Below are 72,089 nucleotides of genomic sequence, written 5' to 3'. Positions count from 1 at the left end.
AAAAAAGCAGTTTATCAGCCTCAAGCTGTTTTAAGTATTTAATGCTGTACAAAAGAGCAAAAGATTACATGGAGAGAAAATATTCACCATCTCAAATAAATGGGAAACAAGATGCTCAATTACAGAACATTCCCACTAATCACAATATGCTAAATATGTAACACTAATCACCAGTTTGAGAATAAAGACTTTCCTTCCTTCTGAATGACTGACAGCTCCTGTCATGTTCTCTCCTGGCTGAAGAATGTGTCTGCTACTTTCCGTTTATTATATCTCTCTGAAATTCATTTCATTAATCTCTCTGGAAATGTGTGTGCGAAGGGTTGAATCCCTGAGCTTGTCATCCTCCCTCCCCTGTACGGAGAAAAGGACTTTAGGGTTGAGGCTTAACACTGACCCCATGCCGAGAGTGTGTTGAGTATTAATTGAATGTGTAGCTTGTTTATCCCTATGGAACATCCCTTAAAGTAGTAAAGCACATGATTAATCCATTAAAGCTTTCATATTAAAACAAAGATAGCAGCATTGTTGCCTTTTTTCCTGCTACTGGAAGTGTGCATGTTGAATAGTTTTCAACACGTACCCCGGGAGCATCTTTTTCTTGAAGTCTCCCAGCTCTCGTATAATCAAATGCAGTGCAACATTCCTTTGTTCGAAAGCGTCTAATTCTGATTGGAGGTTTGCACCGGCATCTCACCATTGGTTGCGCTGAGGCCAATCGCGCACTGCAGCCGACCTCGGTTGCTACATCTCTTTGCACAGATTTGAAAAGACTTGCTTGTTACACCATGATGCCATTGTTTCAGGGGCTCTGCTCTTCTCTTTCCTGAGATGATGCTGAACCTTGTAAATAAGTTTGAATGACTGGGAAGATTGGACATGGGTGGTCTTGTCATTTGCATAAGCGACACACAGAGCCGTTTATTCCGTCTGCCTCTCTATCAGCCGTCGTGTGTGCCTGTTGCGCTGTGATTCTCACCAAATAGCCTCTGAGCATCAATTCTTGAATTACTCCAAAGGAATTTTCCTTACACATCATCTTTGAGCTGCTTATCAGGACCAGAGCAGTGGTAATTGAGGTGCGACCCAAATAAGAGAATTTAACATGCTCTTGAGTGAGTCTGGAGCTTTGCTGACCTACATATTAAGGGAACATTGGCAAAGCAGCCCCACAATCAATATGCAGACTCAACGCACCAGCTTCCTCCAGCATTGGCCCCTATCTCTTTCTCTCTCTATCGCTCTCTCTCCTTTCGGCTAATGGGGAGGCAGAGAAATGAGGCACATGTTATGTATTTTCACTAAACCGACAAGCCAAACATACCACGCCAAATGGCCTTGACCATAAGAGGTTCTGGAAAATGAAATATTTGAGTGCACTTGTTTGCTTACATTTGCAGTGCAGGTGCAGTCGTGTATGCTCTGAAACGTTGTGAGTAATGAAAAAGAGCCTATGAAACACTATTGTATCATTTTTGGATGGATGTATGACTTTTGACCCTCAGACTCAAAAATATGTGGGGAAAAGTTGGAGATTTCTTGAGTCAAAGCTAAATTTTTAGGATGTAACTGAATATTCAAGATTGGGTAAACCAAATTTTAAAATTTAAGAATCAGCCCTTTGGCAACTCTACTTTCTGACTTGTTTTTGTGATCTTGACAAAAGTTATCTAACAGTAATGCATGATCTCTTAACATTTTTTGATCAATAATTCTATATTATTATTAATTACAATTAATATACTTCATTATATATAAATTATACATGTGCAGTACATACATAATTATTTATAATCAGATTTGTATATTAATATATTTTAATCTAAAAGGAAAAAACATTTAAAGAGAAAATAAAGTCAAAATACTGTCTCATTACTGTAAAATGAAGGGAAAAAACTATTTATACTATTATATTTTACTATTTAAAGCTGCAGTCTGTAACTTTTTTTGGTTAAAAATGATCCAAAATCAATTTTTGAGCAAGTACATAACCAGCCAGTGTTCAAAACTATCTCCTTATCTTAGCTCGATACACAACGTGTAAGCTTGTAATAATGTTTTATAATAAGAGTGACATGGTGGATTTCCGCGGGAAATTCGAGCATGCAGCAGTTCGTCTTTGCGTCATTACGTCACGTCCGTAAACAGAAAAAAGGAGTCCAGGCAAGTCGGTTTTATCATGTGAGGATGCTGCTTGTAGCGGATCATTTATAGCCTGTTCTCACAGCAGCTGAATAATTAAACGTCAATCTGATACTGACAATCATCAGTGACAACTGGAGATTCACCCGTAGTCAAAAAGCAAAAGGAATGGAAATCTACAGGTAACTCTAATATACACTAAATACACAGCGTGCGTCTCAATCAGCTCCCTAGTACAGCAGTCAGGGCACTGATCAGGGAATCGGCCACATTCATTAACATGATATACTGATTCACGAGCTAGGGATCTGATTGAGACGCAGGGATAGTCACGCAATGCTGATGTTGTTAACATTAACAATTTGAGAACAAAGTATAACAGTAATAATAATTTGCACTGTTTGGCATGATTTGAGCTAAGCGATCGTTAGATTTAATCATCATTGGCAGCACGATTTATTGTAGGCCTAATGCTTTTTTCCTCAGTTGGTCAGAACAAAAGTGGCAGACGTGTTACTTACTTGTTCAGCTGATATTTTCCAGTGAAAATCTTATATTGGTCATACTTTCAAGATGTAGAATCTGTGATTCTGAAGTACAGCATCACACCGGTGCGGTGACTGACAGCAAACATTAGATTAATCCGCGCTGATGAGCTGTGCCGATGCACAACGCACGTAACAATAACTATTCCGCATATGACTGCAATCGCATATTTCAAACAGAGATGGCGACAAAGAGGAAAAATGGAGGACTGCAGCTTTAAGTATTTATATATAGATACTATGGAAGCTTGTTTCCACCACTAAATAAAAAAAAAAAATGAAAAAGGTAATTGCGACTTTTTATCTCACAATTCTAATTTTTTTCTCACAATTGCAAGATTAAAACTCACAATTACGAGTTAAGTCAGAATTGCATGATATAAAGTCAGAATTGCGTGATATAAAGTCAGAATTGCAAGTTATAAACTCACAATTCTGACTTTATAACTCGCAATTGTGAGTTTATATCACGCTATTCTGACTTTATAACTCAATTCTGACTTTGTCACGCAATTCTGACTTTATATCACGCAATTCTGACTTTATAACTCGCAATTCTGACTTTATATCACGGAATTCTGACTTTATAACTCGCGATTCTGACTTTGTCACGCAATTCTGACTTTATAACTCGCGATTCTGACTTTGTCACACAATTCTGACTTTATAACTCGCGATTCTGACTTTGTCACGCAATTCTGACTTTATATCTCGCATTTCTGACTTTATAACATGCAATAACATGCAATTGCGAGTTTATATCATGCAATTCTGACTTTATAACTCGCAATTCTGACTTTATATCATGCAATTCTGACTATAACTCACAATTCTGACTTTATAACTCGCAATTGTGAGTTTATATCACGCTATTCTGACTTTATAACTCAATTCTGACTTTATATCACGCAATTCTGACTTTATAACTCGCGATTCTGACTTTGTCACGCAATTCTGACTTTATAACTCGCAATTCTGACTTTGTCACGCAATTCTGACTTTATATCACGCAATTCTGACTTTATAACTCGCGATTCTGACTTTCTCACGCAATTCTGACTTTATAACTCGCAATTCTGACTTTATATCACGCAATTCTGACTTTATAACTCGCGATTCTGACTTTGTCACGCAATTCTGACTTTATATCACGCAATTCTGACTTTATAACTCGCGATTCTGACTTTCTCACGCAATTCTGACTTTATAACTCGCAATTCTGACTTTATATCACGCAATTCTGACTTTATAACTCGCGATTCTGACTTTGTCACGCAATTCTGACTTTATATCACGCAATTCTGACTTTATAACTCACAATTCTGACTTTGTCACGCAATTCTGACTTTATATCACGCAATTCTGACTTTATAACTCGCAATTCTGACTTTATAACTCGCAATTCTAACTTTATATCACGCAATTCTGACTTTATAACTCGCAGTTCTGACTTTATATCATGCAATTCTGACTATAACTCACAATTCTAACTTTATAACTCACAATTGTGAGTTTATATCACGCTATTCTGACTTTATAACTCGCAATTCTGACTTTGTCACGCAATTCTGACTTTATATCTCGCATTTCTGACTTCATAACATGCAATAACATGCAATTGCGACTTTATATCATGCAATTCTGACTATAACTCACAATTCTGACTTTATAACTCGCAATTGTGAGTTTATATCATGCTATTCTGACTTTATAACTCAATTCTGACTTTGTCAAGCAATTCTGACTTTATATCACGCAATTCTGACTTTATAATATGCAATAACATGCAATTGCGACTTTATATCATGCAATTCTGACTATAACTCACAATTCTGACTTTATAACTCGCAATTGTGAGTTTATATCATGCTATTCTGACTTTATAACTCAATTCTGACTTTGTCACGCAATTCTGACTTTGTCACGCAATTCTAACTTTATATCATGCAATTCTGACTTTATAACTCACGATTCTGACTTTGTCACGCAATTCTGACTTTATATCATGCAATTCTGACTTTATATCACGCAATTCTGACTTTATAACTCGCAATTCTGACTTTATATCACGCAATTCTGACTTTATAACTCGCAATTATGAGTTAATTCTGAGAAAAAAAGTCAGAATTGTGAGATTAAATGTTGCAATTACCTTTTTTATTTTTTTATTTCATGGCAGAAACAATCTTCCATAAAATACACCATGGTAACTTTTTTTATACTACATTTAATTAAAATTCAGTTTTTTGATTGATAAATTAATTTAATTAATTGAAAAACAATATTTTACTCTAATACAAAAATGAGAATACAGTAATGAGAATCATCATTAAAAAATAACATCAACCATATTTCAGTAATAAAATTGTAGGTAAAATGTGCTTATGTAAAAAATGATGTCCAATGATTTTCAAGGGTGAAATGTGACCTGGATATATCTTGACCGGTTTCATAAGATACACCCAAATATAAGACAGCCTGTGGTAGTCAGATCTCTTTTAGTCTTCCGTCTCTCTCTCTCTCTATCTCTCTGACCTGGCAATCTGCCGAGTCAACTGACGAACTGATTTGTCCCTGCAAGAGAAGACCAGTGAAGCAAAAAGCACCCTCACTCAGGGGAAGCTCTGGGAGTTGAACTGAATAACTTTTCTCAGCCACTCTCTGCTTTAAAGCAGCACTTAAGTTGCTCGGGGACGGACAGATAACTGCTGTTTATGTGCTTGTTAGTTCATGTGAGGTAATTAGTAACACCCCACCACCACCACCACCCTTATCACAGGTCCATTGGTGACCAATGTAGGTAAGACTCAGTGGTTTGAACCTGATTGGTTGGGTCTTTAATGTTGTCACTGAGATTTAAACAGTTGTAATGTAATCTAATGTGGGAGTCACAGCACATGATAGCATCCAAAACAGCCACAGATTAAAAAAAAAAAAAAAAAAAAAAAAAAAAGCAGCTCCCTGATATCAAAATCAGGCATGGCATCAAGAAACCAATGAACAGTCAAAAAAATGGTAAAAGCAAAACTATAATTTTAATCAAAATTCTAACAGCAATAGTATGTTGGTTCTATTCTATTCTATTCTATTCTATTCTATTCTATTCTATTCTATTCTATTCTATTCTATTCTATTCTATTCTAAGAATCTAACTATTGGCCAACCAAGCTGCACAAAATAGACACCACTAAACCACTGGGAAACATTCATACCCTGGATCTAATTGATCATGACAGACTCACTTCCTCTTGCTGGCAGGTCCGGTTCCTCTTCTAAAGAGCCTCTGAACTGGATTGATTTAGAGCTTCCTCCTCCCTGTTAATAACAATAAAAAAGCAGACAGGCTCCAGCAAGGCCTCATCACTTACTCCTCACCTCCACAGGGAGGGACCCAGCCTCCATTACACGTCCTGTGAGTTGAGTGTCCTGCAGAGCCTCTGAAGTTTGGGATGGCTACTAGGTAATCAACCGGTCATTGGGTCAGTAGAAGCTGAGTAAAGACCACTATCAACAGCTTTACAAATACGCTGAGGTTTGAGGGAGGAAGAAGCCTAAAATTTTTATTATATTATATTATATTATATTATATTATATTATATTATATTATATTATATTATATTATATTATATTATATTATATTATATTCACAGTTTTTTTGTGCAGGATTAATGGTAAGGGAGATTTAGTAGTGCAGGTAAGTTACATGTTTTAAGTTGCTGTACTCATTCAGTAATTGCTATACCATGCTATTGTTAACAAGTCAGAAAATTAGCAAGTTGGCATTTTCTGATTTTTTTTTTTATTAGAAGTAAATAACAGTGGTTTATAGTGAAGTGAATAACTCATTTGATGTGCAAGAACTCAAAATTAAAAAGTTAATTAACTAAATATTTTATGTTAATTGCTATCAAAAATTTATGATTTAGGTAACTAAGTACTTCAAGTTAGAAGCAATTAACATGCATGAGTAGGTGCTACAAACATAAAACTTGACAGTTCTGCTTACTTAAAATTGGGAACATCATAACTCAAAATCTGATGTAACTGAAAAAAAGTCAGAATTGCATGATATAAAGTCAGAATTGTGTTTTTTTTTCTCGCAATTGTAGAATTGAGTTTATATCTCGCAATTCTGACTTTATAACTTGCAATTGCGAGTTATAAAGTAAGAATTGTGATATAAACTCACAATTCTGACTTTATCTGACTTTATAACTTACAATTCTGACTTTATAACTCACAATTCTGACTTTATAACATGGAATTCTGACCTTATATTATGCAGTTCTGACTTTATCTCACGCAATTCTGACTTTATAACTCACAATTCTGATTTTCTCACGCAATTCTGACTTCATAACTCACAATTCTGACTTTATCACGCAATTCTGACTTTATAACTCGCAATTCTGACTTCATATCACGCAATTCTGACTTCATATCACGCAATTCTGACTTTATATCAAGCAATTCTGACTTTGTCACGCAATTCTGCCATTATAACTCACAATTCTGACTTTCTCACGCAATTCTGACTTTATAACTCGCAATTCTGACTTTATAACTCGCAATTCTGACTTTAAAACATGGAATTCTAACTTCATAACTCACAATTCTGACTTTATATCACGCAATTCTGACTTTGTCACGCAATTCTGACATTATAACTCGCAATTCTGACTTTATAACATGGAATTCTGACCTTATATTATGCAATTCTGACCTTATATTATGCAACTCTGAGTTTATCTCACGCAATTCTGACTTTATATCTCACAATTCTGACATTCTCACGCAATTCTGACTTTATATCACGCAATTCTGACTTTCTCACGCAATTCTGACTTTATAACTTGCTATTCTGACTTTATCTCATGCAATTCTGATTTTATAACTCGCAATTCTGACTTCATATCATGCAATTCTGACTTTATATCAAGCAATTCTGACTTTGTCATGCAATTCTGACATTATAACTCGCAATTTTGACTTTATATCACGCAATTCTGACTTTATAACTTGCAATTCTGACTTTATATCACGCAATTCTGACTTTATAACTTGCAATTCTGACTTTATATCACGCAATTCTGAATTTATCACGCAATTCTGATTTTATCACGCAATTCTGACTTTATAACTACCTCAATTTTTTTTAATAAGTTTTTCCCAACTTATTTGGGTTTACAGTATATTATATTATATTATATTATATTATATTATATTATATTATATTATATTATATTATATTATATTATATTATATTATATTATATTATTCTCTTTATATAGTTCTATTTCAAACCCTGCTTGTACAGTAGGGAAAAGTGGAATCACATGATTCATTTTTCTCACTCTGTTCTTGCCACAAGCACTGTATATTAGGTATTCAAACATTTACTTGATAATTATGTAAATATTTTGTGAATGTAATAAAATTTTTAAATGGCTTTCAATAAATACTCCAGGGATGCAACACAAGCAGCGCTGTTGGGGACACACCACAACTGTCTTAATGAAGCTGCTAAACAACAACAAACTGCTTCATATGGATGGAGTTTGGCAGCTCAGTGATCCTGTAAACCTGCAACAAACACTCTCTTTAATCCATCTTCCCAGTCTTTTTTTGGGTTAGCATTTTAGAGCAACATAAGAGAATGGAAGCTTTTGTTCTGTAGTCCCTTTTAACACCTGATAAGATCTGTGGTTTGAAAGTGTTTGATGGAGTGCTTGAACCTCTTCTAAGTGCACACAAGGAATGATGGCGATTCCGCTCATTTGCACAACACTTACTTCATTGTCCATGTTCTCTAAGGTTCATTATGTAGCCCCTTTCTAAGACTGTTAAGCAGCTTTTTCTCTTAGATTGTTTAGTTGTGGGTCATCAACCCTTTTGATAATGTTAAAAGAAAAGATGTCATCCCAGCACACTGATTGCTAGATATACACAGTGAATAGTGTTACTGATAGTGTTAATGTTGTGTAATGTCTTTTCTGTTCAGATGAAGAACACACAGACAGTTGAATACATTTGCCATTGTTCTATATGAACAGTGTTGCATAATGTGAGAGTTTGTTTACATCGGAGCCATACAGGAAATAATTATTAGTGTTTTTCTGAATGTGAGGAAATGTTCGCATCGCTGACTTGCCGGTTAGGATAAAAGACAGGAAGTGCACTGACAGGTCTGGAGGACCAAAAGGAAAGATACTGAGAGATATGGTGGAAAATATATATATGTTTAGAAATGGTGAGAGAGAGGAATGACAGAACAAAGCTGACTTTGCCAGGAAGAGCTGTCTGAATGACATGTAGAGCAACCAATAAGTTCATTATGAATGAATGAAAATTTATAATTCACTGTATAAACATCCTCCCTTGATGCTCCTGGCACTCTCTGGCTCTTCCTGCAAATCAGGCTTTGTTGCCACTCTTTGTTTTAAGACGCTTAATTTCTCTGGCTAATCTGGAAACCCATAACCAGGGCTCAACCTATTGCTTGTAAGATAAGGTCTTTAAGCAGTCCAGCTCTTAATGTGATCTTGCAACCACCCTGAGAGAAAGGCCATTTAGAGATGGACTGAGGCTGCAAACTCAGGAAAAAAATGTGATCTGCTTCTCATATGTTACAATCCAGGTTTATTTTGGATTAAAAATAGTTTAAATCCAAATGGATTAAGACAGTAGGTATCTCTCTCTTTTTAACTCCGAAGAAAAATGTTAGAAGTCGTCTTTGTGTTCTGCTGGTAAGGGATGATGGGGGCTGGGCAGAAGTGAAGGAGAGAGCTTTTTTTATCAGAGGAGGCAGACAGCCACACTTAATCAGAGAAGATTTAGCTCAGTGGAGTTTTGCTCGCAATTTCTAAAATCTGTTTCAAAGGGATGCAACAGATCAGCAGTATGTATCCGACAGCTGCATCGGTGGCATGAACATCAGAATTTGTAATGGACATGAGGAATTTTGGGGGGCAATTTATTACCAGTTCAAATGGTGTTATGTTACCTTGAGCTTAAAGTATTGAAAATCATCTGTGTACTATTTATTTAGACTCAAAATGAATGTAGTACAAATAATTAATATTCAAATAGAGTAATATATTAATAATAACTATAAATATTTATATTATACTATTTATTTTACATGATTTCTAATTTGATATAATGAATATTGATATGAATATTAATATAAATAATATTTACACTAGACTCTCTCTCTCTCTCTCTTCCTAATACATACATATATATATATATATATATATATATATATATATATATATATATATATATATATATATATATATATATATATATTAGGAATTGTCTAGTGTAAATATTATTTATTTTAATATTCACTTATTTATTAATAATTATTTTAATACATTATGCTTATTACATTAATACATTATTATTAAATATTAATTATTAATTGTATTATTCATAAAACATTCAAAATATTAACCTTTTTTCAATATTGAAAATCATCTGTATACTATTTATTTAGACCTAAAATGAATTTAGTACGGATAATTAACATTTAAATATATAGTATAAGTAATGTATTAATAATAACTATTAATATTTATAATAAACTATTTATTTTACATGATTTCTTATATATATATATATATATATATATATATATATATATATATATATATATATATATATATTAGAAATTGTCTAGAGTAAATATTATATTAATATTTACTTATTTATTAATATTTAGTTATTAATACATTATGATGATTACATTAATACATTATTATTAAATACTAATTATTAATTAATATTCATAAAATATTCAAAATATTAACTTTTTCACTGTAGTTGCAGGCGAGCTGTGTTGATTGTGGATTTAAGATTAAAAAAAAATTAAGATGCAACTTGAATTTAAAATGCTTTGATAGTAGAAAAGTTACTAATTACACAATTTTTGTACAGGTCCGTGCCATGATTAATTGTGCTAATGTTTAAAATGATTATAAAACTATAATTAAAAAATAAAAACATAATTTTGTGTTATAATTTATTAAATTAATGTGTTAAATCTATAATAACATTTTCTTCTGATTTTGAAATATCAGTGTTGACTTTTCTCTCTGCAGCAATAATGTATGGATAAATGGATATTGTGCCAAGTGACACATTCGTGGTTGCTTTAGCTCCAAGATCAGTGCACTACAGAGAGACTGAAAAAAATCACCGTGGCTCAGATCTAAAGACCCCACAGCGTAAGAGACCAAAGGCAAATGTGTGTGTCATGTTCTCAACTTTCCGTAGCAAGTCTTCCCATCTGCCCCACTGCCTAATGTCCAAATGAACACCACACACTCAGACTCAAAGCCACTGATCAAAGCTGAGGGAAAAGATCAAAAAGGAACACATACCTTATCTGAAAGGAGTACATAACTGTCTTAAACAGCTCCGTGCTCCTCAACACTGATCTGAAGTCTGGGCTGAGGTTGTCTGGGCCTCAAATGGCTCCTTTCTGACCTGATTACAGCCCTTTTCCTGACTCTTTGAACCTTTGAAGAACTGCTCTAAATATGGCATCTAATTCAGCCATGCAGTTGAGACAGAAGTTTCACCTTTGGCCATAAACGATGGAAAAGGAGCTCCCTTTTTGCATTTTTAACACTGAGTGGATATGTGCCGCTAAGAGATCCTCCTACATGATCCTACACGCCTGGCCTTATCTTGACCTTTTTTTTTTTTTGCAAAGGGAATCTTTTAATAATCTCTTTAATGGACTTTGAATTTAGATGACACATCAGATTAGGCATGGAATAATTTATATCATTTAGTTAAATCACTCTGTAAACTGAGTTTTTCAGTGAATAATCATTGACAACATACAGTAAGCGTTAATATATTAAAGGGTTAGTTCACCCACAAATGAAAATTATTAGTCATTATTTAGATAGAATTTTCATTTTCATTCTTCAAAATATGGATAGTCAACTGTTCAATTAGTCATCCAACAACTAGACCAGCTGATTAATAAACTTACTGAGTTCATTCAAGTTCATTCATGTCATTTTCCTTTTTACTTCCAGCTCTTCCAGGTTCTACGTCAGAACGGTGACTCATTATTGGCCGGCTCCTGCATCAGCATCACACACATACGTCGTGCTGCTCACGTGTGCAGCTTTAGTCAATACTGAGTCACCGTTCTGACGTAGAACCTGGAAGAGCTGGAAGTAAAAAGGAAAATGACACAGAAGAGAAGATATTGTTGAATAAAGTTGTTATTTTTGTTTCGTTTTTGCGCACAAAAAAGTATTCTCGTCGCTTCATAAAATGAAGGTTGAACCACTGCAGTTACGTCGACTATTTTTTCACACATAAGTTTAAAATATTCTGGCTGGCTGAGTTTTTCAAGGCGACCCTTATTTAGAACGTATCACTTTATTGTTTCCATGGTGACGCGTCATTGCTTGTCATGTAACATGCCGCAGCGCTGCATGACTGATGATCTGCTTTTATTTAATTTTTCCTTTTTTATTCAAAATATCCACAAATTTGTTAACTATAGCATGAAATATCTGATATTCCGATTGTCAAATATGTGTAAGCGGATGTGTTTTGCTGTTTAAACACCTTTATAACGATCTCATTAGTTGAGCTATATGCACGATGGGCACCACCACGTTGGTTTGCGCCGCACAGAGAATCGGATCTGTTGGATTTACAACACATGAATTCATCCACTTCTCCCAAAATACATGAAAGTAAGTGAGCTGGTGAACTGGGGAAGAATAGAGTAAACTTTAAAGATGCCCTAGAACTTTTTTTTAAAAGATGTAATATAAGTCTAAGGTGTTCCCTGAATGTGTCTGTGAAGTTTCAGCTCAAAATACCCCATAGATTTTTTTTTTATTCATTTTTTTAACTGCCTATTTTGGGGCATAATTAGAAATGAGCCGATTCAGGGTGTGTGGCCCTTTAAATCTCGTGCTCCACGCCCCAAGAGCTCGCGCTTGCCTTAAACAACATAAAAAAAGTTCAAACAGCTAATATAACCCTCAAAATGGATCTTTACAAAGTGTTCGTCATGCAGCATGTCTAATCGCGTAAGTACAGTGTTTATTTGGATGTTTACATTTGATTCTGAATGAGCTTGAGGCTGTGCTCCGTGGCTAACGGCTAATGCTACACTGTTGGAGAGATTTATAAAGAATGAAGTTGTGTTTATGCATTATACAGACTGCAAGTGTTTAAAAATGAAAATAGCGACGGCTCTTGTCTCCGTGAATACAGTAAGAAACGATGGTAACTTTAACCACATTTAAAAAGACAATTTACAAATATCACTAAAAATATCATGTTATCATGGATCATGTCAGTTATTATTGCTCCATCCATTTTTTGCTGTTGTCCTTGCTTGCTTACCTAGTCTGTTGATTCACCTGTGCAGATCCAGACATTCTGCCCTTGTCTAACGGCTTGAACATGGGCTGGCATATGCAAATATTGGGGGCGTACACCCCAACTGTTACGTAACAGTCAGTGTTATGTTGAGATTCGCCTGTTCTTCGGAGGTCTTTTAAACAAATGAGATTTATATAAGAAGGAGGAAACAATGGAGTTTGAGACTCACTGTATGTCATTTCCATGTACTTAACTCTTGTTATTTAACTATGCCGAGGTAAATTCAATTTTTGAATCTAGGGCACCTTTAAAGTTACATACACAATGTGTATCTGATATGAATAAAACGTGTCATCTAATTATTATACTAGAAAGGATTGTTATTGCCACTTCCATAGACATCAGTGAGTGAATGTATTGTTGTGTTAGTACTCATGTGTATTTAAATGTCTGAAACCTAAAATAAACATTATGTGGTTGAAAACACTGCATATTTGTGATATGAAAAGGGCTGAGCACGTCCGGCTCGGCGCCAGCCAAAGCGTGCAAGCACATTTGAATTTGGCAGTTGATCACGTGATGCGCTGAACGTTCTAATCACACCGGTGTAATCGTACGCTCCAGGGACCAGCCAAGACTGATCAGACCGGTGTGACTGTACGCGTCATAGGGTTAACAATGTCTTTAGTATCTCTCTGGACCTTGAAAGTGGTGGTTAAATTGCTGTCTATTGAAGAGTCAGAGAGCTCTTGGTTTTCATCAAAAATATCTTAATTTGTGTTCAGAAGATGAACGAAGGGTGTTGAACCACATGAGGGTGAGTAATTAATGACAGAATTTTCTTTTTTGGGTGAACTAACCCTTCAACAGCTTGTTTTCTTTTGTACATTTGTCTGCATCAACCAGACAATTAGTGTAAAATAGCCTTTGACAACAAGACAGGCTATTTGCACTTTGTGTAAACAGACACTCCACAAGTTAAAAGATAGTCTGAATTATAAAACACATCTCTGAGTTTTCCACACCCCAGTCTAAAATTTTATGTTTCAATTGACTAATTTGTTTCTTTCCGCCTGGACATACAAATTGCTTAACACTGAAAACATCTCATGTAACACCTCATCCACACTCATAGCGATGGTGAACTTTCACTCTGGCGCTCAACTGTCCTTACATGACTGTTTACATATATTTCTCTTGGCTAGGAAAATATTACTAATATTTATCATAAGATCAAGGTATGCGAGACATATGGAGCGAAGTGAGCAAATTCCCCATGAGGTAATAAACACCACTATTGGTTTGTGGTTGAATAGTCAAAGCGAAGCACATGTAACCAGACCAGCTGCTGGAGAAATCATCTCTGCAGAGGTTTGATGGCGTGTGTATTAGTGTAAGTAAGTGCAGCAGTAAAGGCATCCGATGCTTCGCATTAGGAAAGCTTTGGAGTGCTTGAGCGCTCTACGGATTCCTTATCCTCATCAATGTTGTGTAAAGAAAGGGAGTCTAATCCTATCAGGCCCTCAAATCCTCCGCTGGGGCCTCATATCCCAGGAACACAGGGCCCGTTTCGCCGTATCCTTGGCCAAGTACGCCCCTGGCAGCTGGCCAGCCCCGGTCTGGTTCCAGGTGAGGACGGCGGTTCACGGGAAACAAAGGCCACATTTGTCTTTGACGCTAAAACTACTTGTGACATCACCGTGATCCATCATAATAAAGCTTTCCTCTGGGAGTCGTTCGCAACAGATAAGAAACAAAACTCGATTGTGTATGCATGCAACTAACATGATCGTGAATCAGACTTATAGCTTGGCTGTAAATGTCACCGATACCATATGTTGCACGGTGAGGAAGTTGTGCATGTTAAAGCAACTACAGAGCCGATTGTCCTCATTTAAACTCCTGCTCACAAAACACTAATGATAAAACAACACCAGAGCCAAATAAATGTGGTGAAATAAAATGGAATGCAGCTCATTCCAACTCCCGTTCCAAAGCGAAAACCAATGGGGCTGAATGGACCAGAGCGTTCATTGTGTGTTCTCGAGCTGGCTCCTATCATGTACTAACTGTCCTTAAATTACAGGCTGTGCGTGTGTTATTTTAAGTGATACTCTGTACTGTCTCAGTCAGACTGACTCTAAATAAACAGAACTTGGGCAGACAGTTTGGATCACAAATCATGTTCTAGGAATATTCACGGTGGCAATGAGTGAGTTATGTGGTTATGTGCCGAGACTAATGATCCAGCCTGCTTTATTTCTGGAATACTGAGTGAGGAGGAGTGTGTGTGTGTGTGTGTGTGTGTGTGAGTGATTCAGGTAAACCCTACATTATGGGGACAAAATGTTCCCCAAATAAGGCAATATCTGAAATCCTTGACCTTGTGGGGACATTTTTGGTCACAATGAGGAAAACAGCTCATAAATCATACTAAGTGAGGTTTTGTGAAAATTTAAAAATGCTGTAAGTTTTCTATAGCCCCATTTTTACTGAAATTAACAGGAACTTTTTTTCCCAGGAAACCCCCCCCCCAAGACCTATTGCTAGTTGTGTTTCCACAGAAATATATGCAGATGACGAAATTCAACGGGAACTGGAGAGTCATACACAGTCCTATGTCACTGGACTATCTTCACTAGACTATCTTCACCTCTGTGACATAAGACTGTGTGTGACTTTCCAGTTCCCGTTGAATTTCGTCATCTGCACATAATAAAGCCTGTCAGTCCATCTGTCATATTTTTTAAACTCCATTGTTGATTCAAATAGCAAACAACTCTCCAATCAAAATGCTGCATGAACTCAACCAATCAGCATGTTCGGCACCCCCAAATGTTCTGGAACTTTGAAAAATTACTACCTCGTGAGCAGGTACTTTCTGAGGGGGGAATTTTTTACTCGGAACTTCATTTAGACCCTGGTTTCTGCGGTTGAAACGCACCGAGTACCACCCCAAAGTCCCTAGTTCCTGGGGAAAGTTCCTGCGGTGGAAACGCGGCTTATGATGGGTAGATTTGAGGAAAGAATATACAGATTGTACAGTATAAAAATCATTATGTCTATCGAATGTCTGCATAAAACATGGAAACCCAACATGTGTGCAGTCTGGCCCATACCTATGAATCCTCTGCCATCTTAATATTTAACTTTTTTTTGCAATTTCATTTCACTACTATGTTGTCTTTGAAGGATCACCTTTGGCTGCTGGTAATGGAATAAAGTTTCTATTGAACCACAGGTGACATCAAGGATTCCTTAGTTTATAGTGGAAAACCTGGGTCAAGTACAAGTTTGTGGAAAGTGAAGTTCATTTTAGCCAGGACATTTCACATTTCGTTGTGGTTATGGTGTTTTTAAAATCATAAGTGTCATAAATTATTATTTAATAAACATTTTCAGTTTTTTTTTTTTTTTTTTTTTTATATATATATATATATATATATATATATATATAAAGCAGGTATAAAAGTGTCACTCATTTCAATTAGATCAAAAAGAAAAAAGCTCATTAAAATGCAGTAATTCTTAAAAAAAATGCAGAATTTATTTATTTAAAAAATAATTATTAAAGAAAACGTATTTATTTATTTTAAAAAATAAAAATGAAAGTAAAATGTTATGTTATTTTTGAAAAACTTCTGTCTGTCAAATCATGAGTGTGGTGTAACCACAGGAAATCATTTTGACCTTTTGGCAGTTTTATGAAAAAGTACTCATGACTCAAAATAAATGAAATAGCTATACTTGATAAATGTTTTACTTTTTTATTACTATTTTTGAAAGGGTGCAAGAAAAAATATTTTAGTAGTTTTCTATTTGATTGTTTGCTGGATTTAGGTACTTTTTACCTGATGATTAGACACTTTTGATCAAACATTATTTCATTAAATTTAAATTGAAGACAATGATATCATTCAAACTATATTATTAACAGGTTTCTCCTTTTTATCTTCTTGGTTATTGTCATTGACCCATACTTCAATTCAATTAATTCATTGAAAGTCACTACAAGCACAGCAGAAAAAAACATCATTTTAAGTTTTTTTGTGTGTGTGTGTGTGTGTGTGTGAGCACATTTTTGTGATTTATGAGGACACAAATTTGTATTTGAATATTACAATGGTATTATGACATAAAATATGAGGGCATTTCATGAGTCCTCATATTTAAAATAGCTTTAAAAACGTAAAAATGCAGAATGTTTTTTTGTGATGGGTAGGGGGATAGAATGTACAGTTTGTACAGTATAAATACCATTACGCCTATGGAATGTCCTTACTAAGATAGCAAAATAAACCTGTGTGTGTGTCACTTTTGTGGCATTTTTGCTTTAGGCCCTAGTTAGTTTCTAATGCTGCTTGTAGATCTTCTGCTGACTTTTACCTCTCACCCAGAATTTGAGTCAAAAGTCAGTCTGAATTCAAGTAATTTTGAAACCGTTTCACCACACACACACACACACACAAAATATTACCTAAGGTGCTCAAACATAATCACAAAGGAAATATAATAAGCCACTTACAACACACTTGCTGGCCTAATGCCCCAGTGAGCATTTATTAAGGAAATGCTTCAGTATTTACAACAGTTAAACTCTGTCCTGCTAGATCTGTCGTCAGTATCAGTTGTGGCCTAATGGTTAGAGAGTATGGCTTATTTTCTTTCTTTCAATCACTGCCTCCTGGCATTCATAAAGAAATCATTTCACCCACAAAACATGCGTTTAAATATGTTAGATTCTGTTGACCACCTCTTGTAGGGGTAGTCAAAAGTATCCTAATGTGTCCAAGGACCTTGAAGATGCATTTAAGATGCGTGTTAATAGGTGTAAACAACTTGATTGTCAACTTGATTGAATCACCCAAGATGTTTACTAGGTGTAAACATGGCCATTCTAGATTTTAATCACATCTCTTTCAATTACTCCCATGTTGTTGTGTCCCTTTGCCTGTGGTATTCATACGAATAATATGTTTGGGATGAGTGTAGCTGCTTACCACAAACCACCCACACAGGCCGACAAAACCGGATCCATATTTATGATCCCAGTGTTTTCCTTTTTAATAGAGTCGAGGGCAAACATGCCACGGATCCTCCTCACCGGGAGCCATTCCGTTGCGTTTCTATGAATTAGCATTTTTATTAATCCAGAATCACTCACTTGAATGGGAATTATCATTTGCAGATTAGTGCAGTTTTCTCAGAGGCTTTTTTTGTGGCAATCTATCTTTGCGCCGCAGAACCCATAAATTCTCACTAAAGAGGGAACACAAACACATGCAGGAGGGGAATGTGGCGAGGGAGTCAGGCGTTTAATCCTCCGTCATTATCTAGCTGCCCTGCGAACAGCCATCTGCCAGAGCGCGCGACTTCCACGTAGCGCTCGGGGTGACGGTTATGAGGGGTTAGGACGCACTCTGACCACAATGCCTAAATTAGCACATCTTGTATATGCAGTGGAAAACTGCCCGTTGTTCTAATTTACCACCCGACTCTCATATCTAATCATCTCGTGGTCTCGAAAAGAGAAAGAGCAGGAGAGAACAAGCAACAGAAAGGGCAGTGGAAAAATAAAACTCCCCCTCCGTTCGTCTGAGAGGTGCCAGTAAAAACAGAGTCGGGGTGTGAAATGACGATTAAAATGATGAGTCATCTTTGATATCAAACATGTGGTTAAGGGAGACGGAAAATACCAGGTTCCTGTCTCTCATGGAATGCGGCCAGCGTCGGGTTAATCAATGGGTCTGATTACCGAAATGAAAATACAGGATCGGCATCTTTATAGGAACAGCTGTGCCTATGGGGATCCGTACCCAAGTCATCTGAAGTGCCTTCAGGGAATTCTGGGAATTGTGATAGTCTCCCACTCCAAAAAGAAAGGAATGCCTTTGTCAAACACATCTAAGGAAATATATTGAGATTTGTTCCTGGTGTAGTTTATTGAAGAGGCTGGTCTGATGCAGCAAAACAGAGCCAGAAGAAAGGACTAATCAAGATAATCTGCTCCGCATCTGTTGGGGATGCATTAATAAGATGAAAAGGAAAGATGTTATTTGCTTATGGCTTACTTAAGAGATGTTCGTCAGGATTTCTAAGGAGCACAAAGCTTTCTTGTTGTCAAATTCAGCTTACATTGCATGTGTAGATGTGAGGGCAGTCATTTAAACAACACTTACATGCAAATTAGTGTGTGAAATGCATCAAGAGTGAGGTGGTTGTGCATTTCAGTTAAGGAATGAGTGGCTTTCATATTATAAGTGAAGGATTCACACCTCTCAGGTGTCAGATTGTGTCTTAACAGTGTTACACTTTCATCACTGATTGCTAATCTACTGGCAAATGAATACACTTTTGATAATCATTTGTATTATGCATTCTTCTGATAATATAAATATAAACATCACTAAATTTGCTTAGGATATTTGCCAACTGGGTAAGAAAAATAGTTTTTGCCCTTAATATTTTATCACATTTTGCTTCAGAAGTTTTAATGAGGTTTAGATATTTGGAAAACAAGTTTATCTGCAGTGTAAATTGCATTTATAGACCGCTTTCACGCATTTACATAAAACTATTTAATGCAAAATGTATTAAAAAGCAAACAAACACGCAAAAAGCCAATCAAGTGTTTGATGATTTGTTATTGTAAAATGAAATACAAATCACTGTCTGCTATCTGATCTCATCTGCATGTGTATGAGCTGTTTAGGATGCTTGTGAGTGTCTGTAAACTGTGTATTGTTTCCATGATTAACAGCCTCTGATGGGTTGATTAATCACCGCCGATGGATGGGAAGCTTCCAGAGGCAGTGCTTCATCAAGCTGACACAGCAATACATCCTCACACCCATTAGTGACCTCGCATAGACATCTAGAATGCACACACACAACCCACAGGCCTGCGTACAGTGTTATTGTTCCATTCACTCAGTCTCTGCCAATCAAAAGGCACATTTTTTTCTTGTTGAGAGTGATCAGACTAAATAATGACCTGTCTACATGTTTCAGAATGGTGTTTTAAGAAACAGTTGTTGTTTTTCTAGCGTATAATGTTTTGAAAAGAGACTGTTCCTGTACATAATGAGATTCCAGTGCTGGGAATGGGAATACTGATGGGTTAATCCCAATTCAGATAATCTGGGTTCAGTGATAAACATGTTTATCATGTACAGGAACAATGGAGAGACATCAGCCTCCCTGTCTTGTTTATGTCGCTGATGTGCTTTGTTTGTTGTTTATCTAATGGATTAATCTCTATGTTATGATACTATCATCAAAATCTGCATAATTTCAATTTTAATTATTTATACCAAATGCTGTAGCTGCAATGACTTATATTAAATGATTGATCACAGCAACATTATGAATGTTTCATATATTCATATATATAATATATACAGTCAAATCAAAATGTATTCAGACACCTTGAACATTTCATTCATTATTAGTTTAAAAAATGGTAATAAAATATGACAAGATCTCAGTGTTAAATTGTGTCAGATAACACTTAAGCAAAACATGGTCAGGTTAAAGTGTCTGAATAATTTTTGGTCCCAAATTTTTATTGATTTTCCTGGTAGTCCACTGTATGAAGAGTTTTGGGGTATAATATGTCACAGTTTACTTTATTTTGCTATCCTCACTTACATTAATGAACTATAGTGTCCACTAGTAAATATATATCAAAAATGTCTGAATAATATATATATACAGTACAGTTCAAAAGTTTGGAACCACTAAGATTTTTAATGTTTTTAAAAGAAGTTTCGTCTGCTTACCAAGGCTACATTTATTTAATTAAAAATACAGTAAAAACAGTAATATTGTGAAATATTATTACAATTTAAAATAACTGTTTTCTATTTGAATATATTTCACAAAGTAATTTATTCCTGTGATGCAAAGCTGAATTTTCAGCATCGTTACTCCAGTCTTCAGTGTCACATGATCCTTCAGAAATCATTCTAATATGCTGATTTGCTGCTCAAGAAACATTTAATGTGTACAATTGTACAAAATATTTGTGTACAATATTTTTTTTCAGGATTATTTGATGAATATAAAGTTCAAAAGAACAGTGTTTATCTGAAATCTAATCTTTTGTAACATTATAAATGTCTTCTTTACTGCCGCTTTTGATTGATTTAATGCATCCTTGCTGAATAAAAGTATTCATTTCTTTAATTTCTTTTCAAAAAAATAAAAATAAAAATTCTTACTGACCCCAAACTTTTGAACGGTAGTGTATAATGCTACAGAAGCTTTGTATTTCAGATAAATGCTGTTCTTTTGAACTTTCTATTCATCAAGGAATCCTGAAAAAAAGTACACAACTGTTTTCAACATTGAAAATAATCATAAATGTTTATTGAGCAGCAAATCAGCATATTAGAATGATTTCTGAAGGATCATGTGACACTGAAGACTGGAGTAACGATGCTGAAAATTCAGCTTTGCATCACAGGAATAAATTACTTTGTCAAATATATTTAAATAGTACACAGTTATTTTAAATTGTAATAATATTTCACAATATTACTGTTTTTTACTGTATTTTTAATTAAATAAATGTAGCCTTGGTGAGCAGACGAAACTTCTTTTAAAAACATTAAAAATCTTAGTGGTTCCAAACTTTTGGACTGTATTGTACATAAGCATTGTTGCAGACTATGAAAGGGTGTACATGGTCTGCAACAATGCTTAGGTAGGTGGTACGTGTCAAAGTAACATCCACATGGATGGATGGCAGGATCCAAGGTTTCCCAGCAGAACATTGCCCAAAGCTTCACACTGCCTCCACCGGCTTGCCTTCTTCCCATAGTGCATCCTGGTGCCATGTGTTCCCCAGGTAAGTGACGCACACGCACCCGGCCATCCACGTGATGTAAAAGAAAACGTGATTCACCTTCTTCCATTGCTCCGTGGTCCACTTCTGATGCTCACGTGCCCACTGTTGGTACTTTCGGCAGTGGACAGGTGGACACCTGACTAGATCTACAGTAGCTCATCTGTTGGATCGGACCACACGGGCCAGCCTTTCCTCCCCACGTGCATCAATGAGCACTTCACCTGTCAGTGGTCATGATGTTATGCCTGATCGGTGTATATATATATATATATATATATATATATATATATATATATATATATATATATATATATATATATATTGTTCAAAATCAAATGACAGCAGAAGTGTGACAACCACTGATCTAAAAATCTAAAGTATGGCCAATAGAGGAACATGATCTTACGTTTGCCCGGAAGTATTCATTTCCATCCATGATACCTGAGTGCAACATAAAAAGCTTGTGTGTGCAGTGTAAGCACTGCAGGACATGAAGGAATGCTGGAGGTGAGGGAACTGTGTGCGCATGTGACACTCGACTCTAGAGACTCTGTCACCTTGATGCTTCACAAATATTGCTCATTACAGGAGGGTTTATGTGCTGAAGAAGCCATTGACCTGCTGCTCTATCCGCCTCTCTCTTTCTCTGCTCTCCGCTGCTCTGTAAATTAGCATTAGAGAGCTGGAGGAGATGAGGGTGAGAGGATCTGAGTGACAGGAAGTTCATGTTTCAGTTCTTATCTGCACTATTTTATGGAATTGAAAAATACTAGAAAACAGAATAGAATAGAATAGAACACATTTAAAATGAACTAGTGAAAACAAATATGTTTAGGCCTGTAAATAAATTGTAACGTTCAAAATGGATATTGATAAAAATAAACTGATGGCATGTCATGCTTCAATAGACCCTTCGCCGGGAGTTTGATTGACAGGCGATCTAACCAATCATAACGCCGAATCTGCCGTTATGTCCGACAAAGCAGTCAGAGGAGTTAGTGGATTAACGTCGGTGAACTTGAACTTGAAAAATGATGTGTACTGACATCTTTCCACGATTGAAACAACATTCCTTCTGATGTTCATTCATGTTTATTAGATGTTATAAATTAGTCGGTGCACGAGGCGCTTGAACAGAGGTGCTACAGCGACACATTAGAGCCACAGAACGGTAGGCCTATTTATTGTTTAAATTTCTTTAAAAATTACAAAATTTGAGACTTTCATAAATTTGAGAGTTGTCTCCCATGTCTGTCGATGCGTTATCAGTGTCCTTTGCTCTGCAATGTATCTTTCACTGTGTGAGAACATGATGTGTGGCGAGAGGGCAGCATGGCTTGTCAGACAGCAACAGTAACTAAAGGGGGCGGGTCTTTGGGAATGGTCAATTAACCAAATATTAAAGGTAAAAATATTATTGAATTATAAAGAAATACATGCAATATGCAAAACAATTTGTTACCTTGAGCAGCAAGTTCTGGTGTCGTCTGACAAAATGATATTGTAAGACTTCAGGAGATGTAATAGATACGTAGGACATATATGATATCGGAAATATGTACATTGGTGAGCATGCACTAACGTTCAGAGCTGCGCTGAGAGTCTGTATCCAGCTTTAGCAGTTTAGGTAAACAATCCTCATGTGAATACGCCAACAATTCACTGCTCTCATCAGGTTGGATTGCCAGCTATTTGACATTCTCCACCTCAGTGCAAGAGGATTAAAAGAACATTGCAGCTTTTCCAAATAGTGGTATTTACAGTACGCTTGGTTTTTATTGCATTCATGAAATGCTTTTACATGCTGCTCACCCACATGAGTTCAGTAAATAAATGAATGTGAATGTGTGTGTGTGTGTGTGAGAGGAGTGATTCAGAGACACTGGGGTCTGTTGGGAATGTCTGTGTGTGTGTGTGTGTGTGTGTGTGTTAGAGAGAGAGAGAGAGCGATTCAGAGACTGGGGTCCAATGTGTGTGTGTGTGTGTGTGGACATGGTATTACCTACATTATAGGGACCAAATGTCCCCACAAGGGTAGTAATACCAATAAATTTTGACCTTTATGGGGACATCTTTTGATCCCCATGAGGAAAACAGCTAATAAATCATACTAATTTAAGTGTTTTTAAAATGTAAAAATGCAGAAGGTTTTCTGTGATGGGTGGGTTTTGGGGTAGGGTTAGTGTAGGGGGATAGAATATACAGTTTGTACGGAATAAAAATTTTTACATCTATGGGAAGTCCCCATAAAACAAAAACCAGTGTGTGTGTGTGCTTGAATGAGGTGCTCTTTAAGCTTTACGAATCTTTTGTTTCAAATCAGTGGTTAGGAGCGCCAAAGTCACATGATTTCAGTAAACGAGGCTTCGTTACGTCATAAGTGTTTCGAAATTTCAATTGATTACATGACTTTGGCAGTTTGATACGCAGTCCGAACCACTGATTCGAAACAAAAGATTTGTAAAGTTTCTAAGCAGTGTTTTTAAATCGCCCATCACTAGATATTGTTGAAAAGTTGTTATTTAGTTTTTTTGGCGCATAAAAAGTATTTTCGTCCCTTTATAATATTAAAGTTGAACCACTGTAGTCACGTGAATATGCTTGAATATTTTAAATATGCTTTTAGTAGCTTTCTGGGCACTGAAAGTGTTAATTGTCTTGCTGGCAATGCAGGCCTCACTGAGTCATCGGATTTTATCAAAAATATCTTAACTTGTGTTCTGAAGATGAACAAAGGTCTTACGGGTGTGGAACAACATGAGGATGAGTAATTAATGACAGAATTTTCATTTTTGGGTGAACTAACCCTTTAATTAATTGTAGTCAAAACCATTTTTAAATTAAATTTAATGATTAAAGGTGCCCTCGAATGAAAAATTTAATTTACCTCGGCATAGTCAAATAACAAGAGTTCAGTACATGGAAATGACATACAGTGAGTCTCAAACTCCATTGTTTCCTCTTTCTTATATAAATCTCATTTGTTTAAAAGACTTCCGAAGAACAGGCGAATCTCAACATAACACCAACTGTTACGTAACAATATTTGCATATGCCAGCCCATGTTCCCAACATTATGAAAAGCATTAGACAAGGGCAGCCAGTAACGTCTGGATCTGTGCACAGGTGAATCAACAGACTAGGTAAGCAAGCAAGAACAATAGCGAAAAATGGCAGATGGAGCGATAATAACTGACATGATCCATGATATCATGATATTTTTAGTGATATTTGTAAATTGTCTTTCTAAATGTTTCGTTAGCATGTTGCTAATGTACTGTTAAATGTGGTTAAAGTTACCATCGTTTCTTACTGTATTCACGGAGACAAGAGCCGTCGCTATTTTCATTATTAAACACTTGCAGTCTGTATAATTCATAAACACAAATTCTTTATAAATCTCTCCAACAGTGTAGCATTAGCCGTTAGCCACGGAGCATAGCCTCAAATTCATTCAGAATCAAATGTAAACAATATAACAGTATACAATACTCACATAATCCGACGCATGCATGCCGCATGCATGACGGACACTTTGTAAAGATCCATTTGAGGGTTATATTAGCTGTGTAAACTTTGTTTATGCACTGTTCAAGGCAAGCGCGAGCTCCATGGGCGTGGAGCACGAGAATTAAAGGGCCAGTAGCCCTGAATCGGCTCATTTATAATGATGCCCCAAAATAGGCAGTTAAAAAAATGAATAAAAAAAAAAATCTATGGGGTATTTTGAGCAGAAATTTCACAGACACATTCAGGGGACACCTTAGACTTATATTACATCACTTTTTAAAAAGTTCTAGGGCATCTTTAAAAATTCAACTTCTAAAAATGTTTAATGTCTATTTAATTAAATTAATAATAATAATAATAATAATAATAATGTTATTATCATTAATTTGGCAGACATGTTGCATTCGAAGTATACATTTAATCAATTCATGCATCCCTGGGAATCAAGCCCATGACCTTGGTGTTGCTAGCACCATGCTCTACTGTCTGAGCTACAGTAATGCTTTTATTATTTTTTATTTATATTATTTATAACCCTAATTTGAATGACTATATATATATATACTATATATATATATATATATATATATATATATATATATATATATATATATATATATATATATATAGTCATTTTATTTACAAAATCATGCAAATTAGGGTTATGAACTGTACTTATGGCAACACAAAACATCTCTGGACCCCTTTGACTTTTATTGTATATCAAAAATAACACTGAGACACCTTTCAAAATATCTCCTTTTGTGCTCTGCAGAAAAAGAAAGTCATACATTTTTGGAATCACATCAGGGCAAGTAAATGAAGTCAAATTTTTGGTGAGCTGTCCCTTAAAGAGCCTAAAAAAAACTCAGACACTTATTTTGTGGAAAGTGAAGTGTATTCTGCATGTTTGCATTTAAGAAGTACTAAATGTGTGTGCACATGCCTCTTCTGTGTGTGGGGTCCTGGGTGTAGGTGGTGCATTGCATAAGGGCAGAGGAAGAGAAAGAGAGAGCGAGAGCGAGAGCGAGAGAGATCTGCTTCAGTGATTAATGGGGGTCTTCTGTGAGACGCAGCCAGGCGCCGAACACAATCACGGCCCCAGACTGACGCTCCAACAGACTTGTCCTTCACATGGGAAAGAGAGGGGCCGCTCCTCCCTCCCGCTCACCACCCAGCCTGGCTACTTCCTCTCCTGCACCTCCCTTCATATTGTTCACCAGGAAGGGAGAGGGAGACAGAAAAAGTAAGTGTCAGCACAACAAGCCAGTATGTGTGTTGAGGCTGACAGTGTGAGGCCTGCTGGTTCTGCTCTCAGTCAGGGTTGTGCCTCCTTTTCTGTGCTGTTAAACAGGGTTTTCAAACACACTTTAACCTGGGTGCACTTTCAATGGGGCCTTTGTGGAAGCGGATGTGTGGACACTAGCCCTCGGCAAACAGGACAACTTGGTTCCTTTCTCAGGCTCTGAGGGCAAAGCTGGTCTGAGTGCGTTTGAGCGTATTTGTGTGCACTTTGGCTGCGAGAACGGGATTAGTTGTTTGAGTTTCTTCACTTGTGTACTTTTGCCACTTAAAATTTTATGAGAGCCACAGAGACGGTGTCTTCTCTGTGGATATGTTTAATCTCGCCGTAGCGTTGGTGTCCTATTGAAAACTGTTAACCACCAATGATGGATTTGCCCTGTCGGGGGGCATCGCTTATTTTTTAAATCAGCCCCCCTGAATTAAACCACGTCCTTAACTGTGTGATATGAATGAGAGAGGGACACGGAGAAGGGGGTGGGCATTCAAATGCCTCCCGAGTCAGCCTTTTGTTAACTTTAAACGACTGTGGATCCATTTAGTTAACCCAGCGCAGCCCGGGGACACATTTCATTATTGGGCCTCTCTCAGGGTCCCTAATTGGGAAACGCTGTTGTTGCTACGGCACCTGCGGTTGGCCCGCACGTTGTTGTAGTCTTGGTAACAACACAGTGCTGAGGTCCTGCCAAACTCACCACTTCCTCTCTCTCTCTCTCTCTCTCGCTCTCTCTCTCTCTCTCTCTCTCTCTCACAGACACACACACACACACACACACACACTAGTGTGTTATAAACATTCCCTAAAGTCCCAGTGTCAAGGGAGAATTTAAGGCGCATTGAAACTAGAATGTAGTTGTCCCCTGGTGAGCTGTATTTGTTGTCAAGTATGTAAGTTCGGTTCTGATTGTGTTGTTTTATCGGAAAAACTGAGGCAAGTTTTACTCATTTCATTTACTCATTTCAAAGTTTTTTTTTTTAAAGTCTATTTCTTTATGCATCAGAACCAAATAGTCAGATTACAGCACATATGGGAGTTCTTTTTAGTGAAGCAAAAACACAGAGCACGACCAGTGTTGTTCGATTCCCAAACGAACGACTCATATAAACAAGTTCTTTTTACTGAATCAAAAGCATACAGAGCAACAAGTGTTGCTGATTCCCAGACGAATGATTCTTATAGACAAGTTCTTTTTAGTGAATCAAAAACATGAAGCGTGACCAGTGTTGTACGATTCCCAAATTAATGATTCTTATAAACAAGTTCTTTTTAGTGAATCATAAACATGAAGCGTGACCAGTGTTGTTCGATTCCCAAACGAATGATTCTTATAGACAAGTTCTTTTTAGTGAATCAAAAACATGAAGCGTGACCAGTGTTGTACGATTCCCAAACGAATGATTCTTATAAACAAGTTCTTTTTAGTGAATCATAAACATGAAGCGTGACCAGTGTTGTTCGATTCCCAAACGAATGATTCTTATAAAGAAATTCTTTTTAGTGAATCAAAAACATACAGCGTGACCAGTATTGTTCGATTCCCAAACGAATGACTCATATAAACAAGTTCTTTTTAGTGAATCAAAAGCATACAGAGCAACAAGTGTTGTTCAATTCCCAAACGAATGATTCTTATAAACAAGTTCTTTTTAGTGAATCAAAAGCATACAGAGCTACCAGTGTTGTTTGATTCCCAAACGAATGATTCTTATAAAGAAATTCTTTTTAGTGAATCAAAAACATGCAGCGTGACCAGTGTTGTTCGATTCCCAAACGAATGATTCTTATAAACAAGTTCTTTTTAGTGAATCAAAAACATACAGAGTGGCCAGTGTTGTTCGATTCCCAAACGAATTACTCTTATGAACAAATTCTTTTTAGTGAGTCCAAAACATGCAGCGTGACCAGTGTTGTTCGATTCCCAAACGAATGACTCATATAAACAAGTTCTTTTTTTAGTGAATCAAAAGCATACAGAGCTACCAGTGTTGTTCGATTCCCAAACGAATGACTCTTATGAACAAATTCTTTTTAGTGAGTCCAAAACATGCAGCGTGACCAGTGTTGTTCGATTCTTAAACTAATGACTCTGATGAACAAGTTCTTTTTAGTGAATCAAAAGCATACAGAGCAACAAGTGTTGTTCGATTCCCAAACGAATGATTCTTATAAACAAGTTCTTTTTAGTGAATCAAAAGCATACAGAGCAACAAGTGTTGTTCGATTCCCAAATGAATGATATTTATATACAAGTTCTTTTTAGTGAATCAAAAACATACAGAGCGACCAGTGTTGTTCGATTCCCAAACGAATGATTCTTATAAACAAGTTATTTTTAGTGAATCAAAAGCATACAGAGCAACAAGTGTTGTTCGATTCCCAAACGAATGATTCTTATAAACAAGTTCTTTTTAGTGAATCAAAAGCATACAGAGCAACCAGTGTTGTTCGATTCTCAAACGAATGACTCACATAAACAAGTTCTTTTTAGTGAATCAAAAGCATACAGAGCAACAAGTGTTGTTCGATTCCCAAACGAATGACTCATATAAACAAGTTCTTTTTAGTGAATCAAAAGCATACAGAGCAACAAGTGTTGTTCGATTCTCAAACTAATGACTCATATAAACAAATTCTTTTTAGTGAGTCCAAAACATGCAGTGTGACCAGTGTTGTTCGATTCCCAAACGAATGATTCTTATAAACAAGTTCTTTTTAGTGAATCAAAAGCATACAGAGCAACCAGTGTTGTTCGATTCTCAAACTAATGACTCATATAAACAAATTCTTTTTAGTGAGTCCAAAACATGCAGTGTGACCAGTGTTGTTCGATTCCCAAACGAATGATTCTTATAAACAAGTTCTTTTTAGTGAATCAAAAGCATACAGAGCAACCAGTGTTGTTCGATTCTCAAACTAATGACTCATATAAACAAATTCTTTTTAGTGAATCAAAAACATACAGAGTGACCAGTGTTGTTCGATTCCCAAACGAATGATTCTTATAAACAAGTTCTTTTTAGTGAATCAAAAACATACAGCGTGGCCAGTGTTGTTCGATTCCCAAACGAATTACTCTTATGAACAAATTCTTTTTAGTGAGTCCAAAACATGCAGCGTGACCAGTGTTGTTCGATTCCCAAACGAATGACTCATATAAACAAGTTCTTTTTTTAGTGAATCAAAAGCATACAGAGCTACCAGTGTTGTTCGATTCCCAAACGAATGACTCTTATGAACAAATTCTTTTTAGTGAGTCCAAAACATGCAGCGTGACCAGTGTTGTTCGATTCTTAAACTAATGACTCTGATGAACAAGTTCTTTTTAGTGAATCAAAAGCATACAGAGCAACAAGTGTTGTTCGATTCCCAAACGAATGATTCTTATAAACAAGTTCTTTTTAGTGAATCAAAAGCATACAGAGCAACAAGTGTTGTTCGATTCCCAAATGAATGATATTTATATACAAGTTCTTTTTAGTGAATCAAAAACATACAGAGCGACCAGTGTTGTTCGATTCCCAAACGAATGATTTTTATAAACAAGTTCTTTTTAGTGAATCAAAAACATGAAGCGTGACCAGTGTTGTACGATTCTCAAACGAATGATTCTTATAAACAAGTTCTTTTTAGTGAATCATAAACATACAGCGTGGCCAGTGTTGTTCGATTCCCAAACGAATTACTCTTATGAACAAATTCTTTTTAGTGAGTCCAAAACATGCAGCGTGACCAGTGTTGTTCGATTCCCAAACGAATGACTCATATAAACAAGTTCTTTTTTTAGTGAATCAAAGGCATACAGAGCTACCAGTGTTGTTCGATTCCCAAACGAATGACTCTTATGAACAAATTCTTTTTAGTGAGTCCAAAACATGCAGCGTGACCAGTGTTGTTCGATTCTTAAACTAATGACTCTGATGAACAAGTTCTTTTTAGTGAATCAAAAGCATACAGAGCAACAAGTGTTGTTCGATTCCCAAACGAATGATTCTTATAAACAAGTTCTTTTTAGTGAATCAAAAGCATACAGAGCAACAAGTGTTGTTTGATTCCCAAATGAATGATATTTATATACAAGTTCTTTTTAGTGAATCAAAAACATACAGAGCGACCAGTGTTGTTCGATTCCCAAACGAATGATTTTTATAAACAAGTACTTTTTAGTGAATCAAAAACATGAAGCATGACCAGTGTTGTTCGATTCCCAAACGAATGATTCTTATAAACAAGTTCTTTTTAGTGAATCAAAAGCATACAGAGCAACAAGTGTTGTTCAATTCCCAAACGAATGATTCTTATAAACAAGTTCTTTTTAGTGAATCATAAACATACAGCGTGGCCAGTGTTGTTCGATTCCCAAACGAATTACTCTTATGAACAAATTCTTTTTAGTGAGTCCAAAACATGCAGCGTGACCAGTGTTGTTCGATTCCCAAACGAATGACTCATATAAACAAGTTCTTTTTTAGTGAATCAAAAGCATACAGAGCTACCAGTGTTGTTCGATTCCCAAACGAATGACTCTTATGAACAAATTCTTTTTAGTGAGTCCAAAACATGCAGCGTGACCAGTGTTGTTCGATTCTTAAACTAATGACTCTGATGAACAAGTTCTTTTTAGTGAATCAAAAGCATACAGAGCAACAAGTGTTGTTCGATTCCCAAACGAATGATTCTTATAAACAAGTTCTTTTTAGTGAATCAAAAGCATACAGAGCAACAAGTGTTGTTCGATTCCCAAATGAATGATATTTATATACAAGTTCTTTTTAGTGAATCAAAAACATACAGAGCGACCAGTGTTGTTCGATTCCCAAACGAATGATTCTTATAAACAAGTTCTTTTTAGTGAATCAAAAGCATACAGAGCAACAAGTGTTGTTCGATTCCCAAACGAATGATTCTTATAAACAAGTTCTTTTTAGTGAATCAAAAGCATACAGAGCAACCAGTGTTGTTCGATTCTCAAACGAATGACTCACATAAACAAGTTCTTTTTAGTGAATCAAAAGCATACAGAGCAACAAGTGTTGTTCGATTCCCAAACGAATGACTCATATAAACAAGTTCTTTTTAGTGAATCAAAAGCATACAGAGCAACAAGTGTTGTTCGATTCTCAAACTAATGACTCATATAAACAAATTCTTTTTAGTGAGTCCAAAACATGCAGTGTGACCAGTGTTGTTCGATTCCCAAACGAATGATTCTTATAAACAAGTTCTTTTTAGTGAATCAAAAGCATACAGAGCAACCAGTGTTGTTCGATTCTCAAACTAATGACTCATATAAACAAATTCTTTTTAGTGAGTCCAAAACATGCAGTGTGACCAGTGTTGTTCGATTCCCAAACGAATGATTCTTATAAACAAGTTCTTTTTAGTGAATCAAAAGCATACAGAGCAACCAGTGTTGTTCGATTCCCAAATGAATGATATTTATATACAAGTTCTTTTTAGTGAATCAAAACATACAGAGCGACCAGTGTTGTTCGATTCCAAACGAATGATTCTTATAAACAAGTTCTTTTTAGTGAATCGTGACCAGTGTTGTACGATTCTCAAACGAATGATTCATAAACAAGTTCTTTTTAGTGAATCATAAACATACAGCGTGGCAGTGTTGTTCGATTCCCAAACGAATTACTCTTATGAACAAATTCTTTTTAGTGAGTCCAAAACATGCAGCGTGACCAGTGTTGTTCGATTCCCAAACGAATGACTCATATAAACAAGTTCTTTTTTTAGTGAATCAAAAGCATACAGAGCTACCAGTGTTGTTCGATTCCCAAACGAATGACTCTTATGAACAAATTCTTTTTAGTGAGTCCAAAACATGCAGCGTGACCAGTGTTGTTCGATTCTTAAACTAATGACTCTGATGAACAAGTTCTTTTTAGTGAATCAAAAGCATACAGAGCAACAAGTGTTGTTCGATTCCCAAACGAATGATTCTTATAAACAAGTTCTTTTTAGTGAATCAAAAGCATACAGAGCAACAAGTGTTGTTCGATTCCCAAATGAATGATATTTATATACAAGTTCTTTTTAGTGAATCAAAAACATACAGAGCGACCAGTGTTGTTCGATTCCCAAACGAATGATTTTTATAAACAAGTACTTTTTAGTGAATCAAAAACATGAAGCATGACCAGTGTTGTTCGATTCCCAAACGAATGATTCTTATAAACAAGTTCTTTTTAGTGAATCAAAAGCATACAGAGCAACAAGTGTTGTTCGATTCCCAAACGAATGACTCATATAAACAAGTTCTTTTTAGTGAATCAAAAGCATACAGAGCAACAAGTGTTGTTCATTCCCAAACGAATGATTCTTATAAACAAGTTCTTTTTAGTGAATCATAAACATACAGCGTGGCCAGTGTTGTTCGATTCCCAAACGAATTACTCTTATGAACAAATTCTTTTTAGTGAGTCCAAAACATGCAGCGTGACCAGTGTTGTTCGATTCCCAAACGAATGACTCATATAAACAAGTTCTTTTTTTAGTGAATCAAAAGCACACAGAGCTACCAGTGTTGTTCGATTCCCAAACGAATGACTCTTATGAACAAATTCTTTTTAGTGAGTCCAAAACATGCAGCGTGACCAGTGTTGTTCGATTCTTAAACTAATGACTCTGATGAACAAGTTCTTTTTAGTGAATCAAAAGCATACAGAGCAACAAGTGTTGTTCGATTCCCAAACGAATGATTCTTATAAACAAGTTCTTTTTAGTGAATCAAAAGCATACAGAGCAACAAGTGTTGTTTGATTCCCAAATGAATGATATTTATATACAAGTTCTTTTTAGTGAATCAAAAACATACAGAGCGACCAGTGTTGTTCGATTCCCAAACGAATGATTTTTATAAACAAGTACTTTTTAGTGAATCAAAAACATGAAGCATGACCAGTGTTGTTCGATTCCCAAACGAATGATTCTTATAAACAAGTTCTTTTTAGTGAATCAAAAGCATACAGAGCAACAAGTGTTGTTCGATTCCCAAACGAATGACTCATATAAACAAGTTCTTTTTAGTGAATCAAAAGCATACAGAGCAACAAGTGTTGTTCAATTCCCAAACGAATGATTCTTATAAACAAGTTCTTTTTAGTGAATCATAAACATACAGCGTGGCCAGTGTTGTTCGATTCCCAAACGAATTACTCTTATGAACAAATTCTTTTTAGTGAGTCCAAAACATGCAGCGTGACCAGTGTTGTTCGATTCCCAAACGAATGACTCATATAAACAAGTTCTTTTTTTAGTGAATCAAAAGCATACAGAGCTACCAGTGTTGTTCGATTCCCAAACGAATGACTCTTATGAACAAATTCTTTTTAGTGAGTCCAAAACATGCAGCGTGACCAGTGTTGTTCGATTCTTAAACTAATGACTCTGATGAACAAGTTCTTTTTAGTGAATCAAAAGCATACAGAGCAACAAGTGTTGTTCGATTCCCAAACGAATGATTCTTATAAACAAGTTCTTTTTAGTGAATCAAAAGCATACAGAGCAACAAGTGTTGTTCGATTCCCAAATGAATGATATTTATATACAAGTTCTTTTTAGTGAATCAAAAACATACAGAGCAACCAGTGTTGTTCGATTCCCAAACGAATGATTTTTATAAACAAGTACTTTTTAGTGAATCAAAAACATGAAGCATGACCAGTGTTGTTCGATTCCCAAACGAATGATTCTTATAAACAAGTTCTTTTTAGTGAATCAAAAGCATACAGAGCAACAAGTGTTGTTCGATTCCCAAACGAATGATTCTTATAAACAAGTTCTTTTTAGTGAATCAAAAGCATACAGAGCTACCAGTGTTGTTTGATTCCCAAACGAATGATTCTTATAAAGAAATTCTTTTTAGTGAATCAAAAACATACAGCGTGACCAGTGTTGTTCGATTCCCAAACGAACGACTCTTATAAACAAATTCTTTTTAGTGAATCAAAAACATACAGAGCGACCAGTGTTGTTCGATTCCAGATGACTCGTAAAAATTATAGTTACATTTAATTGTGTAGTTACTGACAAGTTGTTTATATACAGTTTTTAACTAAAGATTACGCATTTGTCACCATGAAAGAACTAGAATCAGAAATGTTAAAATCTTTATTTAATCTTTATTTTTAAAATCTGTTCACATTCATTATACATTCAGTTTGATTGTTTATTCTTGTCAGCCCTTCTACAGTTCTTAATCTGATCTAGTATCTTATAAAATATCTCACATCTACCAAGATACTAAGATTGTAAGAGGAAATCATCAAAATGTTCATATAATAAAGTACAATTTTTCTTATGGGTGTGATTCATGTCATTTGTGTTAGTCACACCAGTCATGCTAAATATATACCTATCAAGAAATGAGAAAGAAAATCCAACATTCCTGTTGAACAGCTTCTGTGTATGGATGGAATGGAGGCAGCGTTTTGCTCATGGGTCGATCAAACACAGCTTGTTGTTTCAGAGTCTATTTAAAGGGAGAAAGATTCTTTGCAAGCTTGTCAGTTCAGTAATAAGGAAGTGCCCTGCTTTAACGGGAAACTTTGCTGTGCGTTTGGTTTCCCTTTCTCAGAGGCAGAGTGTGACGTCTTAAAGGGGTTTCCGTCACTGTCTGTTATCTCCGCCTATTTAGGTGGAAACTGATATTTAGCCCTGGGAAAGTTATTTGGAAAAAACCTTCTGTGTGTAAGTGAGGAAGCACAAAGACTTGTTTATGAGAAAGAGGAAAAGAAAAGCTGAAAAATAACTTGAAAGCACAAGTTAGGTAAACATGACAGATTTCATATGCGGCGTATAGGCCTACAGATTTAGGTAATACGTGACTGTTTCATCCAACAGATCATAAACAATATTTAGTTTCAGAAGTAAAGCCACAAAATGCAGAGTCACCAGTGTCTGCTTGTGAAATATGAGTACATGCAAAACAATCTCTAACAACATTCTCCCCTTGTTATTTTGGGAGTTTTCATACACAAATATGCAAGCAGAGGGGTAGTTGTGCAGTTATCGCTCTTGTAAATATTCTCTGTTCAACTGACAGCAGACTTCTTTCTATTGAAACCGCAGCAGAGCTCGAGAAAAGAGAGTCTGAGAGCACGTGTGCTGCATGTAAACACTGCAATAAGGAAGTGCTGCAGTCCTGCTGACATGAGCTGACCTACACTCAACTGTGTATTGACTTCTGCTGGCTTATCTGAGTGCTCTCAAAGATATGCCCATTGTACAGGTGCTTCTGGAAAAGCTGTGAAAATACTTAACAGTATATCAGTACAATCAACATGCTTTTTTCGGAGGTGTAGAATTATTTGATATATTAATTTATTTAATAATTTATGTACATATATTCAGCAGCTATTGCTACAGTCTTCAGTGACACATGATCCTTCACAAATCATTCTATTATGCTGCTGTTTAATATTTTTGTGGAAACCAGGAATATTTTATTTCAGGATTCTTTGATGAATAGAAAATTCAAAATAACCGCATTTATTTGAAATGGAAATCAGTCGTTGTCAGCCTTTACTGTCACTTTTAACCAATGTACTGACAAATTTGTGACTAAAAAAAAATTACTCACCCCAAACTTTTGTACAGTGGAGTACGTTATTGAATTTGAATTTATGTTTTGCACCAAATATTGTTATGGAAGCTTGTTTCCACCAAACAAAAGATAATTTTGACTGTCAGAATTCTGAGATATGACCTTGCAATTGAGAGAAATAAACTCAAAACTCCAAAAAAAATAGTTAAATACTCAAAATTGCAAGATATAAACTCAGAATTATGAGAAATAAAGTCAAAACTGTGAGAAAAAAAGATATAAACTTGCAATTCTGACTTTTTTCTCCCAATTCTGACTTCTTTTCTCAGAGATATAAACTCGCAATTGTGAGAAATAAAGTCAGAATTGGGAGTTATAAACTCGAAATTGCGAGATATAAACAATTACGAGAAAAAAGTCAGAATTGCGAGAAAAAAAGTCTGAATTGTGAGTTTATATCTTGCAATTCTGACTTCTTTTCTCAGAATTGTGAGATATAAACTCGCAACTGCGAGTTATAAAGTCCAGTTCTAAGGAAAAATGACTTTTAGTTTATATCTCACAATTCTGACTTCAAACACAATTGCGTGTTATAAAGTAAAAAAAGTCAGAATTGCGAGTTTATATCAATTCTGACTTTATAACTCACAAATGTGTTTTATAAAGTCAGTATTGCCAGATATAAACTCGTAATTCTGAGAAAGTCAATTGTGAGTTTGTATCTTGCAATTCTGACTTTATAACACGCAATTGCGACTTTATATCATGCAATTCTGACTTTATTTCTCGCAATTGCAAGTTTATATATCGCAATTCTAAAAAGACTAAAAAAAAAATTACTCACCCCAAACTTTTGTACAGTGGAGTACGTTATTGAATTTGAATTTACGTTTTGCACCAAATATTGCTATGGAAGCTTGTTTCCACCACTGAATAAAAAAAAAAAAAGATAATTGCGACTTTGTCAGAATTCTGAGATATGACCTCGCAATTGAGAGAAATAAACTCAAAACTCAAAAAAAAAAAGCTAAAATACTTAAAATACTCAAAATTGCAAGAAATAAACTCAGAATTACGAGAAATAAAGTCAAAACTGTGAGAAAAAAAGTCTTTATATCTTGCAATTCTGACCTTTTTCTCCCAATTCTGACTTCTTTTTTCAGAATTGCGAGATATAAACTCGCAATTGCGATAAATAAAGTCAGAATTGGGAGTTATAAACTCGAAATTGCGAGATATAAACAATTACGAGAAAAAAAGTCAGAATTGCGAGAAAAAAAGTCTGAATTGTGAGTTTATATCTTGCAATTCTGACTTCTTTTCTCAGAATTGTGAGATATAAACTCGCAACTGCGAGTTATAAAGTCCAGTTCTAAGGAAAAAAGACTGACTTTTAGTTTATATCTCACAGTTCTGACTTCAAACACAATTGCGTGTTATAGGTCAAAAAAGTCAGAATTGCGAGTTTATATCAATTCTGACTTTATAACTCACAAATGTGTTTTATAAAGTCAGTATTGCCAGATATAAACTCGTAATTCTGAGAAAGTCAATTGTGAGTTTGTATCTTGCAATTCTGACTTTATAACACGCAATTGCGACTTTATATCATGCAATTCTGACTTTATTTCTCGCAATTGCAAGTTTATATATCGCAATTCTAAAAAGACTAAAAAAAAAATTACTCACCCCAAACTTTTGTACAGTGGAGTACGTTATTGAATTTGAATTTACGTTTTGCACCAAATATTGCTATGGAAGCTTGTTTCCACCACTGAATAAAAAAAAAAAAAAAAGATAATTGCGACTTTGTCAGAATTCTGAGATATGACCTCGCAATTGAGAGAAATAAACTCAAAACTCAAAAAAAAAAAAGCTAAAATACTTAAAATACTCAAAATTGCAAGAAATAAACTCAGAATTACGAGAAATAAAGTCAAAACTGTGAGAAAAAAAGTCTTTATATCTTGCAATTCTGACCTTTTTCTCCCAATTCTGACTTCTTTTTTCAGAATTGCGAGATATAAACTCGCAATTGCGATAAATAAAGTCAGAATTGGGAGTTATAAACTCGAAATTGCGAGATATAAACAATTACGAGAAAAAAAGTCAGAATTGCGAGAAAAAAAGTCTGAATTGTGAGTTTATATCTTGCAATTCTGACTTCTTTTCTCAGAATTGTGAGATATAAACTCGCAACTGCGAGTTATAAAGTCCAGTTCTAAGGAAAAAAGACTGACTTTTAGTTTATTTCTCACAATTCTGACTTCAAACACAATTGCGTGTTATAAATTCAAAAAAGTCAGAATTGCGAGTTTATATCAATTCTGACTTTATAACTCACAAATGTGTTTTATAAAGTCAGTATTGCGAGATATAAACTCGCAATTCTGAGAAAGTCAATTGTGAGTTTGTATCTTGCAATTCTGACTTTGTAACACGCAATTGCGACTTTATATCACGCAATTCTGACTTTATTTCTCGCAATTGCAAGTTTATATAGCGCAATTCTGAAGTCACAATTCCGAGATGTAAACTCACACTTGCAAGAAAAAAGTCAGACTTGTGAGAATTTTTTATTTAGTGGCGGAAACAATCTTCCATATATTGCTCATATGTCAAATATCAAACTCAAATACAAAAACATATGTTTTACACATTACATTCTTGCATTTTAAACTCACACATTGCATATGTGTGAATCAAAACATACAAGGTTGCTAATGTGGAACATTTTTCCAGATTTTAAATGTTTAATCTTAATTAGAAAAGTCTGAGAGAAAGAATAAAAATTGCATGACGGTTCATCTTGCAAACACTGTAATTATCTTTAAAATTCTGTCGGCGTGTTACAAAAACAAGAAAAGAACAGAGATCATCTGACCACACACTGAGCGTAAAGACTTGTATTCTGTTGTTTCTAGTGAGATGTTGAACATTGATGAATGATCGTCGAGGTGATCAGATGCTGTCGTGAAACTACAAAGATCTTTAACGCTGGTGGGGGGGTGGTCGGTCAGAGTCAGCCGCTGTCTGGGATCTACGGCCATTTTAATCCACTTGTCACTCATCATTAACCTTTGCAGCTTTGAATTCATGACCCTCTATTCACTTTCTACTGTGTTCCTGTGCAGAGACGGGGGCTGCGGCGTGAAAGAGGTTTGTCTGAAGCATTAAGCTACGCGAAATGAACCTGCTATTTGGTTCCTAATCATTAAAATGAACTTGCTCTCTGTTTTTTTGCATGCCACAACTTGTTACATCTCCTAACCTGTAATAAACTCACAAGTCTTATACTGTAGATGCAGTTTCTAATATAACCCGACATCTTTCCTGCTCTAATCAGCAAATCAGTATTGACTTAGTTTATAAAAAACGGCAAATCAATGTGAGCAATAGTAAATAAAATCCCTCCAGGACAGGCAATCGTTTACAGCCTTGCAATGTTGCTAAGTAAACAAAGCCAGTCGAGTCTTTTTTCTTTCTCTTTTTTTCTCCTTCTCAGCTGCCAAAGACATGCACAGAGAGTCTGTGGAGGAGAAAAACACACATACACATTGAGGGCAGGGTCAGTATAATGAGTGTTTGTTGCGACTGAAAGGGACCATTGGAAACACTGAGTATAGTAATGGTGCAGATGTGAACGAGAAAATACCAGCACAGGAGCTGTTATCATTGAACCCCTTATATTTTAGCGGTACGCGATAGTCAGCTTTAAAATGAGTTTATAAATATAAAAAGTTTATTGTATTGGATTTTATGAAGTCACTAATTAAACAAATGGTATAAAGCACTCGCGTTGGGTTTTACACATAAAAGAACCCAATAAAATGACTTAACTCTTTCCATATCGGAGGTTTAAAGAAAGTTCTAATGTCAAACAAACAAACAAACAAACAGTTCTTTGTCTTTGCACCCCGTGACAGAGTTCCGGAGAGAAAATAGGCTTCACGTTTCTGAGCTTGTCCTTAGAGAGAGAGCGAGAGAGAGGGAGAAAACAAGTAAACTCTCCTTTAATGGGCATCTGATGATGTCATATCACTGGCTGGATCCGTCTGTCTCTGAGTGAGGCAGAAGCTCTGTGTAGTAATTGGTTGGCGGTGAGTTGGGGGGAAGGGTGTCTCCGCTCTCCTCCGCCTGCAGATTAACCCCTGTGTCTAACTCAGCTTTGGCTTCTCTGAATCTGGTGTCTTTTTAATCTCCATTTTATATGCTTAATTACTCAAAAGTGGTAGAAGTTAGTCTGTTCTGCTTCTGTAAAGCTTCTTTTATGTGTTTAAGTCTTTTAGATTAGACTTAAATGTATGTGCTACTACTGTAGCGACCCATCTTGTTGGAATTTTCTGCTCACCTCTTAAAATCCAGCAAAAGTTGCCTTATAAATGATGTGTATAATATGCTTCTTCATCTTTCTATAATGCAACAAAAGTTGTTGCTACTTTATAATTAGGAGCGGTGAGAATACAGGAAGACCGTAGGGTAATAATTGTGTCCTACTAAATATCAGATTCAGAAGTGCAGTATCAGCACTTGTCTCAGCCACAGGTGACCAGCTGCCCAGCTTTGTTTCTCCCCACCCCTTAGGGACAGCTGGGGCCATCAATCTGTTCCCAAAAAACCTGCACTTCACCCTGACTCCTGTAACCACCCCTCTCTTTCTCAACACTCTCTGGAAGGCTTTGTGTTGAGAACCTATCACTGTTTTTTACTGTATGTGCAAACTCTTTTTTGCTCTTTTCTAAAGGCATTTCTGAGATATTAAACATTTAAACAAACTTAAACAGGGAGTTCACCCCCAAAAAATGAAAGTTCTGTCATGTAGGCCTAGGTTTATTCTGTGGAACACAAAAGGTCAACTTTTTAAAGAATATACTGGCCACTTTATAGTCAATAAAAATAATTGAAATCTGGGGATGTCGAACTTTTATATACATTTACATTTACGCATCTGAAGCTTTTATCCAAAGCAACTTACGTTGGATTCTAGGTACACATTTTATCATTTGTTGCTTTCACTGGGAATCAAAGCCATACTTTTGCTTTGCTAGCAATACAGTGCTTTATTGTTTGAGCTATAGATGGAAAAGCACCAAAAAGTCATTTATATGACTCATGCACTATATTTCAAGTCATGTGAAGAGATGCAGTAGCTTTGTCTAGCGGACAAACTGAAAGCCATTATTCACTGATAATCAATCCTTCCAGTGGGCTGTTAACTGTTGCAAACAAATCATTAAATCAATGAGAAATGGTTCAGTCTGATTCATGAACAAATCTTTCAGAATGGGTTTATGAACTGAATCAGCAGATTCATTAAAAATATCTCAATTTATTTACAGATCAGACATTGTTACTTCTCTCATGAACATGGCAAGAAGAACTAGGGTGAATTGTCAAGATTTTAGTGCACTAGTCATTTGGATCGTTTTAATTATATTTTATTTATTTATTTATTTATTTTATTTTTTATTTTATTTTTTAATTAATTTAATTTAATTTTTTTATATAATAATTTTTTTAATTATTTGTAATTTAATTTTAATTTAATTTAATTTTTTTAATTTAATTTAATTTTCTTTTATTTTTTAATTTCTTTTATTATTTAATTTATTTTTGTAATTTAATTTTTATTTTATCTAATTTAATTTTAATTTTTTAATTTAATTTAATTTAATTTTTTTAATTTAATTTTTTAATTTATTTTATTATTTAATTTATTTTTGTAATTTAATTTAATTTAATTTTTATTTAATTTCATTTTATTTATTTTTTTAAATTTAATTTAATTTTCTTTTATTTTTTAATTTATTTTATTATTTAATTTATTTTTGTAATTTAATTTTTATTTTATCTAATTTAATTTTAATTTTTTTTATTTAATTTAATTTAATTTTTTTATTTTATTTTATAATTTATTTTATTATTTAATTTATTTTTGTATTTAATTTATTTTTCTAATTATTTTATTTTTTATTTTATTTTATTTTATTTTATTTTATTTTATTTTATTTTATTTTATTTTATTTTTTTATTTTATTTTATTTTATTTTATTTTATTTTATTTTATTTTATTTTATTTTATTTTATTTTATTTTATTTTATTATTTTATTTTATTATATTTTATTTTGGGCATGTCAAAAGAGTTCTGAGGATATTCTTCAAAATTCCAGTTTGAAATAAAATGAAGTTGAATAAATATCGACAGAATTGTCATTTGGCTGAACTTTTCAATTAGGTGAACTTTCCCTATAAAACTTCAATGTGAAACTTCAATGTGCACTTGTTTTCTAACATATATGCACTAAGATTCCTCTGAGGCCAGCTCAGTAATGTGTGATATACGAGTCGGTTCATGTGAGGTGCTCCGAGGAACACGTGCAGCAATGGCTTTTTTTCTCTCTGCAGATGGTAAGCATTGAGGGCCATTATTGTTCTCGATGTGGGGCGTCCTCTGCGGTAAAGTCTCTGGCACACTTTTAAAGACATAGTGGGTAATATATGCAGGCCTGAGCCAGTGGCCCTGGCGAAAGCATTCCCCTCCCCCTCCCGAGACTTCTTTTCTTGGAAGAGAAGACAAACATTTGTGAGTATCAGTGTTCATCCCCTCAACATTTTCCACTTTAGGAATTTGTGATGAGTTCTTTCATGTCCTGAACCATCTTTTATCAATATTATTGCATGTAACAATAATGTCTTCATGTTGGAAACACACTGAGTTTCTGTTTCTCTCTTTAACAAGTTTTTGAGTGGGTCAAGACCTCAATGATACAACAAAGGCAACCTATGTCTTTAACTAAAAAGATAAGTGGTTTTGCTGGCTTGACTTAAAAAGAGAAGTAACAACTGTCTGACTAGATCTAAAAACATGAAGGCGACATCCAAGTCAATCAGGAAGAGACTATCTACATTCCAGACACTTTAACACACACTTCTTATGGTTTTGTTGTCTCAACACGTGCACTAATAAGTAAACCAACCCTTTTGAATCACACCAACAATTATAAGTAAACACCCTTTAGCAACACGAACACCGAATTACCCCTGTAAACAACAACATTAATTGAAAAAGTGCTCAAGAGTAGTGATTTGAGCACAGCTTAGCCTAACAGCTTGATTTGTGTATTGCAGCAACAGCAGACCTGTGATTCTCAGCATGCCACCAGACCTGCGTATTTAGTTTTGGGATGGAGAAAGATAATGCTCTTTTCAGGACCCCAAAGACCGAAGCCCTCTAAAATGAGATCCGTGATCATATGTTCAATCTGTTCACAAACACCAGCCGTCTTTTGGTGGCTCCACCCGAACACACTGGCTGCATTTTACACCTGTGTTGACACTGGCAGCACTCCCTTTTTCTCTAGAAAATGAAAGTTTACTCCACCTAAATACGCTTGTATGCGCACCGTTCTGATAAATCCTGCATAAGTGCAATTCTGTGTCATGCAGGTGTGCGCAGTTAATGATGACACGGCTGACGCTGATGGTTTAGATAAGGAGACATAATGTTCAGTCATACCTGAAATCACTATGACCCATCTTGAACTTGCAATCAGCCCCAGCCTAACTTTTTTAAATAAATGCCAAATGTAAAAAAATAAATCATATTAGTTATTCAGTATGTCTGAGCAGGGCTGTAAACACCATAGATATTGAGGGGGAAAAGTCTCCCCCTCCTCAAAAAAAAAAAAAAAAAAAATTACAAATGGCCAAATTGTCCCCTCCAATATTTGAAATTTTTGCACTGCTCTGCTGCACTTCATTACGCAGTGCTCTGTTTGCTGTTAGAATGACAAAAAGGTTTAAAAGTTACAGTAAGAATCACGTTCCGAGGGTTAAAATCCATATTTCTGGTAAAATTCGCATTCCAGGTGCTAAATATCATATTATTTGGGGTCACTTCAACCCGCGGCAACAGTGTTAAAGTAGCCCAATTCCGAGGGAAAACCGTGGATTTGGCAACACTGGCCTCAGCAGTGTGCTTGTCAATGTCAAAATGATTGAGATGAGATGGCCAATCAAATCAAAGTAGACAGGGTTTACTGAAGCAGAAGTGCGAATTCCAGTGTGAATTGTGAAGCGTCAGTTTTAACGTTGAAAGAGAGCAAAGATGAAATTAGCAAAACATTTATTATTTGGCACCCGTTTTACAATAGAAACGACCAACAGTAATATCCAGCCAACTAACTACTGAAATTTTTCTCAAATATGGCCATTTTGAATTGAAAATATGGTATCATTTACATGATTCATATAGGCTAAGTCCTAACTGAACGTGACATGACATGAAACGTATTTCATTTTCAACATATTAGGCATACAAATAAAAGTGAATGCGTGCATATTTTAAAATATTATTTGCAAATAGTTCAAAATGATTACTTCCCTATTAGAATTAGACCTAGCATTTCCTTCACTGTTCTGTTCCTTAAAATGGTCCCCCCCCCCAGTGTTCAAGACAGGGTTACGGCCTTGTGTCCGTGTCAATACTGCACGTCTGCAACAATATGACCAATAAATTTGGCAATGGTTTTACAAGTTTTTCTACTGAATGATGCAAAAGTATTACAGGATTTACTAAATGATGCAAAAGATTTATGACTCATTAATTCTGTGGAGACTGACTCAGGAAATGATGAATAATAACCTCGCAAACAACATCAAACTGTGTATATTTAATTTATTTGGTTATAATTAAGCAATATCACTATCGGGAATGCTGAATAAATATTAAAATAGAGTTAGTGTATATATATATATATATATATATAAACAGGCTACAGACACTATATTTCTATATATAATATATAAATATTATAAATATTTATAGGCTATATTTAGGATGTATTTATATATTTATTTATTTTATTATATTATATTTTAACACACACTATGGGTGAATTCAGGTTGATTGGGACACTTTTTGCCATTGAGATGACTGGGAAAAAGTGTCCCAATCAACCTGAATTCACCCTATAGGTCTATTTTTATTACCATTGTAGTACAATGTCTTACAGTGTTTTAAGGAAATGTAATTTACTACGGTATTTTGACAGAAACTATGGTTACCATAGTAAAAAATTTTCAGGGTAATGAAAGATTTACTGTTTCCCTTGACCTGCACGTTATTGTGTTCCGGTCCTTTCTCAATCATGTTACTATAGTGATTTTCTGTCAGGATGCGAGCGCGCCAGGAGGAGTGTCGCTCCGCGCGGAAGGCAGGAAGCGGCGCGTGGGCAGTGTCACCGCCTGCGTCACACGCCAGGAGGGAGTTTTCCACTGACGAAAAGACTGCGCTGCTCAGCCGTCTGCTTCAGACAAGAGGAACAGCTTCAGCTGCTGCTTCAGTACGCCGAGCGCACAATAGCCACACGAACAGAACGGGATCTATACACGGATAAACGCTCGATCGAGTGACTTGGATTATTACCGCTTCATCTTTCTCTATATTGTGATACACTAATGCTGATCGGACACCTTATTGGTGAGTAGCGGAGATCCGCGCTGTTATACACTGCACTTGTAATGTGTCTAATAGGCAAACCTCGGTGCTGGAGTCCAGCCAGATAGTTTCAATGTTCTTTTGTCGGCCAGAGTAACCCGATAAAATCTGTTGTGTAACTATTTCAAGTAGCTGAAGCAGAGGAAATTGTTGTGTGCTGCCATGACAGAGAAAAAAAACTAACTAAACTTTACATTTATTTACCATTGTCTGGCGTTTTCAGTGTTAATGAATGAAACGTTTTATTTCACTAATAAACTCTTTATTATTTTAACCCTGGCGCTTAAGTATAGGCTGTGTTAAGTGTGTATTGTTCGGAGTAAATATAAGCGTTTTCTCTGTCAGATTTTAAATGGCTGTGGTTGATGGGTTTGATTTAAAGGATAATTCTCGTAAGCAGCTGTTGGCGGTTCTGATCGGATCCATTGGCAGAATTCCAGCATAGTGGACCGTATGTGTGTGTATCCGATAAGCCGTAATTGCTGGTTTGGATGTGTTCATGTGTTGAGTGCATTACCCGTTCACGTTTATAGTGCTGGTGTGTCTTCTGAAGCGCGAGCGACTCCTTAAGGTGCCACACCGCATCATTTCAATAGTCTGCCTGCAGATCTGCGCTCAGCCTCACATGCACTTCCAGTCCTCAGTGACGTCACCGGGGGTGCATGCGAGGCTGAATGTGAAGGTCTGAGGGAGACCTCACTTGATCCGATCCAAACTTAAAAATAAATAAATAATAATAATAAATATATAGTTTGTGTGTGTAAATAAATAAATTAAAAATATATCCATATAAATTTTTTTTTATTTTATTTATAATTTTTTTATTTACACACACACACACATATATATATATATATATATATATATATATATATATATATATATATATATATATATATATATATATATAAATAAAATAAATTCGATGATTGCTGTGATTGACATCAGTCAATCACGAGGGGAGGGTCATCAAGAGAAAGGAGGCAACAATCACTGACACCTTGCGCGCGGCATGATTGGAATAACTGACGTGAAAATGCAACTTGATGTTCTCATTTCACACGGGTTTGTTAGTTTCCGAGTTTGTTACATGCATATTCACTATATTCTTTTGTGAGATACGTTTTACTGTCCCTGTCTGTAAGCAGGTTGAATGTTTGAGATGGGAAGTTGTTGCATTCACTTGAAGCGTGTATGTAAACTTTAGTTAAAGCATCTCGGTATATTGTGAAAATCCCAGCGCATAAGCACATGTTATTATCTTTTTGTGTTTTTGTGACTGTTTCGTAAGTTTGAGGGTGTTTATGCTGCGCGTGCTGCTATGTTGAGCGAGTCGTGCTCTCTCGCGTGACCTCACTCGGGTTGTTTGTGGGATCAATTAATATGGCAGTCGGATTTTTTTGTTTGTTTGTTTGTTTATATGCCTCACCTACATGATCGTGTTTATTCCTAAATTGACCTAAGTGCGTTTTTTTTATTTTTTTATGTCTTTTAAAATGTGTTTGTCACTCACACTGGTCACAAGTGAGTTGTTTTCTATGAAACAACAGTGATGTTTTGAATTGGCGTACACTATAAACTTATCAAATAAGACCCATAAGAGATAAGCATTATTTAGTTTACATACTTCTGGGTTGATAAGGTGCGAACTTGCACGTGACATCAGCCCTTACTAGTGATTCACTTAATTGGTGACATGTCTGGGTTGTTTCCTTCCCTCTTTTTATGTGAGTCTTCACGTGTCTCATTTAAACCAGTCATACTTCTTTAACCAAGATGATGTCGGTATTATTAGCGTGTCATCTTGTTTATTAGGCTCTCACCCACAGACTGGGTGTTCCTACTTGGTTTAGTTTGGTGTGTGGCTTTTGTGCCCTGGTATTGGGGGAGGTGGAGGTCCTGATGTCTCAAAAACAGAGAAGCAGAGGGATCCCATCTGTTTTGTCACTCTCAAGCATTCCTCCCAGCTTGTGAGGTACCAGTGAGCGCCCCAGACATGAGCTGCTGACCCCTGAGCTCCCCCACCCTAGACACACACACATACTCTCCCTTGAGAGTCGTAAGAGACTGGTAAAGATGGCTACTATTTGTTTAGTCACCATTAAGTTATTCATGCTGATGACTTCTCAAGGAAGCTACACTTTGCGCACTCTGTTGGAAGTTTGCATTTCGGATATTGATGCAAATTGTTCTGTGTGTAATGGAAATATCTCCTTACAGTTCAGGCAATTTCCTGAACGGTCATATTTTCCACTCGTTGACTTGAAACGTGAGGAACAATTCGCTCAGAACTGTTAAGTAACTTTTAGAGGGTGTTTTGAGATTTTTATTATTTTTTTTATGCCTCTTAATAATCTAAGTGAGGGGTTTTCAGTGTTTTAGATGCCACGGACCCCCCAAATATGATCATACATGTGAAGAAGGAACCCATTCTAAAATTGAAAAAGCAGTTAGATATTTTCTTGTATAAAGACTGTGAAATTATATTTATTAATAATAATCTTACATTAGTGTTTCTATGCACACTATACTGTGCTATTAGATGTATTTAAATCTTATGTATTTTAATAAATAAAAAAAAAAACAATATGTAATGTTTGATAAATCTTGTTTTGTCTGCATATTTCAAATTTGGAAATTCATAGTAGAAGAGGCAGCTATGCTTAACAGATCTGTGAAACACATCTTCATCCCCACCATAATAACATAATCTTTGATGACTCGTGAAGCCCCGTCAGGTGTTTTTATAGATGTTTCTGTCTGAGGTGATTCCTCTTGGGCAATAGTGGTCTGGACTACACAGACACATCTGGGATAGATAGACCATTACAGAATGTGTCGCCGTGCCAGAGGAGAATTCCTGTGGGCTGGAGACATCGCATTATTTATTTGTTTAAAGTTCTCGCCCGCTACACTCGTCCCACATCAGTGCACACTCCTATTTGGGATGAATGTGTACTCCGCATGGGTTGAATCTCAGGAACAGAATGTCTCTGGCGTAGTTGAACATCTAGAGTGATGATCGGAACAGCACACGGCTCCCTCCTCCCCCCCCTTGACTGCAGTTCTTAAGTGCCGACCAGCAGGGGGAGCGTTTTCTTTTATTCTGGTGGAATTGTGGAATCTGGATTTGATTCCAATTATCTTGCAAGTGCTTTTACACCATCTTTAGCAGCCAGGTTTCATAGCCACGCTTTTGTATATTTTTAGATCATTTAGTTGAGGTACATGGCACTCATTACATTATCTTGGATGGAAGCCGTGAGCTGGAGGGGCAAAGTCAATCAGCCTACCTCATCTCTTGCATAAGATGAGGTCGGGATTCCAATGTTTGCAGTTTACACAGGCTGCTCCATGGTGTCGGCTGCTTTTACGCTTTTTGGTGAGTTAAAGAATTTTTAATGAAGTTTTTGTGTTCCCGCCGACAGCAGATAAAGATCCAGTTTCAGCAATCTGCTGCTTTTGTGGCCGTTCTTGAGATTTATATCTGCCGTCCTTAGTGACTACAGCATTGTGAATTCCTCATCAGTGCACTGCCTTTATTGGAATGACAGTCTTGCATAATTTATGCTCCAGTGCGAACGTCTCACCTGCTCAGAGAGCCTGGGATACCTCGCTGGTGACAGCTTCTGCCTGGATGTGAAATCCAGACCTGCTCTATGGCGGATTTATGGGTAGATGGTGTGTTTTGACTGCTCGTATTTTATTTGTGAGATTTCTTGCTCGTATTTCTTGTCGTTGCTGATGTTGGAGCGCAACAGGACAAGCTCCAGATTGACCTACGGCTGAGCCCCCCCACATCCCCCCTCTCTTGTTCCTGGGATTAGCTCGTCGTCATTGTTTCTGCCCGTTAAGCAAGATTAACAAATCAATGTGTCAGGTAGGCTGCAGTCAAGAGACAATGACCCACTTCTAACACCCAGGTTTTGCACTCTCTCTCCCCCCTCTATCTCCATCTCTCCCGTGCCGTCCTCCCCCTCTCCTCACTGTCCAGAGTCCTTAATTAAAACTCCTCTGCTTGGTAGGCATGCATGCCGTCCTCAGGGAATTCTCTCTTTTTCTCTGTTAAATGAGGAGTAGCGATAATGGCTGAATGTGAAGGTAAACTCCGTGTCTGAGACACTGATAAGAACGAGGGTTTGATGAGCACCAGATACCGAGATCAGGTGGTTTCTTGTACAAAGCGTGAGTGGATTGCATCTAGAAATGTAACAGCCAATTTACTAGTCAAATGAGCAGATGAGGATGAATTCTTAGTTGTTTGCAGTCTTCTCCACATGAGTGGTGAGAGTCAAGTGTCAAGTTCTCTCTCATTGTCTTCCGATATAGATATAAAAAGTTTTTCCTGCCAAGGTCTGTGAGCTTGTCTGTGCAGAAAGCTTCTTGCTTTCAATCAAGACGTAGCATGTAAGGGTTGACGCTCCCTGCGCTGGCTCTGTTTGCATGCAAATGAGGACAGATCTTGACACATACAGTTTGCATTAAAAATAGATTATGTCCTTAGCCTGTACTGCCGTTTTTAGACAAGTCAGCTGTTTGCTGTGTCATTTGTCCATTTAAAACCCGTGTCCGAGTATTAATGCGTGACACAAACTATTGCATAACTTTCCAACTGTTTGGCTTGCAGAGTTCCTCTAGTCAAGGTTCAAGTATTGTTTGCTTTCAGCTGGTGTTGCACGAGCAGATAAGTTCGACTCGTGGAAGAAATTGTTGGGTTAGACGCAGATAAGATTCACCTTGTGCTTTTTGGCAGCGACATTTGGCAGCCGAGGAGACACGGCTGAATGTGCAGACGGCACTGACGCGCCCTCGATGTCTGGCACATTTGCGACAGTGGCACTAATGTGTGAAATGCACATGCACAGAGAGAGAAAAAAGTTCAGCTTGTGAACAGAGCAACCTGTGGGAAAGGGAAGTCTGCACAATCTCTTCTGAAGATGTTATGGCCAATAAAGATAAATTGCAAGTGTTTAAAATTCTACACTATTCTGTACTATTTTGCTTGGTATAAAAATAAATCGCTTAAAACTAAAACTACAAGTGAATCTAGGCATCACATCATTATAATGTGTGAAAAATAAGCCTATATATTTTGCGATTTACTAAAGATTACTTTTAATAGCGTTCATTTTTTAGTCTTATTAAAGAATAACTTAAAATGAGAGTTAGATGATAATCTAAATGGAAAATAGTGGAAATTTGCATGCACAATTCAATATTCAATTAAATAAAAATCAAAAGTCCATATAATAAAACATATAATATCTAATATTGGTTATATCGTGTATCCCAAGGGAAGATTAAACAACATTACTCAATTTATTGTTACACAAATCCATCTTATTGACTGCTGAAAGTCAGTTAATTAAATTGCTCAATTTGAACTCAAACAAAAAAGTATTTGTACACTTTGGTAATTTAAGTTGATTATTAGACACATGGCAGACTACTATTGAGTCATATTGTGTTAGTCACACTCTATATGGCAGGGATGAATCAGTGTCAGTTGGCTCTTTATTTTTTTGCCGATGACACATAGACCAACATCATGAGCTGTATAATCTGCCAGTCACGACCGTCTGTCACTTTTTCTCAGAAGTGGGAACAAGTCTTATTCTGAAACGCTTATTTACTGCTCATCGCTTCTGGGGAGAAAAAATGGCCCTGTTAGTGCAGTTAACATAGCCATTCATAAGTCAGTACTAGAATTATATCCTGCCACATCTCAAGTTTAATTTGTCGATTTGCTCTAGCAGCAGAGAAAACTTTTATCTCTAAATCAGACCTTTTCCTTCCTTCCCCACTTCCTTCCTTCCTTCGATTCTGCCTGTTTCAGCATTAATGTGTCTGAGCTGTGGAGTGTAGCGAGAGGCTGAGCCTGAGGTGAACTAGCTGGCTGGGGTTTATCTCGGGGCAGAGAAACAAATGAGTCCGCGGCCGCCAGTATCAAATGATGGTTTCGTGTAAACGCGGCTGCGCTGCACCGGCTCTGACCCTTAAAAGCTGATGGGCACCGGCTAGACTGTTCCTGCCAAAGGATTGATTGCTTTTATTGCCCAATAAGCAACCTCTCCACGGGAGCAGCGACAAATGCAGCCTAGGCTTACATAAACATGTTTACTGTGCCAAGCTGTACACACATTTACTACAGAGTCTCATAAAATGCATTTAGCAGCTGTGTAAAGTGTAATTGCTGCTACTGGCTCAGTGATGTGTGCTTTTTGAGTGGGGTAACCTAAATTTACCCTCCTCACTAATGCGGCTATGTAATCAACCCCCGTCTTAATCAATGTATTTGTCTATGCGATTGGATTTGGAAGTGGGTGAAGGGTCTGGTAATTGTTGACTTGCACCGGAGGGACGTGATTGATTACTTCCTGTTTTCCACACCGCTCAGAGGCTGCATAAAGCGTGGTCAGCTGCTTGTTTGGAGTGTAATGCTCGTAGCCGGTGTTTAAAAACCTCACTGGACATTTAACTGCTATTAGGACAATAAGAATGCTACACTGGCCGATAACATCGCCGGTGCAATATTCATAGCAAAACAAATTAGCTGTTGGTCAAAGCCAGATTGCTTGGAAGTGAACTTTCATTTTTGGCCCTTTGGCTACATCTACATTACTTGAAATTGCATCTTTTTCTACATGTTTTGGCCTTCCATCCACACTGAGATTCGCATTGTAGTGTGCACTGTGAAAATGGAGATATTTCAAAACAATGACGTTTACGCAAGGGTCAGCGTACAGTGCGTGACGTGAATTTCGTCAACAGAAGAGTATGCAGATTTTGGTAACCAGGCATACTTGTACATGCAGGTCGCACATGCGCATTTAATTTTTTTTTTTTTGCAGTAATTAGTTTATCCACAAGGTGGCAACCGTGCCCTGGGGGTGTCGATTCACAAGGTAGTCGGAGAAAAACTACATAAACAGAACAGACCGGAACGCATGCAAGCTACAGCGACAATGGAGGCCTATATAGACAAGAGGTTGTGCGAAGAGGTTAAAAAGTACCCTCATTTGTACAAGAATACAAAGATGTTATGCGTTGTAACTCGTGGCGAGAGATTGCTCAGAACTGCGCATGCGTCGAATGCCTGTGTGTGTGTACGAGTTAAATCAAGTATAATTTCCAAGACTGTGCGTTCGACTGTTAGCATACGTTATAAAAAAATACGTAAAAAAAAAAAAAGACACATTTTTTACCCGAATGTGCTGCTATGTGCTTTTCACTTTCAGTGTTGCAAAAGATAAATGTTACTTTGTACAATCTCCATTCTACATTTAACACTCCTATAATTCTTTTTTCCATTTGTGCTTGTTTCCCGCAGATCACCAAACGCTAGCGCCATGAGCGGGGTTCTCAAGAGGAAGTACGAGGAGGTGGAGGAGGACCCGTGCTACTCTTCGTCCTCCCCCTCCTCTCTCTCCTCCTCCGCCTACTCCGAATGGGACTCGGATGGTGAGAGCTGCTACTCCGACACCCTGGATTCAACCCCCAGCAACCCCAGCTCCCCAGCAACGTCCTTAAACAGTGAGTTTCCCTTTTGATCTAATCATTTATTCTCTGATTAGGGTGGATGGTCAGCCTCCCATTTCCATTGCTATTTCCCGTGCATAAGGTCTGCAAGGCTAATCTCAGCCATTCTGTGTCCTACCTGATAAGGTGTTATTGAGATACGGGGGGAGGGGTGCAAGATTAATTGCATGGATGTAGCTAATTACACAGGATGTTTTGATGCATGCCACATTCACCAGGTCACCTCCTGCAGGCCACTCATCCAGGTTGTTGGGGTGAGTCAGGGAAGGGAAAGCAAACAGTTGTGAGTTTCCCAGGATGGCAGGGCAGGGAGCCAGAGAGTGTGCCATGTGACGGAGACAGAATGAACGCAGAGCTTTGTCTGAGCGCCGGGCATGAACCCAGCACAGGTGCTGAGAAAGACCGAAGGGGCGCGGAGCAGGAAGGCAGGGATGAAGAGAAGAGGAAGGGAAACGATATGGTTGTCTGCTTGTGTTTATGAAACAAAGTCCGAGAAGAGAGTGCAGGCAGGTTAGACGGCATATTTCATTTGACCTGAATGAAAACTAAGCTGTAAGTGGCAGATGTATACTAGCTTTCAAATGGACAGTTAGATTTTTGTCTTTTACATCAACAAGGCTGCAATTATTTGGTAAAAATACAGTAAAAACAGTAATAATGTGAAACACTATATTTTAAAATGTAATTTATTCCTGTGATGGAAAAGCTGTATTACTCCAGTCTTCAGTGTCACATGATCCTTCAGAAATCATTCTAATATGCTGATTTGGTGCATTTAAACTGTATTGCTGAAAACAGTTTTGCTGCTTAATATGTGGAAACTTCTGTAACAATATACATGTTTTTACTGTCGCTTTTGATCATTTTAATGTCCTTGCTGAAAAGTATTTTTCTCACAAAAATCAAAAACTTTTGAACAGTAGTGTACGGTCTGTTCAGTAGCTTGCACATGTCTAATATATTCATAACCCATGTTTTCTGAAGTTTTTTTGGATGTGTTTTCAGAGTTGCATAATGATTGGCACCAACACACTTAACAGTACAAACCACTGAACACACTGTTTGTCTTTCCCTCACCACCTCGTTTTCATTTACCTAAAATAAAACATGCTGTCTACCCTGACTAACACCCATAAGATTATCAAATTCCACATATTAGATGAAGTCACTAGAATCTGACTCATTACATAACTGAGATGTCAAATCAGTGCTTGTGTTTACTCTAATTTATAAGATCACCAATACCAACTTGATAACACATAAAGCTGCTCTGTTCTTCAAACAACAACATGTCATTGTGTTTCTGAGATGGTGCTGCCTATATATCAAGTTCATTTGAGACTCCTTATGAACTACTTTTAGGCTTGTCCATCAGATCTTTTTTGTTATTTGCACAAGCTTCTAAAAGATGAGTGCGAGTTTGAGTTCCCACCATTGTAAGTCTAATATAAACCAGCTGTGGGGACAGTAAGACCCATCCCCTCCATTCCCTTCAGATAACAATCAGTGAGCTGGTGGCCTCGAGGGAAAATGAGCTTCTCTCTCACAGAGTTTAACTATTCAACATTAAATATTTTAGCGCAAAGGATATGGAATTTACAATTAAAAATGTATATGTTTCAAGAAGTCTTCACTTTGAAACACTGACTGATTTTTGACTGGTTGTTGGAATAATCAGCAAGTCTTCATATAAAGATGGAGTGTATTTTATTAAAGAGCAAGTGCCTTCACCACTTCCAGAAGCCTCAAACCTCCAGATCATCCAGCCGCTGGGTTGTGATTTTGGACTCTTTTCTCCCCTTGCACACTTCAGTGCCAAAGGGAAATTCCTGGGTGGATTGTTTGTCAGACACGAGTGAAGAGGAATGCAGTTGTCTTTGCATGTGACTGGAACTGATCGAAAACCGTTAGCTGAACTGTTGCACGTGTTGATTGGTGAAATAATGCTTTTTTATATATAGTGTAGTATGATGGAATGAGCTCTGGCATTTACAATGTGCTGATTTGCTATGTGTGGCCTGCCATCTAGTGGCGAAGTAGTGCACTCGCAACAATAACGTTAACGTGATCTTGATGTTTACACGAGACTCACCCACTCCAAGTCTTCCCATTGGGTTTGGCACACTTCCTACTCAAATACTCCCCAATGAGATACTAGGAACAAAACTTTAATTTTTTCCACCACTCTCTCAGACATGTGCTCCCAATTTTCCATTAAGAAATTCCAAGCATAAATTCCTGTGAATGTATTCGCCCGCTGTTTTCCACTTAATGTTTTCTTTTCAAGTCCACCACAAGCTTTAACGTTTTATATTTATCCTCTCTCTTTCTTTCTCTTTTTCCAGCCACATCTATCCTGAAGAAAGCCAAGCGCACACGGCGAGGCAACGTGCAGTTCGACCAGGTTACGGTCTTCTTCTTCCCTCGCTGCCAGGGCTTCACCAGCGTGCCCAGCCGGGGAGGTTGCACCCTTGGCATGGTGCAGAGGCACAGCGCCCAGCGCCGCTACACGCTGGCGGAGTTTGCCGTAGCACAGCGCCACCTTCGGAGAGAGAAACTCAAAAACCGAATGAGGGAAGAGAAACTGGAAGCTCTCAAGCTGAAGGTAGCGAATTTAATTTTCACACATTGAGGTCAAACAAGCTGCATTTAAATCAAAACATCATCATAATCATGTAAATATTCTTTTCACGTTGCAGCTTACCAAAAATGGTACCCAGGAGTCCGAAGAAGCTGAAAAGTTGACTGTCGATGACATCCCCGAGGATGAAATCGACCTCAGCGGAGTGAACTTGGATGACGGCTCCTTCCTGCATCCTTACCCATCTAAGAGAAGGCTAGCCATCCTCAAAGCCGCTGGCGTGAAAAAAATCGATAAAGAGGAAAAGCGTCAACTGCACGAGCTGCGTACGTCGAGAGAAGACTGCGGATGTGACTGCCAGGGCTTCTGCGAGCCGGAGAGCTGCAGCTGTAGTTTGGCTGGGATCAAATGTCAGGTGAGCGACAGACTTCCTTCCTTGAGAACACAAGGTTATTGGTTATATTTACAGAAATCATTCCTGTAGCTCCAACTGTAGAGAACGCATAAATACAATATCGTTTTATAATTTTTTTTTTTTACCGAAAAAACTAAAATAATAACTTATATTCAGCAAGGACACATACATTTATTACATTATGAATGTCTTTAGATTTTTTTATAACATTGTATTCATCAAATAATCCTGAAAAAAAAATAAAATAAATTGTACTTCTGTATTAATTTCTTAATTCATTAATGTAATGTTTGCTGTCTTTACAGATGGACCACTCATCCTTTCCATGCGGCTGCACTAAAGACGGCTGTGGAAACACGCAGGGCCGCATCGAGTTCAACTCCAGCCGAGTTCAGACCCACTACATCCACACCATCATGAAGCTGGAGCTGGAGAAGCGTTTGGAGGAGCACACACCGGAGAGCGAGTCGCCGCCCGAGGATCAGCCAGACTGCAGTTCCCCTAGCCACCCAGCAGAGAGCAGCAGCACGCCAGAGACGCCCACATTTCACTTCAGCTCGGAGCTAGTATCTGTGGGAGAGAACAGCTGTAGCAGCGACATGACAGATTCATCTAGTTCTTCAGGCCAGAGCGAGGACTCGGAATCGGCCGAAAATGCTCAGAGAGAGCAGTCGCCGCTAGACGTCGACGAAAACGGACTCTCAAGAATCCTAAGCTTTAGCGACACAGACAATGAGGACTGTTCTATCAGGGAGTGTAACAACAACCAGCAGAAAAAGAGCGAGTCGATGGGCTACGGCATCTTCAGCGCGGCGGACGACAAGTTCAGCGCGTCGCAAATGGACAACAACCGCACGGCCATGTCTGAGCTCTTGGACGAGAACGCCAATCAAGGTATCGCTCTATTCCACAATGGCTCCGTCCCCCACACGCCCTCACCCTCCATCGATCACTCGGCCAGCTACATGGACCTGAGCCTGTCATCCGAGTCGGACCTGGAGTTCTTTGACGGCTTTCCCTGTCTGGGACCGAGCTCGCTGTACAACTCCCTGAAGGAGTACGAGCACGTGGACAATTTCTTTCAGTTCCAGTTGCCTACTTACCCCAGCCTTCCGCAGGCGGCCGACCCGGGCACTTGTCTCCTGGAGTCTCTGATCGGCTTGTCAGATTCTGTCCCAGAACCTCCGGCCACCTTCACGGACAATCAAATGCTAGAAGATGCCATGAAGCTGTCAGTGATGGAGTCTGTAAAAGTCTAATAGGGGCTCTTGTATGATCACTGTACAAATGAACTATGGGATTGTAAATGAATGCCATTTGTTTTTGTTTTCTTTACTTTATGAATGGAGACCCTCCATCCCAGGATATCAATATTTGCATTATCTGCCTTTAAGATGTTAGCAAAGCATTAAGTTATTATAACGATCTTTATTATCATTATTGCCATCGCAGTGGCAGCTAACATTTCAGTTCAAAAACGAGTCTGGCCGACTGATTTTTGAATATTTGTACATATGGCCAGGAAGGTGAAGAACTTCTCACCCACATTGGTGGTATTATCAACATTTACCATTATTATTATTATTATTATTATTATTGCTAAGGTTATTTATATGAATTGAGAAGGGGCACCAATGGGAGTCATAATGCTGATTATGTATCTCAGGGACTTTTTCTAGCTTTCAGAAGCAATGCATTTTGACCATCGCTGTTATTTGGCGTTTTTCTGAGAATTTCCACCTAAATAAACAGCATTCAGGCCTCTTTTGGAGGGGCTTCTGTCTTGGTCGCTTTTTCGACTTGAGATGGTGGTCTGTAGTTTTTTTTGCAAAGCTAGAGGAAGGATTCCTGTTCCACAAAACGGCTCCTTGGGATTTTCTAACGGTACACAAATCCCCCAGAGGCTCCTCAGTTAGCACTTTATCTGTGAAAAAAATGAACCAATCAGAGAGCAGAGGGGTCAGTCTCACGCCTGCCCCGTTGTCTCTGAGTCTAAGATTGTTTTCATGCCATTTTATGGTGTTCGATCATCAGCACAAGGTGGAGAAAAGTGAGCGATTTCCTTTTAATTTATTCTACACGCCGCAGATATCGTGTAATAGAACCGCGATATCCGTTGACCATTATTTCGAATTGCTTTTATTTATTCTTACTGAGTTATTTATTTTGTTTTGGGGTTTTTTTTGTTTTTTTTTTCTCCGAATGCCAGCTGAATATTATCTGAGCCACACTGTGCTCTGGAGAAGTGGAAATAAAGCAGCTTGTTCACATTTCCCACCTACATTAACCTATGTGAAGCACATGTTTGTTTCAGCTGTGGAGGAAGGGCACCAACTGCAAAGTATTTAATAATCTATTCTATTACTATGAAGTAACACTTTCGGTTAAATTATTTCACGTTTAGCATTTCAGCATTAGGACTATTTATTCATGGTTTGGGCAATAAAGAGAACAATGTGTTTAACAAAAGAAAGGTTTAGTGTTTGTGCCTGTTAACACGAGGAGCCACTGTCTAAATATATAACATACCTATCGATTAAAAATCAGAGTTTCCGGCCTGTAATGTGACCGCCGATAACGTTGCCTGTGATATAGAGAATTAACATTTTGTAACTATGTAGATTTCAGAGAATTCTAATCTGTTTATTGACAAATTATTTTATTAAGAAATGAAATCCACGTTGTTCTTCGAATATTGAAACATTTGTAATATATAAATAGAGCTAAATCTATGCTTGAAAAAAAAAAAATATTCTGGACAGGCATAAAGTGGGTGTTTACTACGATGTAACTACCTAAACGAATTTACCTAGCTCAATTTGATTGTACTCTGACTGGTTGGTTGAACCCAAATGACAACACGAATTGTGGGTATAAATTTAGTAGTTTCAAAAACGTTTTGTTGATTTAAAAACCTGCATATATTATGCAAACGTGTATTATATTATGCAAATTTGTGTTGCCCATATTGTTTCCGCTTCACAGTGAAGACATTTAAGTTTGTATGTTTCTGAATGAGCTTTGAGGAAATGAATCGATGTACATATCTGACCATCTAGACTTCAGCTGTCGGCGTAGCCTTATTTGACCCGATAGGAGCATTTGCATGCAAGACCCATTCATTTGTCTCAGTACTACATGCGTTTAGAGCAAAAATGCACAATCAGAAATGTACTTGCTTTATTTTTGCCTTCACGTGCTGTTTAGGATGTGGGCGTGGCTTCACTCATTTGAGTCCAGCTTATTATTCCCTTGTAAAGATGTATCACCTCATCGCGATGAAATGGAAATGATTGGTATTTATTATAGTCATGATTGATGTATGTTTTGATCTCTGATGCTTTTCAAAGTGTTTCTTACTTCTGCCTTTTTGTTGTATATATTTTCTGCTTCAATGAAACTAAAGACAAAACCAAGCAGTTCTTTTATATTATATATTTTCACGCTTAACAGTTTAAAGCTATTCATTTCATTCAAGTCATTTGACAGTAGTTTGTCCATTCAAAATAAAAGTCCAGCTTTTTCTTACAACTGCTATTGTTTGTCTCGTCTTTTGTGCATGCGAGTTCATTGGTGAAAAACTGTTTTTGCAGTATTTATAAATAAAAAAAATATGAACACTGAAACCTATTATCATAAAAATATTTTATATTTCAAATAAGTTGAATAGATTCAGACACCCGTTTTCACACACATTCCAATTTTCTCAATTTCTTCAAAACTCTACACAAAAATACCCTAATTTTACATCGGTTTAACCATGATCTCATTCATAAAACACATGATATAATTAACTGAAGCATCACAATGTGAGCTCAAATAGCACACATTTATGCATGAGTAAACATTAAGTAGCAAAACTGATGATACACCAATCAGAATCTCAGGATAATATCATATAAATAGGGCCACGTATGATTATGTGCTTTAAAAAATGCATCCTAACACTGGAGAGAGCTGAAAGAATCATCTACAGGGTTTTTATACTACTTACACATACAGTATTACAGTAACATACTTTATATGAGGGACATTTCACTATTCTATGTACAGTAGCACATGTTCTACATCCTCAAACTCTTGATTGTCAAATTTATTTCTAGCCTATGAACTGAGAGCTGAGAACGTATTTTGTCAGAAGACCAATAAACTGCTATAGTACTATACTGTAATGAAACTTGGCCAAAGGTGCAGAAGATGCTGAATTTATGTATTTATTTTTACTGTATTGTGTTGCATACCAAGTTCATATTCAGTTCTTTGGTATTTGAACTTTCTCTAGTGCTTTTCATCTACTGTAAGATCACTTTACAGTAGTCTAATGAAAATTGTTTTTTCCTAAAGCTCATTGTTGTATTTTACTATAGCTGCACTCTTTCATTTATGTTGTATACTGTTTCCCAACCCTGTTCCTGGAGGCACACCAACACTGCACACTTTGCTTGTCTCCTTTGTCTGACACCCATTTCAGGTCTTGGAGTCTCTACTAATGAGCTGATGACTTGAATCAGGTGTGTTTGATTAGAGAGACATGCAAAATGTGCAGTGTTGGTGTGCCTCCAGGAACAGGGTTGGGAAACACTGCTGTAATGGACATTGAGCTGGTTCACTGGTGTTCACTGGGCAGGAAAGTAGTGTGTATTTGTTAGGGTGTTTTTTTTTTTTTTTTTCATCATCTGAGGCAAGAGTGAGTCTGATAAAAGAGAATGTTTTTGACTGAAATATTTGAGTTTGACATGGAAGTATGAGGTTTGAACAAATTGGTGTGTAGTTACAAGACTAAATGGTGAATTGTTTCATGAATTGTGTTAGCAATCAAGAAAAACTCTAATCTTTGTTCATGTTCTTTTACGAGTACTAACATTTACTAATTAATTATTAACATCAATAGTTGTAGGCAGGCCCGGCTCCACGGGGGGGCCAGGGTGGGCCTGGCCCACCCAATCAGAGGCTTGGCCCACCCTGGCCCCACACCAGCCCCACACCACATAACAGCCAATCACAAAATTAGTGTGATATTCAATTCAGCTCCAGACCAAGTGGCAACCTCCCCCTTAGTAGTGTTGCTAAAATATATATTTTTTCTAAACATGTCTCTAAAATATGTTAAACCGTCCAATACCGCTTCTCTACAGTATCCATATGACAGCGAGTTCACGCACATCGCAGCCTCCTGTCACTCACTCAGCGCAGCGGCAGGCCTCGAGACTCTCGTTCGGTCCGGTTGAAGCGTTTTTGTTATGATAACAACTGATACGACAACTTTAGCATTCATTCATTCAGTGTTTCCCATTAATGACCATGTGCGCCGCCACCGTTTCATAATGAACCGAAAATTTAAAACATAAATGGTCTCTACATTGTATTTTGCCAATGAACTAAAATCGAAACCGTAATGGCTTTGTGCCTTAATAAAGCACCAAAATATATACAGTGATTAAGTATATACTATTTAGTCTGTTTGTGCTGCGTGTTTTAAAGAGAAGTGCGCACTTTGCTCACACGATCAGCTGGCGATTTGGTGATCAAAATTAAAGCTCAAGGATTAGAAATTGGCTACAAACTAGTATTTTAATTTTCCTATACGTTGTGTAAAGTAGCCTAACCATATATATATATATATATATATATATATATATATATATATATATATATATATATATATATATGTATGTCACAGACACGTCAGGTTCCACCTCACTCCCTTACAATAGCCTATATGGATATTACTGTCATGTATGTATTATTATTTTATTGTTATAATTGTTTGGCATCCTAAAACACCTAAAACGATGTAGACTTTATATCACAACTGAAAATATGTTTGAACCCTCTTTAATGTCCAGGTACAAGTCAATGTTGTTTCTTTGGTCAATTTGCACACTGTACATGAGTTGAAGCTCTTAATTTTGAGCTTCCAAAGTGCACCAGATTGATGCATTTAACCTTAAAATGTACAAAATTTTCTTACGGGGGTGCATGCCCCCGGACCCCCCTAGAGGAGGTATTGGACAAAAGTTCTAATTTCGTACAGTATAAACAGCTCGTGCAAAAAAATGTAAATAATAAATGTTGCAAATATTATTTGTGTTATCTCACATTATATTTTGTAATGTGATTTTTCAAAATAGTATAATAGTTTATAACAATAACAATAACAAACAACCCTAACAATTGCCTTATCTATATCAATAGACATGTGAGATTAAAGCATTAAAGCCCCCCCACCAATCCGACCGGCCCACCTGGAATATCATTTGGCCCACCTTTCATCTCATATCTGGAGCCGGGCCTGGTTGTAGGCCTATGTTGTTTAATCATGGACCCAAATTAAAGGGTTGGTTCACCCAAAAAATCCTGTCATCATTTACTCATGTAGGCTAACCCAGTAGAATACAATTCTACAGGTAACGTAAATGGGTTTATTTGAATTTATTTGTTTTTGTTTGGCTCTAATCCATAACTTAAATGTGAATGAATTTTACATCTAGGCCTATATATTGAAGTAAACTATGTGTGTGTGTATGCCTTTAAGAACGCAATCATATCAAGTTTGATAAACACGTGGAAAACGAGTTAAGCCCCGCCCTCACCTGAGTGGCTGTTCACGGAGAGAGAAGCCGAGAGATTGCGGTAAAAAAAAGTAAGTTGTTTAATCAATTATCCATCGTTTTAAAACATCGAATTGTGCATAGGACCGTGTGTAATACACAAGAGTTAGGAATTAGTACTATTATTTTGTTTTCATCTCACGCAGGCGCAGAACTGACGTGCTACTTGGCCGTCGGCTGTCTAGCGTTGGTTTGGTGTGGCAGCCAGGCCAACTTTGGACACAGATAGTGATGGCCGATTTCGAAACTTAAATGACGCACTATCAGAGGTGGGTAGAGTATCCAAAAACTGTACTCAAGTAAAAGTACAAGTACTTATAGAAATATTTACTCAAAGTAAAAGTGAAAGTAATAATCCTAATAGTTACTTGAGTAAGAGTAAAAAAGTATCCAATAAAAATCTTACTCAAGTAGCTCGTTACTAGTTACTTTTATTATATATATATATATATATATATATATATATATATATATACACACACACACACACACACACAATAGCATGTTATTATTTAAATAGATATTTAATTTATTATCATAATTAGATATCTTTGCAACAAACAAACATAGAAGAGACAAGCATTATTTCTAGCATCTGTAACCCGAATGTATCGTTACTATATTAATAACGTATACAGCTAACGTTACATTTTAAAGAAGAGAGAAAACTCTTTACATGTGCTCGCGCTCATATCTGAACTTGACACAAACAATGATCAAATACACATAGACGGATCTTCTTCGGTCTGTTCTCCAAAATGTAATCAAATGTATATTTCAGCAGGCGCGTGTAAACTGTTTAACTGTGTCAACGCAAAGCGTTCATTTTCAAGACGAACAGGTCGCTGGCGCCGCCATTGCGCAATAGTATATGTATAAATTAATGTATAAATTAAGATATATGCCCATAAAAACGGTAAAGAAATACTACATACGGCTAGCGCGCGGTGAATGGAGTAGACGCACTTTTTGAGTCTCCTCAAGCTGCTTTTTGTTTGTGTTTAATATACCCGTCAATATACCAGTTTACCATAAGTGTGATTACACTGTTCATTATTAAATCGTTGGTGACTGCAGCAGTGTGGTTAATTTTATTTGTGCACATCTAAATGACTTCCAAGAAGCTCTCGAAGGCTGCGCAGCAGAATAAAGATGGCGACGCCACGGGTGATTCCCTCCCCTCAGCAACCGCCAGCGCTATACTCGCTGCTATTGAGACACAAGGCAACGATCTGAAGAGGCTGATTGAGGATACTAAGTTGTCTATCAACAATCGCCTTGATGCACTGGATGCCGTGCTGGCGAATGTACAGTCTGAACAGTCGGGTGTTAAAAAAAGGGTCGAGGAGTTGGAACTAGCCGTGACGGGCTGTGATTCGCGCTTGGAAGATGTAGAGAGAATCTGTGAGGAATTGCGTTCTGACAACAAATTTCTCCGTGCTAAGGTGAATGATTTGGAGGGCCGCTCTCGCAGGCTTAATTTGAAATTTGTGGGGATAAAAGAAGGAGCGGAGCAGGGTCATCCTACTACGTTTATTTCTGAGCTGATCGCCACGGTGTTTGGCCAAGACAAATTTCCTAAACCGATCAAAGTGGATCGCGCTCACAGGTCGTTGCGACCGAAGCCTTCAGATGATGAGAGGCCGCGTCCGATCATTGCGAAGCTTCACCATGATCGCGATAAAGAACTGATCCTTCGTCTGAGCCGCGAGAACGCTCCGTTACATTACATGGGGAAACCAGTGCATATTTTTCCTGATTACACAGCGGAGGTGGCCTCGAGACGGCGCGCATTTGGATCAGTGCTGAAAGTTCTGAAGGAAGCCGGGGTATCTTGCTCTCTACTTTTTCCTGCAAGATTGCGAGTTAAACACAAGGACTCCATCTCTATGTTTGACTCGCCAGATGAAGCACGAAAATTTGCAGACTCTCTTTCTGCCGAATGACTTTTCCTTGGTGACTCTAGATTACTAGGCTGCTGCAATGGTCTGGTCTGGCCAGACTGCATAATTTTCCTTTAATTACTTATTTGGTTATTCTAACTTGATGGACTGTTTTGAATATTCTCAGCAGTTGGAGCGTGATCGAGACTTTTTTCCCTCGCTGTTTAGTTTTCTTGTTTTCTCTCCCTGTGCTCCGCTACCTTCCAGATGATGATGGGTAAGTTTTGCCGTTTCAGTTGGGGAAACGGTCGTGGGTGGGGTGTGTGTTGTGAAGGGGTTGGCCAGACTATTTGTTTTTTTGTGTTTATTGCCTGCTGTTATCCATTACTAATGTTATGTGACTTTATTGACAATGGTTGATGCATTTAGTTCTGTTGGAGGGACTAATGTTACATTTGTATCTTGGAATGTTAGAGGTATGGGACACCAGATTAAAAGAGGCAAAGTATTTGCACATCTTAAGTCCCTCTCTGCTGATATTATTTTCCTTCAAGAGACCCACATCAATCATAATGAACAGAGACGACTTAGATCTAACTGGATCTCACAAGTATATCAGTCCTCCTTTTCCTCAAAGGCTAGGGGTGTTGCCATTTTATTTCGCAAATCCATCCCATTTCGGTTGTCAACTGTCATTGCTGATCCTGCCGGTAGATATATTTTAGTTTCCGGTCATATACATTCCTTTCCAATTACTTGTTTAAACATATATGGTCCAAATTTTGATGATCCTAATTTTTTCAGAAAGGTTTTTGATTTACTTCCTGACCCCAGTTCTACAAACATAATAATTGGTGGCGATTTTAACTGTTATCTTGATGCCTATTTGGACCGTTCCTCCACACAGGTCCCTCATATTTTACACTCAGTTAGCACTTTAAATCATATATGTAAATCCTTGAATTTAGTTGACATTTGGAGATTGCAACACCCATCTGTTAGAGACTACTCATTCTTTTCATCTGTACACAAAACCTATACTAGAATTGATTATTTTCTTGTTGACTCTAAACTTATACAAAATGTTATACAGACCAAGTATAATAATATAATAATCTCTGACCATAGCCCACTTACCATGGTGTTTAAGCTCTCTCTGTCTCAGTCTAAGTACTGTTGGCGTTTGAACCCTGGTTTATTACTACAAGAGCATACTCATAAATACATTTCTTCCCACATTAAACAGTTTCTTGATTTCAACGATAAAGGTGATGTGTCCGATTCCATTCTATGGGAGACCTTTAAAGTAGTAATGCGGGGTAATATAATTGCCTATGAAGCAAGCAGAAATAAAGAGAAACGTAAACGTCTTGCCGAAATTGAAGCCCTGCTTCCAACCATGGAGCAGGTATATAGACTATCCAAATCCCAGTCTGATCTTAATAACATGTTAAAACTGAAATACGAATATAATAATATTTTGAGTGAGCAGGTCAGTAATATGCTTCTTAAATTAAAATGTAAACAGTTTGAGCTGGGTGATAAACCTGATAAGTTACTCTCTCGGCAACTAAGAGGCATGCAGGCCAAAAGAGCTATTTTTCAAATTAAGTCAGACTCTGGTGTGCTGTTAACTAATCCAAAGGAAATAAATGCGTGTTTTCTTGAATTTTATAAGCATCTTTTTACCTCAAAATGTAACGTTTCCGATTCAGATATAACTGACTTTCTTGATACTATGGACATTCCGAAGCTTAGTGAGGCTGCCAGAGCAGAGCTGGATAAGGAGTTCACTTTGGATGAAATTTTGAAGGCCATTAGGTCCTTTCCTAATGGTAAGGCCTCAGGGCCTGACGGGTTCTGTGTTGAATTCTATAAAGCTCATGCAGATACAATTGGCCCTTTATTACTTAGAATGATAAATAATTCTTTTAAAAATAAACTGTTTCCTAATTCTCTCTATGAGGCAAACATTTGTTTATTATTGAAAAAAGACAGGGATGACACTGATCCTTCCAGTTATAGACCTTTAAGTTTGCTTAACTGCGACCAGAAGATTGTTGCAAAAGTGTTGGCCAACCGTCTGAGCAAACATATTGCCTCATTAATTCATCCTGATCAGACTGGATTTATTTTGGGTAGATTCTCCTTTTCAAATGTTCGGCGTCTGTTAAATGTTATGTATAGTGTAGGCTCTCAGAGGTCTAAGGCTGCCATTATTTCACTTGATGCCGAGAAGGCTTTTGATCAGATCGAATGGCGATATCTATATTCAGTGCTCGATAAGTTCGGGTTTGGTAAAAATTTTTGTGCATACATTGGGATGCTTTATGCAAACCCAAAATCCGCCATACTTACCAATCTGGACAAATCGGACTATATTCCTCTTTATCGTGGGACAAGGCAGGGTTGTTGCCTTAGTCCCCTATTATTCAATTTGGCACTGGAGCCACTGGCCATAAGCATTCGGCACCATTCTGCTATTAGTGGCATTACAATTGGGTCTGTAGAGACCAGACTATCTTTATATGCAGATGATTTACTTTTATTTTTAAATGATGCTGTTGATTCTTTGCCCCCCTTAATGGATTTGATAAGTCATTTTGGTTCTCTTTCCGGGTATTCAATTAACTGGAAGAAAAGCATTTTTGTTCCTCTTGGCAGTAATTTTCCTAATAATTTTTTAGAGTCCCTCCCTTTTAAAATTGTTCGTGATTATTTTACTTATTTAGGATTGGCAATTCCAACAGATCCAAAAGACATATTTAAGCTTAATTTTGTGGCTGCAATAAAGAGCCTTAAATCCACCATTGAAAAATGGAGAATCTTGCCATTATCTTTGATTGGCCGTATTAATGCTATAAAAATGGTGGCCCTACCAAGGTTTTTATATTTGTTTCAGAATTTGCCTATTTATCTCACAAAATCTTTCTTTAAAAATATAGACTCTATAATTTTTTCCTTTATTTGGGGTTTTAAGGCACATCGTATCTCTAAGGTACATTTAGAAAAATCTAAAACGCTGGGTGGATTTGCAATGCCAGTTTTTCAACATTATTACTGGGCAGCGAACGTAAGGGCTTTGATGTATTGGAATTATGGCTCACCCTGTTTTGATCAGTGTGCAGTGGATACCCCTAGCTGGATTCATATGGAATCTCATTCTGTAATTAAGAGCTCTCTTCCTGCCTTACTATTATCCAATTTGAGTGTTCCTTTAAAAAACATTACTAAAAATTTTGTAGTACATAGCTCATTAAGGATATTAAAACAAATTAAGAAATTTCTTGGTATCACACAGCCCTCTCTTTACTCTCCCATATGTGAGAATCATAATTTTATACCTTCTTTGACTGACAGAGTCTTCCAAATTTGGAATAATAAAGGTCTTGCTACATTTAATGAGCTGTACACAGATGGTCAATTTTCCTCTTTTGATCACCTTCTTAGTAGATTTCATCTTTCTCATTCTCATTTTTTTCGTTACTTGCAGATTCGACATTATGTCCGGCAGGCTTTCTCTGATTTTACGATTCAGCAGGAAGAGCACTGTTTCTATAATCTAGTGCGAAGAACACCAGATTCGAGGCATATGGTTTCACTATTTGTTTCCCTGTTCTCTGCGCAGTTGAATTCATCTTCTGATTATCTTAGGGTAGCCTGGGAAAAGGAGGCTGGTGTCAACCTATCTGTCAATCTCTGGTCTGAAATCTTGAAAAGAATACATAGCTGTTCCATCAATGCAAGACTTCAACTAATTCAGTTTAAAACTGTACACAGACTGCACTATTCCAAAACCAAACTTCATAAGATCTACCCAACTGTGTCTCCTTTGTGTGATCGATGTCAGGGTGCAGAGGGAACCTTAGCTCATTCCTTTTGGTTTTGCCTGAAACTCCAGAATTACTGGCACGATATTTTCTCTTGGTACTCAGTGGCATATGATCAGACTATTCCTCCTGAATTCGAATTGGCCATCTTTGGCTATTCTGATACAGTGCCCTCTTTACCTCATTATTTACAGCTAGCATTAATGTTGGGTATGGTTGTAGCTAGGAGAATTATATTAAGAGATTGGAAAGCCACTACTTCTCCATGTTTTCAGAAATGGTTGGCTGAGATGGTGTCTGTCTTAAACCTTGAAAAAATACGGCTTAACGAAGCAAAGTCTCTTACTTTTTCCATGGTCTGGGGTCCCTTCCTCCAACATCTACATGATAGCAGAACTCAAAGATAGTCATATGTCTGTTATACTGTCTTTTGTGCTGATTTCTATCCCTCCAATTGTATGAGTTATATTTACTCTTTGTACTTTATCTAGGCATTTATGTTATCTGTGTCTGGTCTCTTTTTTTTTTTTTTTTTTTTTTTTTTTTTTTCTTTGGGGGGGGGGGGGGGGGGGTGAGGGGTCTCTGTTGTTTGTTTGCTGTTATAAAACTAATAAAAATAATATTGAGAAGAAATACTACATACTTTTGTTATAGTGACGTAATAATCTGTTTGGTTGTAAAATGTCGGCTATTGGCTCGGCTGTATCATGAAGTAAAATCAAATGAAATCGATAGGCCTAAGTTACCTGTGGAATTGTTCACAGACAGCATACGCAGCTCAACTAATAAAGATCTTCATCGCTGGCAGACAACTGTATGCATTTGCAGATTTGCTTTTAATTGACTGTAGGTCCACTGCCACTTCATCCGCTCCGAGTGAGAAACCGCTTCAAACGATTCAGCGCGTGCAGGAACTGAATAAATCATTCAAACTGATTCGCGAATCAATTTAGACAGCTTTACCAACTTGTTTGATCAAGTCTTTGAACAGAATCGACTCAAAAGAGTGATTCATTTGTGAATGGGGCATCGTTCATGAAAAAAGAGACAGCGCGCATGGAATAAACTACGCATTTCTTAACATTTAGAGTATTGAATTAAAATAAAGTAACGAGATGAACGTTGCCCATTGTAGCGAAGTAAAAGTACAGATTTTTCATTACAAATTTACTCAAGTTAAAGTAAAAGTACCCACATTTTAATCTACTCTAAAAAGTACAAATTTTCCCAAAAACTACTCAAGTAAATGTAACGAAGTAAATGTACTTCGTTACTACCCACCTCTGCGCACTATACACTATGTACTCATCCATGTAGTGCGTGAATTGTAATGACGCACTATACACTATGCACTTATACACTATGTACTCGTGCACTATGCACTCATCCATGTAGTGCGTGAATTGTATAGGTTATTTTGTCATTTAACAACGGAGTCCGATCCTCCCTTCCCCTCCACTACGTGATTAAAGCTGCGACAGTTGAGTGCACGAAGTGTCCAACATTCCACACTTCGTTTTTTCCGTTAATTTAGTGCATCATCTGGGTATTTAAAGTGCACTTTTTCTTTTTGGAATTTTCTGTGTGAACGCACTACTCGCACTATTTATACCAAAGACTATAGAATAACACAAGACGTGTCACTCGTATTGTTTTGAATGGGAGAAAGTGTAACGCGCAATATGGCGGAATAAGTCCCGCCTTCTAAATAAGAGCCAATCACCGACTGGTAAAGTCATCGCGTCACTTCAGCGGCCGTTAGAATCACCGGTTTCTATAGAAACAGTCAGACGCGCGCCTCCAAAGAGACGCGCATTTAGGTCTGCGCATGCGCATTAGCTTGATCCAGCCTGAAAAATAGTTTTTTTTTTGTCATGATTCGAGCGTTTAGAAACTAAATGTATGAGCCGGTTGTTGTTAGATTTCATTGGTGATTTCAAATATGAAATTTAATCGTAAGGTTGGCAAACAGTTTTGGAGAATTTGATGTTTCCCCATTCAAAGAGATTGGGCATGATGCCCAGGATGCCCCATAGGCGTTTCAAAGATGGCTGCCGAGTGAAATGACTTGTCTTAAAGGGACTTTGTTTATACTTAAAAACGTCATAGAATAGTGCATAAGTACGCGAATTGGTACGCACCTAGCTTCATGAAGCTCCGAAGCTTCATGAATCTTTTGTTTCGAATCAGTGATTCGGAGCGTGTATCAAACTGCCAAAGTCACGTGATTTTAGTAAACGAGGCTTCATTACGTTATCACTGTTTCGAAACAGTTCGAAATATCAATGGGCGATGATAAAGTGGAACCCATGAATCATGCAGATTCACTGAGAACTATTGAACAAAGGGCTTTACCTGATCTATGATCAGTTTTATACATTTGTAGATGTTTTAATTAGACATTAGAATAATTAAAATGAATAATGGTAGTTATTAAGAGCTCTTATTGGCCTGTTTAGCTTGAGCCATGGAACAAAGAAAACAAGCCCTGAAAATTGATAAAAGAACACATATTATACAGACACTCTATATTTAATCTTATTAGATGATTAGTTAATTGCATTTAAAGGTCCCGTTCTTCGTGATCCCATGTTTCAAACTTTAGTTAGTGTGTAATGTTGTAGTATAAATAAAATCTGTAAAATTTTAAAGCTCAAAGTTCAATGCCAAGCGTGATATTTTATTTAACAGAAGTCGCCTACATCGAACGGCCAGTTTGGACTACATCCCTCTACTTCCTTCTTTAATGACGTCACTAAAACAGTTTTTTGACTAACCTCCGCCCACAGGAATACACAAGAGTTGCGTTTGTAGAGTGTGTTTGTCGCCATGTCGTCGAAACGCTGTTATTTTCATCCCCGCAGTCCAATCACCGGGTCTGATTCCGGCTCAAATTGATAGGGTAAAATTAAAGACATGTTTACAATAACACTGAGCGCGTGCATCTCCACGTTATGGTAAGAGGCGTTACCTTTCCGGGCACGGTGCGCTCAGAGCTGTCGAATCACAACACAGGAACCGCTGGCACAATCAGAACTCGTTACGTATTTCTGAAGGAGGGACTTCATAGAACAAGGAAGTCATCAGCCCATTTTTATGACAGTGGAAACAGCGGTATACAGATAAGTAAATTATGTGAAAAATACTGTGATTTTTTTTTTTTTTACACGCGAAACATGAACACATGTTATATTGCACACTATAAACACAATCAAAGCTTCAAAAAACCACGAAAAACGGGACCTTTAATTGATTTTACTTTCAATAAAACCTTTGCAATACATTTGTTAAAGGGTGTTTTTAATGCATGTTTGGCCTGAGTTTTGTTGCATTTACACTTTTCTGACCACTAGGGGTCACCGTGGAGACGGTTGTCAGATTGATTTGAAGCCTCAACACATCATGGCACATTTGCTTCAACTGCTTCAGTGTTTCATCACAGTTTCAAATTC

The 72,089-nt window shown here is 37.0% G+C and overlaps 1 protein-coding gene across 1 annotated transcript; it reads left to right on the top strand.

The window, feature by feature from the left end:
- The first annotated feature begins 45,566 nt into the window (after window positions 1-45,566).
- Window positions 45,567-59,844, top strand: csrnp1b (cysteine-serine-rich nuclear protein 1b). Its single transcript, XM_048174021.1, has 5 exons — window positions 45,567-45,760; window positions 53,109-53,311; window positions 55,663-55,922; window positions 56,017-56,313; window positions 56,619-59,844. The coding sequence occupies exons 2-5, from the start codon at window positions 53,128-53,130 to the stop codon at window positions 57,570-57,572; spliced, it is 1,695 nt and encodes a 564-aa protein (XP_048029978.1). The 5' UTR covers window positions 45,567-45,760; window positions 53,109-53,127; the 3' UTR covers window positions 57,573-59,844.
- Window positions 59,845-72,089: the final 12,245 nt, after the last annotated feature.

Source organism: Megalobrama amblycephala, linkage group LG22 (genome assembly GCF_018812025.1).
Source record: "Megalobrama amblycephala isolate DHTTF-2021 linkage group LG22, ASM1881202v1, whole genome shotgun sequence".
Classification (NCBI taxonomy): Eukaryota; Metazoa; Chordata; class Actinopteri; order Cypriniformes; family Xenocyprididae; genus Megalobrama; species Megalobrama amblycephala.
Note: the sequence above shows the minus strand (reverse complement) of the source record. Positions and strands in the feature narration are given on the sequence as shown.

Bases quoted from the DNA above. Each gene is read 5' to 3' on its own strand.
- csrnp1b (XM_048174021.1), top strand. From the start codon at position 53,128: ATGAGCGGGGTTCTCAAGAGGAAGTACGAGGAGGTGGAGGAGGACCCG. The intron at 53,312-55,662 runs GTGAGTTTCCCT...CTCTTTTTCCAG, and splicing joins CCCAGCAACGTCCTTAAACA to CCACATCTATCCTGAAGAAA. The intron at 55,923-56,016 runs GTAGCGAATTTA...TTCACGTTGCAG, and splicing joins TGGAAGCTCTCAAGCTGAAG to CTTACCAAAAATGGTACCCA.